The 72,089-nt window shown below is 41.1% G+C and overlaps 2 protein-coding genes and 1 non-coding gene across 3 annotated transcripts; 1 reads left to right on the forward strand and 2 right to left on the reverse strand.

The window, feature by feature from the left end:
- Nucleotides 1-2,843: 2,843 nt before the first annotated feature.
- On the forward strand, nt 2,844-12,492 carry Ttc14 (tetratricopeptide repeat domain 14). Its single transcript, XM_055625891.1, has 12 exons — nt 2,844-3,079; nt 3,583-3,707; nt 3,828-4,027; nt 5,282-5,366; nt 5,508-5,637; nt 5,907-6,062; nt 6,452-6,523; nt 6,914-7,033; nt 7,136-7,258; nt 9,161-9,278; nt 10,202-10,311; nt 11,053-12,492. Exons 1-12 carry the CDS (start codon nt 2,922-2,924, stop codon nt 11,960-11,962), a joined length of 2,307 nt encoding a protein of 768 aa, XP_055481866.1. The 5' UTR covers nt 2,844-2,921; the 3' UTR covers nt 11,963-12,492.
- A 2,956-nt stretch (nt 12,493-15,448) lies between these two features.
- On the reverse strand, nt 15,449-52,199 carry Ccdc39 (coiled-coil domain containing 39). Its single transcript, XM_055625892.1, has 20 exons — nt 52,049-52,199; nt 45,231-45,350; nt 43,246-43,392; nt 42,226-42,384; nt 41,175-41,267; nt 40,953-41,081; nt 38,233-38,424; nt 33,775-33,878; nt 32,845-32,977; nt 27,985-28,179; nt 27,021-27,185; nt 24,393-24,530; nt 22,750-22,958; nt 19,731-19,854; nt 18,292-18,451; nt 17,790-17,896; nt 17,014-17,154; nt 16,725-16,901; nt 16,571-16,644; nt 15,449-15,593 (listed from the first exon to the last, which is right to left on the reverse strand). The coding sequence occupies exons 1-20, from the start codon at nt 52,136-52,138 to the stop codon at nt 15,449-15,451; spliced, it is 2,802 nt and encodes a 933-aa protein (XP_055481867.1). The 5' UTR covers nt 52,139-52,199.
- A 2,793-nt stretch (nt 52,200-54,992) lies between these two features.
- LOC129690559 (small nucleolar RNA SNORA70) lies at nt 54,993-55,121 on the reverse strand. Its single transcript, XR_008722312.1, has one exon. It is a non-coding gene; the product is annotated as a small nucleolar RNA SNORA70 (small nucleolar RNA).
- Between the last annotated feature and the right edge of the window lie 16,968 nt (nt 55,122-72,089).

The following is a 72,089-nucleotide window of genomic DNA, read 5'->3' on the forward strand; positions in this document are numbered from 1 at the left end:
TCTGAGAGCTTCTCTGGTGATCTTCCAGCATCTCACACTCATCACCTCTATGTTCAGAAGACAACTGATTACAGTAAGGCCATCATCACAGACCAACAGGGTTGTTAGAGATAAACAGAAACAGTGATACAGGAACATAAAAAATGATAACGTACATGTGAGCCTATCTGGTGCACTAAAACTCATTAAGTTTTTTGTTACAGCTTCAGTATTAATTCTCTGAGAGTGATAGTGTAACTCAGCTGGCAGAATGCTTGCTAGCATGCACAAAGCCTTAATTTTGATACTTATCACTGCATAAACTGTGCATGATGGCTCATGTCTATAATCTCAGCACTCAGGTGGTGAGAGCAGGAAGATTTAAGTTCAGAGAGTCACCCTCAACTATACAGCTGATGGCTACCCTGAGCTACATGAGACTCTGGTTCAAGGAACCAAAACAAACGTATAAACAAGCAATATCTACTTTCTTAAGTGGGGTTCAAAACATAAAAAGCTGAAAATAAAGAACAGAAAGTGCTAGAATATTACTTGGTGTCTGCCTTCCTTGACCTCAGATGGGAATGAGGCCTTGTTGACAGTTTGCAGTGGGATCAAGAACCAGAACCTATCTACATACATAAGTCTTAAGAAGTTAAAAAAAAAAATTACTTGTACAACCTTCAGAAACGGAAATACAGAATCTGTACATGCTATTTTGAGTAACTTTGGAGATCAAAAAATCTATATTAAAATACACTTCTGTTACTGCTCCATGTGCCTACCTTACTTCACCTAAATTTCTGTTCTCTGCTAAATAAATCATGAACTTAATCTTTTTCTGTGTTCCCTTTCTTTCTCTGCACAAAGGACATCAAAGGTCTCTTCTGGCTAATCTGCAGCCCTTCTGAAATAATGTGCTTATATATTTTGAATGTCTGTTAAGGGAAATAGCCCTACCTATTTAATATCATGTTGTGGTCTCCAGAAGGCATCTTGACTTCTCAAACTTTGCTTTTTAATTATATTGTCTCCTGCTTAGATTACACTTATGTATCTCCTCCTTCTCTAACTACCCCAGCAACTCTATCATCCTCTACCTAAAGAACAGGGATCTGAGTAGACCTTAGTGCTCTACATTAACTTACCATCATGTTATTGCTTTTTGTTTACATTCTTATGTCTATTCTACTTAGTTACTAAGACAGAAATATTTTCATCTTTAGTCTACAGTATTTGTTAAAGGATATAAATGTGTTTACTTAGAGGTGAAATTTGAAATCACAGAAAAAGTAGGCTTAGTTCAAGGCATTGAAAATCTGTTTGGGAGCCAAAAAATCTGGGCCCAGGGGTCCCAGTGACCGATGTGCCACCCAGGGACCATTCATGGAGATAACCTAGAACACCTGTACAGATGTTGCCCATGGCAACTCAGTTTCCAAATGGGTTCCCTAATAAGGGGAATAGGGACTGTCTCTGACATGAACTCAGTAGCTGGCTCTTTGATCACCTCCCCCTGAGGGAGGGGGCAAGTTTGCCAGGCCACAGAGGAAGAGGATGCAGCCAGTCCTGAAGAGACCTGATAGTAGGGAAGGAGGACTTCCTCTGTCAGTGGACTAGGGCAGGACCATAGGGGGAGAAGAGGGAAGAAGTGTGAGGCTGGGAGATGAGGGAGGGGGCTACAGCTGGGATACAAGGTGAATAAATTGTAATAAATAATAAATCATTAAAAAAGAAAATCTATTTGGGATATTCTGCATTCTTAATTTCCTTCACCACTTTCATCCCTTATTCAAACACACACACACATACACACTATAGTTCATTAAATTACTCATACTACTTAAGTTTGTTGGAGGTTTCCTGTTTTTGTTGTTGCTGCTTGTCTTTTTGATTTTTGTTTTAATTTTATGTGTTTTATGACAGGGTCTCTCTGTACAGCCTTGGCCGTCCTGCACTCGATTTGTAGACCAGTCTGGCCTCGAACTCAGAGATCTGCCTGCCTCTGCCTCCCTGAGATTAAAGGCGTTTATAAAATTGTAGGCTGAGTTGTAGCTCAGTGGTTGAGCCCGTGGCTGGCCCCCTCAAAACCCAAGTATTAACGCTCACACTCCGGCTTTATCCCTTATATCCAGTGCTCTGCCCTTCTCAAGATCCGGTATTTGTCACAGAAGAAAATGCATTCGAAACGTCCGTACAAAAAGCCTGGTCCTCTCTGGTGGGTGTGGTTCTTGGGTGAAGAACGAAATTGTCTTTGGTGCTGCTGTTGCACTCGGCTTAAGGCCAGCACTGAAGCAAAGGCAGCAAACCCTAGCCAGAGTTCTAAGAAGGCCTATCTAGAGTTCTTCCTTCACAGGCATCTTGCCTCAACAGGCATCCCTCAGACACCAGCCACTGACCGTGAAGCTCCTACAGAGCCACAGCCCGGAACCGAGCATGCGTGGTGCACTTGAACGCTCTCCTGGCTTGTGACAGGGAAAGCTAGCAGCCAGTGGGGCACCTGGTGGACACGCCTCCAGCGGCTAGGTCGGTGTTAGGTCCCTGTCTCTCCGCGGCCCTCCCGTCCACCTGGAACCTTCCCCGGGAGACCGCCGCGGGACGGAGGGGGCACGGACTTCCCGGACAACGCTGCGCCGCCCCAGCCGACGGCGGACAGGGCTGAGGGAACCTCCTCCGCGGCCGTTGGCGCTCCCTCGGCGCGCACCCGAGCTCCGGCCGTTGTCGCCTCGGAGCCACACCACGATGTACGTACTGACCGCCGACGACCCTACTCGAGCTCCACACGAGCTTCGCGCCTCCTGCGGGTTTCCGTAGTGCCGCTGGGTCTCGCGAGACCGACGCCGAAAGCCGCCGCGAGCGCTTCCGGGAGGTTACCGAGTCGGGGACGCTTCCCTCGGCTTGCGGGAGCGCGGGCTCGGGAGCCGGAGCCTGGCGGGCTCGCCATGGACCGCGACTTGCTGCGGCAGTCGCTGGGCTGCCACGGCCCGGCGCTGCTGGCGCTGCTGCGGAGCGAGCAGCAGGACAACCCGCACTTCCGGAGCCTCCTGGGCACGGCGGTCGAGCCTGCCCGCGGCGCGGCGCCGCCTCCGGGAACCGGCAGGTACGAGGGCCGGAACGTGGGCCGGGCCGGGCGCAGGGCCGACTGGAGAGCAGGAGCCCCGGGGCGTGTGGCCCGGCACTGGGTCCTGGCTAACAGGCCGGGTTGCTTCCTCTGAACCCGTGGCAAGGCTATCATAGCCTCCCCGCTCACATTTCCAAGTAGGCGGCCGAGAGAGAATGGGCTGAAAACTTCTTCCGGAGCTCAGTGGGTAAAATCATTTCCCATCAAGCTCCGTGACCCGAGTTCGATTCCCAGGATTCCCGTGGTAGGAGAGGAGGATTCCCCAGCGTTGACTGTGTGCACAGTGACACACAGACGCCATACATCTGCACTAAGTAAATACATGTTATAAAGCCAAAATAATAAAAATAAGGCTTCCTCTAGGTTTACTGCCTGGAATGGAACCCGGGGAAGGTTGGGTAACGAAAACAACTTTGTATGAGTTTGGATGTATGAGAGCTTTGCTCATAAAACAGTTTTAACCGCTTGTTTTTCCTTTTAAGGAAAGAGAAGAGAGTTGACAACATCGAGATACAAAAATTCATCTCTAAAAAAGCGGACCTGCTTTTTGCCCTGTCTTGGAAATCTGATGCATCTACACCCTCGGAAGTACATGACGACAATGACAGTAAGTTTAGTCTGGAAAGTGTTTCAAAATTGGTTGTTGGTTTTTTGCAGTAAACCAAAAGAGAGGGAAATCAGAATTACTCTGGTGATTTCAGTTTTTTTTTTTTTTTTTTTATCTCAGATCATTATGCAGTCATGCCACCCTTAGAGCAGTTTATGGAGATTCCAAGCATGGACCGGAGGGAGCTGTTTTTCCGAGATATTGAGCGTGGTGATATAGTGATTGGAAGAATTAGCTCTATTCGAGAATTTGGTTTTTTCATGGTGTTGATATGTTTAGGAAGTGGCATCATGAGAGACATATCTCACTTGGAAATCACAGTAAGTTACTCCATACTCATCCCATACAGAAACTATGTGCATAAATTTACCTGTTGGTATACCTTCTGGTATTAAATATAAGCTGAAGAGAAGTGTAGTTGCTTCTCTTAATAAAAGCATTAGAAAGCCGGGCATTGACAGTGCATGCCTTTAACCCTAGTGCTCAGAAGGCAGAGATGGGCAGATCTTTTGAGGTCAAGCCCAGCTTGATTTATGTAGTGAAACCTTGTCTCAAAAGCAGAAGTACTAGAGTGTTACATTTCCTCCAATTTTTGTTTTTTTAGGGTTTGGGGGACTCTGGTTGCAGGTCAGTTTTCTTTTTTACATCATAGAAATCTGTTAGTTGATATGATAATATTCATTGGTATTCAGAACATATCATCCAGCTAAATATATGTGTAATAACTGGGCATTACATGTTTGCATATGAGTAATTTAGCAAAAACTTCCTAATAATAAGATACTTTACCTCAATTTGAAATATTTCACTTTAAAAAAAAAACAGTTGATATTTGCTGTCACGCCATATACAAAGAAAAATACATAAAACTGGAGAATTCATATTTCGTTTAGCAAATGCAAATATCTTTGTTTTCTTGTCTTTGTTTTGGTTCTTAAAACTAGAAAACAAGCTTTATTGTGTTTGGACACAAGTTGTAACTGAAAATCTTATAAAGTTAAGTAACTGACCTGTCTGTTATCGGTTGTATAAAACCATCAGAAAGAATGACCTATCTTTAATGTAGTAAGCCAAACACAGGAGAACAATTACCACATGTTCACATTATAAATAAAAGCCAAAAAAAGCTGATTCTAAAAGAGAGTAGAATAGTGGTAACCAGGGTCAGAAAGGGTTAAGAGACTAGAAGGAAAGGAGACAACTAATGTCAAAGTACAGTTAGATTAGAATAAAAGGGTCCTATAGCACAGTAGTATGACTAAAGTTTATAACTAGAAAAGAATTTGAAGACTCCAAACACAAAGAAATGTTGTATTTCTATTACTAATTCTACCACTAGGATAATTGTACATTTGTATATATGTATTGAATTGCCATCCTGTAAATATTGTGTAATTGTAACCTGTAAATATGTGTGATTATGGGTTGATTATAAAGAAAATAGTGTTAGACTTTAGACTTGTTAATGATCATGCGCAGTAGTATCACCAATTCATCATGAGTAACTAAGGCAGAAGGAGGTACTGTTCTTCCAAAGTGAAATGTGTGCTGTTTTCAAATACTTCTCATTGCAGGCCCTTTGTCCCTTAAGAGATGTGCCTTCTCACAGTAACCATGGAGATCCTTTATCATATTACCAAACTGGTGACATAATTCGAGGTGATCAGTTTCAACATACTAATTAAAAATTTCAAATTAATGTTGAAAATGTAGTTTAATGGAGGTAATGTTTGAAAGGTTTTTTTTTTTTTTTGTTTTTTCACTTTTTTGTTGTGTTTGATCCTTTTTTCTTCTTTAAAGCTGGAATCAAAGATATTGACAGATACCATGAAAAGCTTGCAGTCTCTCTGTATACCTCATCTCTCCCACCACACCTGTCTGGCATCAAACTAGGTGTAATCACTACTGAAGAACTTCCTTTGTACTACAGGTATTTGTCTTTTATCTACTTCTAACAAAGTAGAACTATAATTTTTGTATTATAAAATGGGTTTGTATTTTTATAACCTTTAAATTACTTTAGGTTTGGTAGAAGGAACTATAAAATAATAGTGTACGACTTTAGTGTATTAAAATGGTGTTAGTATTTAGTATTTAAACCTCCTATAATAATGTCTTTAGTAGAACTGGAGTGTGCTAAAAGTTATTGTGCTGATGTGTCTGTGTTTCTGACTTTTTTTTTCTTTTCTTTTTACAAAGGAGGAGTGTTGAACTAAATAGCAATTCTTTGGAATCCTATGAAAATATCATGCAGAGTTCTCTGGGATTTGTTAATCCAGGAGTAGTTGAATTCCTTCTAGAGAAGCTAGGAATAGATGAATCTCATCCACCATCTTTAATGCGAGGCCTACAGAGGTAAAAGAGATCTGCATTCCCTTAAGTGGTAAGGGGACTGGATTAGCTCAGAGCTGTATAGCTGAAGAACATATTTGACCATACCAACAGGAATATGCTGAAGGTTAAATGAAATGAGCAGTCATATCTTCCAATCTGGACTCTAAGCAATGATAGGGATATGCCAGATGGCCAAGAAGTGAAGGGTACAGAAACTTTGTTTATATGCTGAAGAAAAATATTATTTAACGGTAGTATTCATATCTGACAGTTCTAGGACTTTGCTATATAAATGTAATACAAATTCCCTGCTTGAAACTCACCATGTCACTGTTGTATCTACAAGAGACAAAATGAAGTCTATTTTTTTTAAAGTATGTACATTTTTTTACTGTCATTTTCTTTCATAGCAAAAATTTCTCTGAAGATGATTTTGCTTCAGCATTAAGAAAGAAGCAGTCGGCATCTTGGGCTTTAAAATGGTATGGAAATTGTTCTAACAATGGCAATTATCTAGTATGAAAGTTTTGGTCTGTTACACATTCACTCTTTAAGACTAAAATGTTTACAAATGAATGAAAACTTTTTTGACATATTTGTATAGGTATTATATTGGTCTTCCATTGGAATCTTAGCAGACAAGCTTTGTTCAAATTTGTTTTCAAGAAATAATTAGTGTCTTGATACCTGAGTTTAATAAATGTTTGCTGTGAAAACCTATAAGGGCAGGGTACTTTTTAAGTATATTGAGAATAATTTAAAAACTAAATATTTGTCCAATTTAAAGGCCTTGTCTTTTAATGATCATTCATACTAACATTTTATTTAGATATTTGTAAAATATTTGTGATGTTTTACAAATATGTTTTCAGTGTGAAGATTGGGGTCGATTATTTTAAGGTTGGACGCCATGTGGATGCTATGAATGAATACAATAAAGCTCTGGAAATAGACAAACAAAATGTGGAAGCTCTAGTAGCTCGTGGAGCATTGTAAGTGAATTGTGGATGTTAAAGAAATGTTTTTAAGAATGTGAAAAATAGGTAAATAGGTCACAAGATTAAATTTCTCTTAATTTTGTTTAATGTCCCTAGATATGCAACAAAAGGAAGTCTGAACAAAGCAATAGAAGATTTTGAGCTAGCATTAGAAAACTGCCCAACTCACAGGAACGCAAGAAAATACCTCTGCCAGACACTTGTAGAAAGGGGAGGGCAGTAAGTATGGGATTTCATTTAATAGTAAAAGCCAGATGTGCAACCAATTCCTGGAAAACCCTGAGCTTTTTGTAAAGAAGTAGCTTCTTAGCACTCTTTGTTTCAGTTTTGGGTGGTAGGGTTTTTAGAATACAGTCCTTATCCCTTTCCCTGCCTTCTCACTGAGGGAGGGGAGGGGAGGGAGGGAGGGAGGGAGGAAGTGTGTTTGTGTGTGTGTGTTTAGATACTTCAGTGTCTCAGGGTTAATTTCTCTGAATGTTTATTTTTGTTACATAGAAATATAAATAAAAAAGTTCAATAGAATAAGTAAGAGTTCTAGTCCAGAGTTTATATCAGAAGGTTTTGCTCTAATAAAGGACTTGATTTTAAAGTCATTTTAATCATATATAATGTTATGAGTTGAGTGATTTCTAGTAAATTGTGATTAAGATTCTGCTGTTATATTCAGCTTGTAGCTCTGCTCTGATAAATCTTGCAAATTCAGGTTAAATGAAGTTAAGTATTGGGCAGTGTTGCTACACTAGTTTGGCTGCATGAGCCTGGGAGAGTAGAGCCTAAAAGTGAGACAGACTAAAGTCTTATGCAACTTTAATAACTTAGCAGCTTGAATAAACTAAGCCAACTTTATTCAGAACATCAGACACTTTAGAGTCTGAGGGTATTCTGGAGTCGGGCAGGGTCATATGAGTTTAGGCAATATACAGTCACAAGGGCAATCTGAGCTTGGGAACATTTTTGAATAATAAAAGCAAGCAGCAACGTGTAATAATTAAAAGCCACTTAGGATAGTAACATCATTGTGTTATTTGTCTTTTCTTTTTGCAATACTGGGCATGGAACCCAGGGTGTCTTAAACATGCTAAGCAAGCTCTCTACAATGAGCTACATCCTTAGCCCTCTCTCTGCTATTTCTGAAGAAAGATTGATCTCTTCTCTGTCATAATCTGCCTGGCTGTTCTTGTTTGGATGAGCATTCCACCCAAGCATTTGTGGGATGAGAATGCCCATAAGTTCTGAATTGATGAGATTTTAATTAGTGACTGGAGAAGCCTTTTTTATTGTTACTAAGTAAATAACTAGTACCACTGAAATGAGGTGGTCTTATTCCTGGTGCGTTGGTATCTTCCAGCTGAGTGAATGGCTACATTAGCCAGTTAGACAAACACAAGTATTGGTCATGATTATACTTGTCCCTCAGCTCCCACATCCAGTCTCCTGACATAAAAGTACTCATTTGTTTTTCAGTAATAAGTTTTTCCTTCTGTTAACTAGAAAGAAGTATTTGGTAAAGACCTTTTACTGCCCTGTATCCAAACTTTCTTTTTCTATGTAGCCCTGGCTGGCCTGGAACTTGCTAGTTAAACCAGATTAGCCTCAAACTCATCGTAACTTTCTCCTGCTTTGCCTCCCAAGTGCTAGGATAATAGGTGTATGCCACCGCACACACCCAAAACTTCTAATTTATTTTTCATAGCTTAGACTTGTGATTATACAAAAATAATGATTGTAGGTTATTATGAGATCTACAACTGTTTATCAATTTCCAAAGACTTTTTATGGATTTCCAGTTGAAACTTTTTCCATAGAAAGAAAAACTTCATAAACTATTTTTAAAAGCAATTTTATGTAATTCTGTGCTAAACAGCAAAGTCAAAAAAATTTTTAAGACAGCAGCTTATGTATTTTCCTGTATTTCTATTTTTCTAAGGAAAAGTATCTGTATTGTTTAGGAACTAGTAATGAATTTTCATTTAAGTCATCTTTTTAATAATTATATACATGAGAAGGTAATTAGAAAATAATTTGCTATATTTACTTCAAATAAGTTCTGTCATAAGCCTCTGATGACTTCTGTGTGTATTTAAATCTATTTTTATAAAAAGATGAATCTTCTGAATTTAGGTTAGAAGAAGAAGAAAAGTTTTTAAATGCTGAAAGTTACTATAAGAAAGCTCTGGCTTTGGATGAGACTTTTAAAGATGCAGAGGATGCTTTGCAGAAACTTCATAAGTATATGCAGGTGATTCTTTATTTCCTCTTTGAAATTTAATGGTTTTTAAAATTAATACCAAATGTCATTTTCTTTTCAGAAAAACTAGGTTACCTAGGTATGAAATATTATGAAAAGGAATAGCTTTTCCTAATTGGGTCTGCATTGCATTATAGTACCACGGCTTTTTTGTTTGTAATCAAAAGTATAAAATAGCCTTATAAGAAAATATCTATACTTAAATTCAGTGTGTGATTTTGATATTTCCCCTTTGTAGAGAGCTTACCTGGTGGTTGTAAAATTATAAGTATTGCTATTATAATTGAACTAATTATGCAGACCTTTGTAGACTTTTGCTTGTCCTTTCCTGTAATACTGATGATGATGTTTTCTCATGCATTTTCTTCTGAATTGGACCATTGCTGCTGTGTCTGTGACATCTGGTGCTGCTCATCCCCATCCACAAACTGGAAAATGATTTCTTATGTAATCATGCATCCAACTGGGCTGTGCTATTTTTAAAATGGTTTGTATTTGTACATGGTGATTTTCCCCTCAATTCACCTCTGTGAAATGTCCTTATTTGAATTTTATTTGTAAATTTGTGTCCTGTTTACATTTTTCAATTTATATAAATGGTTTTTCATATTTTTTATCTTACTTGCATTCTGGGTCATTGATACTACTGCAATGGCTTCCCTGTTTTTCCTGGGATACCAACTGCAATATGGTCCTCAATACTGTTCTGGCCATTCAAATGATTAATGCCAAACTTGTGTCCTTAATTTTTTTATTTGGAAAAATACAACTTGTTTAATACTGGCTGTATGGTGATTTGGTAATACTAAATTGGGTTTCTGGTTGGGGGGGGCGGTTTTTAAATACTGTCTTTACCATATTCTGCTATTTTTATTTTTAACGTCTGGTTTTTTCCGATATCTGGGTTCTAAAAGAAATCTTTGGAATTAAGAGAAAAACAAGCTGAAAAGGAAGAAAAGCAGAAAACAAAGAAAATAGAAACAAGTGCAGAAAAGTTGCGTAAGCTCTTAAAAGAGGAGAAAAGGTAAACTATAATATTCAGTATTTTTAAACTTAAAAGCAACTACTGAGTTGAACCCAAAGTGCCATATGGAGGTAAAGTAAGTAAAAGCATCCCAAATGATTATTCTTAGCAAGCATATGTTCCATGTGTTAAGAAATTAAGCAAAGTAGATTTTAAGGCTGAAATTCTTTTTTAAAAATTATTATTAAAATACAAAATAAGTGATTTGAACTATTTCTAGGAGATAGGCTTTTAGAAGAGGAGCCATGATTTTTAGATCCTGGTGGCCTTGTTCTCTAGATATTGTAAGTTGTGGAAAAGTATTAACATAAGTGTGTAGAGAACATCAGCATCCTGTTTATAAGCATACTGCAGTGCATGGGCAGTCCACTCCTAACTTCACTAAAGAACTGTTTGGCCCCAAAATGTTAGTAGGGCTGAAGGGGAACAGGATGAAGCTAGAGATAGCTAAATAGAAAACTCAGGCTGCTTCTTACATGTTCAGATAGGTGTAAGCAACACTGGGAAAGTCACTGTATCTTTCACAAGACCTAGGTTTGCTTATAGTAACATCTGTCTCTATAGCTGTTCTCAAAAGTCATGCTTCATGGTAAAATTTGATGCTATAATTTAGACTGTTAATGTTTGAGAGACAGCTAATAGAACATCTTCAAGTGACACAAAATAGGGTCAAATCGTGAGGAATACTTGACTGATATTTTTGTACTTAATATGTCTGATGAGCCAACTACTTTTTTTAAGGCTAAAGAAGAAAAGAAGAAAATCATCATCTTCCTCTTCAAGTGTTTCTTCTGCTGATGAATCCGTTTCCTCTTCCTCATCTTCTTCCTCTTCTAGTCACAAACGGCATAAGAAAAATAAGAGGAGTCGTTCAGAGTCTTCTCGCAGTTCAAAGAGGCACTGGCCTAGGACATCTTCAGGTCACATCGATCAGAATAGGAAAGATGATTGCTACCCAGTTCCAACTAATACTTCAGCATCTTTCCTTAATCAAAAACAAGAAGTAGAGAAACTGCTGGAAAAGCAGGATAAGTGTTCAAATGCACAGGTAAAAGAGAAAGAGAAATGCCTTCTCACATCTTCAGTTGAAGTACCAGATGATTTGGGAGGTAGGTCAGATCTTTACAATAGCTATAAAACCCAGGCAGGTACTAGCAAAACTGAAAAGCCATATAAGTCAGAAAGACATTTCTCCAGTAGGAGAAATTCCTCAGATTCATTCTCGAGAAATTCAGAGGACAAGATGAAAGCATCTAGTTACCGGAGATTTGAAAAAGACACAGAGGGAAGAAAAGATTACTCCAGGAGGTGGGAGCCAAGTTCTGGGAAGTACTCCACTTCACCAGCAAGTTTGGACTACTCTTGGAAGTCACTTGAAAAACACAAAAAATGCACTTACTCTGGACCACATGCACATGATGTTGGTAGACATGAGCAGCGATGCCAGGTAAACACAAATCAGGGAGAACATGCATATGAAAAGGGGGACAGTTGTGGGGAGAGTAACAAAACTGAGGCTCCAGAAGAGACACTGAATAGCAAAGAGCAATCAGAAAGCAGGGTTAAGAAAAATTTACCTCAAAATTTACTCAATATATTTAATCAGATAGCTGAATTTGAGAAAGAAAAAGGAAGTAAGCCCAAAAAGTGATCTGCAAAGGAAGTTTTTAGAAGTTTGAGATGCTTTAGTGCTATAACAGTTCTGAGTCTAAAATTATTTGTAGCGGATTACAAGAAGCTCAGTTTTGTTTAAGTTGCCAGCCCCTTTGTCAGTCAGTGTGGCCGGTATGTGGATACAGCTTTTAACTGTGACAAGTCAAACTCTCACCTACAGATACTTTCTGAGCACTTTGTTTCTTCATTGTATTGTGGTTTGTGAGAATCCTGGCCTATCATATCTCACTGTTGGAGAAAAATGTTTGCATTGAACATTTGGATTGTTTATCAAAAAATATTTTGTTCTGTGTTTTTGTTAAAAGCCCTTAGCTTTTGGTTGAATGTTCCTTGGTACTATTTTAAATCATTTGTTTTTGGTATTAAATTTTTGTACCATTTTATTTTTAAGTGATAAATTATGACTTGAGTTACCTCTAAAGCTTTATGTAAGTGGTTTGTGAACATTGTTTCTTCCCAGCTTAACAAAATACCATAAGAATAAGACCTTGAAAAGTGGTTGCTTAATCAGAGTCTGTTTTCTTATTTCTCCAGTATTATCTTTACTTAATGGTTATAGTCATAAGAAAATTTTTAACTTTAAATATTGACAAAAGCCTTCTAGAATTCTAGACAAGACTAGATGAGAATAGAATATAACTGTTAGTGAAAATAGCAACAGAGAAGCACCCTATAAATCTGGTTTTCTTCTGTCGTAATATTGCAAATGCTTGAGGAGTCAATAGGTATGTTTCTGAGTAGCAGAGGGCTGCCTTGTGGTTTTACTTTTCTTCTTATCTGTCACTTTCCTCCTTTATTGATGCCTTTCTCTGATTCCTAGTGAATACCACAGAGTAAATCCCAGGCCTGTGAGATGCCTCAGTGGGTAAAAGTACCATCCTAGTCTGATAACCTGAGTCCAGTCCCAATACCCCATAGCGTATGGAGAGAACTGGCTCCCAAAGCTTGTCCGCTGGCAGCCAGACACACAAACACAGCACCGTGTGTGTACCTACACACACAAACAGCTAAAAAAAACCATCCTGCACATTCAAAGAACCTCTCTGATTTACTAAAAACTGAGCAGTAGACTTCTGGAGATTTTAGTAGGTATCATAGCTGCTGCACTTCCAGTGCTCTTAAATTAGGGTTCTAGAAAATGAAAATGGCAGTTAGCTTTAAATCCTCATTGCCACTAGATTTACCCGCAGACATACATGAGGAAGTGGCAGAAATAGAAGAGACGCATTGCATGTTGGTTTCAACCGGGGAAATACTAAAGCTTTAATGCTGAACTGTACTATTTGTACCAAATTATAGTGGTGGAAAACTACTGTAAAATCTGAAACTTGTTTTATAGTATAATAGAGGAAAAAAAAAACCTTAAGACCAATAAGTAATGTCAGCATAAATTGCATAATCACTTCAACATTAGTTTTTGCACCAAGGAACTTTTTATTATTATTATTATTATGGGGGGCCAGAGCAAGGGCGGTGATTATGTGTGCCACATACATGTAGGTTGGAGGTCAACTTGAAAGAGTTTCTTCTTCACCTAATGGGTCCCAGGAAAGAAACTTGGACTTGACAGCAAGTACCTCTATCTACTGAGCCATTTTGCTAGCCCAGTACCAAGAAATTCTTAAAGAATACTGTATGCTTAACTGGGAGGTGGGGGAGAGTTATTGTTAAGAGTGAAAACTACCTCCCTACACACCCCTTGATCCTTGAGAATCTCTAGTGCACCTTATAACCTTGCACGTATCATCTTACATAACCCTTAGGGTAGAGCCTTGTGGGGTAAGCTACCAGAATTTAGAAAGTATGTCTTTTCCTAGGACATACTAATTTAAGCAAACTACGCTAGTGTGAGCATCCAGTTCCTTGGGATATTTAAGGAGTCATCTCAGGAAAAAATATCGGAGATTTAAATTGATCCTAAGTGATGTCCTCAGGTAGTTTCTTTCACATTAATATATCCATAGTTTGTATGTACCCTGGCTAGAGTTATCTTGGTTCCCATGAGAAGAACTGTGGATTCGGACTGTTAACTCCAGATCTGCAAACAGAGGAGTAATCCTTTGTCTTACCATTAGCATTATTACATGTAGTTAGTATAGTGATTAAATGTAAACTTGGATGCTGGTCATTCCAGAAGTGACTCCAATAGGTAGAAGCTAGCTCTGTACGTGCAGTTACAACGTTCAAGGTCAGTGTGGTTTGCTTATATGTTATTTATGTGTTACTTTAAAAAGCCTGTGTTAATCATCTCTGTATTACAAGAAAATACATAGAAAAGCATTCTCCCTAGCAAGAAACAAAACCTTGCCTTCGTCGAACAAAGTTTAATTTTTTAAGTTCCAAGTAACTTACAAACTAATAATACATGACTGAGAATCAAAACATTGATAAACAAAATTATGATAGTATTAATCAGTTTTAGATCTTAAACATGTCATGCATTTAGGCAACGTTTCAACCAAAAAGTGCCCATGGTTTTCTTAGGCTTTTTAGCTACTAGAATTAACTATACCTTCCTATTTCTAAATTAAAGGTGATCATTAGTAGAAACAGACAACCACAACTGCTTTTTCAGAAGTAACTGAGCAGTGGTTCTACGATTGTTTACAACAATCACTGTTGTAGTGAATACTTTTCCAAGATTTAAAGGAGATGCTGATTACATACCGTAATGCTAATGTATTTGAAATCTAGCTTTATAGTAGTATTTCCCACTCTAGTCCAAAAAGTTCAAAGTGCTGGAAATAAAGTATTAGGTGGAAAAAGCAATTTTAAATATAGTATGCAATACATCCCTCAAGTGTAAATGTAATATATTCAGTTCTTTCAAGGTCAGAATAGAAGCATTGTAGCAGCTTACATTGTACTTTATGCAAGCATATATAGAGATAAATGTATATGTAACCACATACACATGTACAGTGTTTTTCTTGCTAAATGTTTTCTTGAGGGAGTGGTGATGATGCTATATTTGGCTACATATTATAACCAAAACAAACTAACAGCCTTTAGCAGCAGGTCCACCCCACCTCCAAAAAAAAAAGAATCTGAGGATGGGATTGTTTGCTTTTTAAATTTTTTTTAAAGTAATTTTGTAATCTAGAGTAAATGAAAATTTCTTAATTGAGATATAGACTAAATCTTATTCATGAGAGAATATTTGTTACTTCATAAAACATCTAACTGCAGACATCAGTGCTTTAACATGTGGCCTGGCTAAGGTTCTGCAGTGTTCCTTCTCTATAAATAAAGCAGTGGGGAAGAGAGAAAACTTCCTTTGTTCTTTTCTCAAACAGTTCTTATAGCCACTGTGCACAACTTTTTTCTAGTCTGTACTTCTGGTACTATTTTAGTAGGTCTGTACTGTTAATAAATGGAACCTGGAAAAGAAGGGGGACTTAAAAATTAATGAGATTTTCATTTGTGTTCAAATTTTGTACAAGAGGCTTAAAAAAAAAAAAGCTTATTTGCTGGGCTTTTTTCCTTTAGGCATGCTGGAGTTACTGCCATTATTAGGTGCCCTTGGACTGTTGCTTTCTGGCTGGGACTCTAACAAGCTTTGCTGTACCGTGTCATCTGTAGCTGAAGAGGTAGAACTTTCAAGCGACCTAGAACAAGAAAGGATTTACTATAAACTTAATGCAAAATGTACTTTAAATAGACGACCCTTTATTGGCAAAAGTATTTAATTCCATAAGTAATTAAAGAACTAGAAAAGCCACTAGTTTTAAAATTTTTTAAGAATTATTTCTTTTGAAAGGATAAGTATTTAAGTAAACAGTTCAGTAATATTTTCTATGAGAAAAATATTTTCAACTGTAATGAGTTTCTTAAAATTGGAAGCAATTGTAAGATGGCAACAAAGGGAGGAGCAGGTGCTTAAAAATGATAAAATGATTGTCTTAACTGAAACTAGAGAGGAAAGTGGGGTGTGTTGGCATGAAAAATGGTGAGATCATTTTAAAAATAGCCATTCAGTTCTGAAATAATGTTTTTATAAAAAGTATGGAAATATTTTAATATATTTATGTAGGGTTTTTTTTTTAAGGTTAAAATGCTGTCTTTGAGGATCTCCTTTTTTTCATAAGACAGTCACACAGACTAATAAAAACTGTTAAATAGCTCTCAACTATAGGAGATTAGCAATAATAAAATCAGCGTTATCATTAATAAGCCTATCCACAAAGAGTTAGTGTCCATGACTTACCCCTACTGAGAGATTTCTGGGTTGCATTAAGCTAAGTAAAACATCATAAATACAAGCTGGTTCCATGGAATTTCACAGAAGCAGCTATAATTACAAAATTAATTGTTCATGTAACTTGCCCTTTTACAGTTTAAAAAGATTAATTTCCTCAGAGTTGGAGTTTGGCCAAAATGTTTGTTGTGTCACCCCAATTTCAGCTAACTTTGTTCCCTAAAATAGATTCTTAGATTCTTAGTTACAGTGTCTGTGTCATAATAGAGTGTTGGCAGCCGCAGGAGTCTTGCTGTGCTGTGTGTCTGTGTAGGGAGGTTGCTGAAGGTGAACACTGTGGGTGCTGGCCAGCAGCAGCTGTGAGAGTGGAGAACCCACTTCTCTTACCTGACTGATGAAAATGAAGACTGTGAAGAAGATGCAGAGCTTGGGACTTTAGGTGTAGGTAGTTCTAACCCATTCTGAAAGAAGATTTTAATCATTAGTCCTACACATTTTGAAGAAGATGATACACAGACTTACTATATTATATTTTTATTACCTGCTCAAAGTATACTCGAAGAACAACATGGATTTCAGCATTTTCCATGACATTAAGTAACATTTGCTCAATGTCCTTGTGAAAGTGTTTAATCTCACGGAGTTTAATATCTTGTTCTTCCGGTGTTTCCTCATTTGTTTCTTTCAAAATGCGGATTTCTCTTTTGAGTCTTACACACTGTTAATGAACAGCAGTCAAGCATTACATAAGCCTGTTTTCCACAAGTTAAGCAAAGGAAGCTTGGGTCCATTTGGGACTTGAGATGTGACTACTAGGGTCATGTCAGTACCTGCTTAATTACTCGCTCTAATTTGGGCTTCTGCTCCTCAGTCTCCTTACGAAGTTGAAGTGAATAGGCTTGTTTCTCTGCTAATTTCTCTTCGGCATTATTTGCTAGGTGTTCTATAACTTCCAAAGTGTTTTCCATGCTCTGTAGAAAATAAAAAGTATAAACATACTCATGGTCAGAATAAAAAAATTGACTTACTGCTTGCCATTTGCCAGCTGTTCCCTCAATTTGAATTATTGTTTTCCTATATATGTACTATATTTACTGTATTAGTAGATATGAAGTATATTGATCCTGTGAATTGGTTTTGAATATAATTCCTTTTATAGCAGTTGGAAAAAAATAGAAACAATTACTTGGATACCCAGTTTTCAGATATTCACAATTTGTTTCATCCATCACTTCCTTTAGCTAGGACCCACTTAGCAAAGCACATTGTCCTGTCTTCAGTGGCTTGCTTTAGTGGTTACTTTCACTAGATTTTCTGTTTTAAACTTTGTGTTTAAAATCATGATGAGAATTTTAAGGAATTCAGTGAGGTCACTAAGTAATAAGTCGTAATTGTCTAGCTGTGGGTGACAACTAATAAAGTTGTTGCCTCCCTGCAATAGGATTTTAACTGATTTGCTTTATATTTCCTTCCCTTGTTTTTCTTCTTTAAACGAGGTTTATGTTTCTAATGGCCTACTTCCCTAAAGATACACTTTATGCAAGATTAAGTAGTAATGATAGTAGTTGACCTTTATTTAGGGATTATTACAAGAGTTTAGATTCACCTGGATGTCTTCTTGAAGTTCTCTGATTTGCCTTTGTTTGTATCTGTATTTCTCATCCGCAGTCCTTTTTTGTTCTTCTAGTTGAATTTTTAATCCATATTCATCACCTATAAAAGAATTTTAATTTCTAATATAATATATAGAAAGCTACCTTAAAGTAGTAAAGAAATAAACCTAACTTTTTTGTTATAAAAGGGTACATGTCCTAGATTCATGTGAAAAACACAGTATAGACATGTATAAGCCATTTCTTATTTAGTCAGCCTATAGTAGTAATATATATTTTCCAGATTCAACACAAATTCCCTAAAGAAAATGCCATATACAAAATAATAATAATAATGTAAATAACATCTCATACTGACTAAAACAAATAGGAACATAAATGATTTTTTTAGGTCCAGTCTTGACACACTTTTATTCTCCATGAATCATAACGTTCCTCCTCTACATTTATTTAACTGTAGTCTTTATCACATTGTTTGTAATGGCTGCTACATACTTGATGGTGTCACTTTTTTGAAAGATTGCTTATAATTGTTGTTGCAGCTGTTCAGTACTTGCAAGGTGTTTTGCAGTGCATAGATTTCTTTTTCAGCTTTGTTGATCTTAGCATCCAAGCTGTCACCTTGCCTTTGAAGTTCTTCTTTTTCCTGAGCAGCCTATAAAATGCAGAATGGAGCTAAAGTTATTTGTCACAGTAGATATTGCTTTGAAGCAGAAAATACTTAATTCACAGCAATCTCTGCTCACCTTAGGGCCTGAACATGCTTGCCAGGTATCTACTTCTTGCACTCAGATTCATAAACAAGACCAAATCTTTAGGCTTTAAAATACAGCATATATAGGATACAAAACTATGTTGGAAATATAGCCAGCCTAAAATACCAGGAGGAAGGGATGAAGGGAGCTAAGCAGCTACCAGATTTCTGGGATGAGTCAAAAGGGTAACTTTGGACTCTGGTGACTCAAAAGGTCTTGAAACTAAGAATGTTTTCATCTGAGAGGTTTGGGAACCCGATTCTTACTTGATTGAGATACAGGTAAAAAGGGACCAGAGTTATGTTCAGGAAAACAGTGTGGCTATATTTTCTAATACATTTATCACAAATTAAAAGATAAATTGGGGCTCTTCCAGAGGGGACCCAAGTCTGCTTCCCCATACCCACATCATGCAGATCATAACCACCTGTAACTCCAGTTTATTCTTAAATTAGTTTAATTTGTTCATCTTTACAAATTCCTGACTTTTTGTAGTTGTGTCTTTACATTCTAAAATAATTGTTCCTGCTCTTGGTACAATATCAGATTTTATAAATAACATCAGATGTTATATTTAGATAATGTAGACTTTTTGGGGCGTTGGGAAAGTTGGTATTTTGAAACAGTTACAACTTTTTAATATCTCACTTCATTGGACAGTATAACTCAAATTTGGTCAGAACAAGACTGTTGGCTTAAAAAAAAGCCAATTGGGAATGACGTGTGAGGATGCTAGTTCTTTGGTATCTTTTTTCAGTTTTGCTTTTAAGTAGAATTAGACATTAAAGTTAAAACATGGAAAACAACCTGGTATGTTCCACACATAGGCCAAAGGCTACTGCAGGACCAACACCAGGAGCTACTGTGGCCACGAATATGCTGACATCCTAACACCTAGGAACATGGTGTGACCTCATTCAGAAGTCAGGTCTTTGCAGATGTCAAGATGAGGTTACTATGTCAGGCCTCAATACAACAGGACTAACATCCCTACAAAAACAGACACTACTTTTCTCCGTGCTCAGCCACGGATAATTTCTGTTAAAAGCTAAACTAAGTTTAGTTACAGAGAAACACTTTGCATGTTTGAGATGTGAAGTATGAATATATGTATTTAATAATATGTAGTGAATGAATATATTTAATGCAATCATAAGATGTACATCAAGTAAATGGTACCTTTATTACGTAATAGGCCTGTGTTTTCTCCTCTTCTCCTTCAGGAGGCAGCATAACAACAGTGAGAATTTCATATCTGTTCTTCAGCTTTTCAATTTTACTTAACCGTTCTTGCAATTCAGTACTAATATGAAAAGAAAGAAATTAGAAATTAGTGTTTTTATTAAAGACCTTTGGACTTGTATTATTATTGTCCTCAAGCAGCTTAAAGTGTTCTCCTGTTTTAATAATTCTGTGTGAAGGTCTCAGAGTTTACCCTACTTGAACAAGCTGGCTTGTCAGGTCCTTGGATGCTAGTAGAAGACATGAGAGGCTATTGTAACAGAAATGACACAGGAAGGAGCTTCCAGTCTGCATGGTTTTCTCCCACATCTCATGAGGACAAGAAGGGACCCGGATACTACACAAATAGTAGATTTATGTTACAGTTAGGAACCCCAGATATCTTCAAGCAGGAGATAAGCAAACAGCTAACTTGCTCTAAAGGGAAAAATGACCTTTCACTTGCTATTCAAACAGTAGAACAAGAAGGTAGTATCTCTATCTCTCTACAAAGCATTAAAAGAATTCATTTCCCAACATTTGTTGTCAGATTCTTAAATGGTAGTTACCGTCTCCTTTTGTTTCAGTAAACTTTTATGAGCTATTTTCAGGACTTTTAGTAATACTAGTAATGGTGATATCTGCATGGCAGGATGGAGATTGACCCACCTGCTGTAACCTAGTGAAAGTAAACCACTTGATCAGCTTAAAAAGAAGTCTAAACCTACCATCTTCTAGAAGAAGCTGGTGGTAAGACATTTAGAATCAAAACTTGGCTTTTTAGAATTTTTAATTATTCTATCAGAACATGTTCAGTCTTGTGTGATCATAACTAACTTTCTCATCAGCTAAGGATGGCAGTCTAAGCAGAAGTTCCTTCTTGCACCTCTCTAAACAAAAGCCAGGTATGGTAGCAAACACCATTAATCCTCCTCCTTGGGAAGCTGATGCAAGACTCTGAGGCCAAAGTCAGCCTGAGCTAGGTATTAATACTCAGTCTCAAAAATTATATATATATAGTTTTATATATAGTTTTTTATATATATTTATATATATATATAAAACTATATTATATATATAATTTTTTTTAAGAAAGGGAAGCAAGAAAGGAAACATGCTTTGGGAACAAGAAAAATATCTTCATGAGTTCATGAAAAAGATGCAAAGCAAGATTAAACAAAAATAGATACATGTAACATTACTGTAACATTATTACAAAGAAGAAAATATATTTTATAAAAGCTGAATCAAGCTGGGTAGTAGTGGTGGTGAATACCTTTAATCCCAGCACTCAGGTGGCAGAGGCAGGCAGATCTCTTGAGTTCAAGGCCAGCCTGCTCTACAGAGGAAGTTACAGGACAGCCAGAGCTACACAAAAACCCTGTCCTCTGTCTTGAAAAAACAAACCCTGGATCAAATAGAAACCTAAAGTACAATTTTGAAACAATAAATTGAATCATCAGTTGAATACTCCACATCAGAAAATTCAACACTGCCCCCAATGACTTCATCAAGGAGGTCTTTGAATAGACTGAAGAAAAAAAAAAAGTTATTTTGCAAACTTAACCAGAATAGAGAAACCTAAGAAACATTATTTTATGAAGTTATACACACTGTAAAACCTGGTGATAAGAGCAAAGGGAGCCAAGGATCGTTTGTTAAAAATGCATAAAATACTATCAAAATCCAGAGTACACAAAAATAAGTTGACTAACTCCGGAAATAAATGAGGTCGGTAAACACAGAAGTATATAATAAAAGTTAATGTACGTGCCCAGTTAATAAAATTGAACCAAAATGTCAGCAAAGTAAAAATAGATGGGCTCTTTTAATATGGTGAAGGTCTCTCCAAACAGGGCTGAGGCATGGAGTTCAGCTTGCCTAGCACATATGAAGCCCTTGTTTAAAGTCCCAACACCACAAAAAGTAAACAATTTAATTGGACTACAAAAGCTCTTATAGTTAATTTTACAGTAAGAAAACCTTCCCCTTTGAGATCAGGCAGATACAAAGGTATCTGCAATTACTATTTTTTCAGTATTGAACTAAAGGTCTTAGCAAGTACAGTAAAGAAAAAAGCTGTATAGCTTGGAAAGAAGCAAAACTATCCAAAAATGTGAGGAGTGTCCAAAAAATTAGTGTCTGTATGCATACTGTTAAAACTACAACCTTAGTGAGAATGTGCAATACTTAATACATAGAAATTATCTGTGATATTCCTATAATACCCATAACCAATCAAAGATGGCATGCTTTAAAAGGAGTTAGTATTAACAAAAATAACATATGGCCAGAGATAATCTCATAAATGATATTAAAGCATCTGCAAGATAGTTGCTTCAGTAAGCATACCGTTAGGACTAGATAAGGGAACTCTTTAGTAGACTTGGTGGTGTGAGTTAGCTGTTTTGTTTTTAGAAATCACATGAAAAATAATAATTTTAAAGGCCCGGATTTGGCAAAGTGCTTGTCTTCCAAGCATAAGGACCCAAGTTGACCCCAGAATCTATACAGAAATGTCAGGTATAGTTCTAGGAACCTGTAGTCCCAGCACTGTGAAGATGCTAACAGGAAGATCTCTGGTGATCACTGGCCAGCCAGACCAGCCTAACTGGCCCAGTGACAGACTTGTCTCATGTGAGGACATTCCTGGAGGTGACCCCTGAGAGTATCCTCTGGCCTCCACTTGCAGGCATGCTCACAGGCATTGCATATACATATACAGGAATACGTATGCATTTAAAAATAAATTCAAATAGACTACTGATCTTTATAGGGATGTGCCTCAAGGATACAGGATGAAACAAAAGGAAGCATCTAGACTTGCAGCTCTATCTTACACTCAAGTCAGAAGACTTTTAGATGAGTCAGGCAAAGGTAGATATGAGGGTGGTGTCGGGGAACAGGTAATTATCTTGACATTGTTTTGCAAAGTTCTTTAGCAGAGGAAAAACAACAACAACAAAAAAAAAATTACTTCACAGTTTGCCGCTGCTGGTCAGCATATCTTATCTGTGCGCTAAGCATGGATTTGTGCACCTTAATTTCTTCAGCTCTTTCTTCCATGGCTGTGCACAGCTCCTGTTTCCTTTTTTCTAGGGAATGGACTTCCTCTGCCCTGCTGTGAAGCATTTCTCGAGTGCGTTTAACCTCCAGTTTTAAAAGATTGTCGTCAATCATCAAATCCTGCCAACATAACAAAAGTTTCATGTATTGAAATAGGTATTTCCATGCCAAAACCAAGGTATTTTTCTTTTTTACTGTGACAGAAGTCACACTTTAAAAAAACATACATTTTAGACCAATTAGACCACTGACTGATATCAGCCAGGAAAAAAGACAAGAGTGTGGAGCTATGACTGTTCCAAACCATTTTTAATAATTCAAATTTAAGTTCAAACCTTACTAGAATATAGTAATTCCCACAATCAAAATGTCCTACAAACATTTTTATACTCCAAAGTATCTTTCACAAAATACTGTAGAAATATGTCTATAGTTTTAAACCGTTTTGTCATGTGTAAAGTATTGCATAGAAGCCATCAAATCAATTGACTTTCCAATGAAACAACATAGAACAAACAGCCTGGAGTGTAAAGCAGGCTGTTTCCCTGCACAGCTTTCAGGTGAAGAGATGACATCCCTACATCTCACATGCACAGAAAGATGCTCCTGATGAATGAGAAAACAATGCAACAGACAAAAATCAATGGAACCAGCAGAAAAAGCAACCCCTTGTACGATTTTAGCACAAGCTCATAAGTATAAACAGTATAGAGTAAAAGCCCTGAGACTTAATGTTAAATGGTTTATGTAAAAAGCACTCTAGGAAATTTTAAAGGCAAATGGGAAAATATTGGCAATATCAAAGAGTTAATAACAAAATAATTTATAAATCAATTAAAAAGTGAAAATATGAGCCCTTAAATGGAAAAAATGGACCAAGAATATAAACTGGCTATTCAAAAACAAAAACAAAAAATGGAACACAATACAATGTTTTAGATATAAATATTTTAAACTTTAAAGAAATGCTTCTGAGTAAAAAGTACAAACTAAAATAATGAGATTACATATTTTTCCATCATGTTAGAAACATGATCCAGCCACAGTGGTGGTAAAATAAGTAGAGTGTTAAGCATGGCTGGTGGAAGACGATTAATGAAACTGTCTATTTGGCTTAAATAATAGTTTTGTGTCCTTAAAATACCCATTTCAACTTAATTACATTGATAGGAATTACTCTGAGCAACTAACTAGCAACTGTACAATATACTGTGGACCATAGCACTTATCAGAACATCAGAAACAAACAGCCCCAGACCACAAGATACTTAAATAGATTATGCTAAGCTCATAAACTGTCCCCATAGGAAGTACTGGAGAATTACTTTTTAAAGAAGAGTTGATGTTATAGGAAGCACATATCAAAACATTTGAAAATACAACATATAATAAAGAATTTTTTTAATAGGAAATAATATACGCATTAAACTCTTAATCTTGGATACAGTGGTTATCGTGGCTGATTTCCTCCTTAATTACTTCCTTGTTTTACATTCTCCTATGATTTCCATGGAAGCATGTGGCTTATCAACTATGTACGCAGATTCAGCACACCTGTTTCATAGCTCTGGTTTTGTTCAATTCCTTCTCTGATCTGTCAACAAAAAGGCGCAGTTCACTTATTTTACTCATGAGAGACTGTTTCTCATCATTGTTTTTACTGGCTGACTTCTTAATGAAGTAGAGGTCATTCTGTAAAAAAGAAGGGAAGGTATATATGTTTTAAACAGTTAAATGAATTGCAACAGATATGCCTTGCACTAAGAATTTCGACCTCAGATCATTTTAAATATTCACATGGGTTCACACAGAAGCATTGTAATTTTTATCATTAATGGTTTGGGGTTAGCCTCAAAGCAATAATTCTAAGAAGTATTATGTGTGACTCCAATTTGGCCTGGTGTTCAAGGTGCTCATTGCTCAGGAGGGAAAAGGACCCTGCTAATAACTCATCACAGGGCACCAGGTGCTGGGTGGTAAAAATACTGAGGGTCTGAAGAGCACAGGACTATTGGCCAACAGAATGGCTCTGGGCCCAGGTCGCCTAATCCACATTAGTCATCTGACTCTGGTGGGAAGCTAACTTGTCAGTTTCCTCATCTTTGAAGTGGGAATGAGATTGTTGTGAAATTAGGGACGTTGCTATGACAGTGTTCACAGGCAGTATATGCCTGTGAACATAGCTGCTTTATGTGATCACATCTGCCAGGGGGAAAATACTTGATAAGATTGAACTTCATCAGAAACATAGATCCAGTCTTAGAGCCAGATGCCACTTCTCTAGTTTTAGGAATCTATCTTCCTGTTCAGGAATTTACCTATGTAATGTTAGTACCTACTTGGTTCCTGAATCAGATTTTCTAATTCTAAGATATTATTCATATTCCTTTCTACTTCCCCATCCTCTCTTCTCTGCCTTTATCATTGTTTATATTTCTCTTAAGTATCAAGACCTAAGATTGCAACCAAATCATAAGAGGAGGAAAAGCTTTGTTGACTTCATAAAGTTACCTCTAGGACAAAACAATGAAGTTAATGTCATCTGTGGGACAGCTAGATGGCTCCGAGGGAAAAGGTGCATGCTAGCTAAAGATTCAAGCCATGAACTAAGTTCAAGTCCTAGATTCTATGTAAAGGCGGACAGAGAAAATTGATGCTACAAGACTGTTTCTCTGACCTCCACATAAACAGAGGGGCACACACATCACAGATAACAAAACTATCAACAACATTTCAGCCTGAGGTTGGTTTCCCTGCTGGAAGGTAAGAGCTGGAGTAGAGGAGACCCCACTCACCCACAGAAGCCCTCGGCTTGACCACTGGTGAAAAAAGCATACCTCCGTGGTTTAACCACCTTTAACCTGGAATTCACTTACATTTCTGTGAGTATGTGTGTAAAACAGAGCTGGAATGGGCATGTGCACCAGCCAGCTTCATAGTGGTGAGAACAGCTGGAGGTGGTTAAGGACATGAAGACCACTGGGGGCTCCCCACAACGTGCAGCTAAAAAGCCTTCTCCTCATGAAGCTTCACAATCATGTATTCGTATTCTACTCCAAATGATCAACAGCACTGCGTGTGAATAAGACCCAGAGTGCATTGCTTCTGCTTTTTCCCTTCTTGTTATCGAATGAGAAAACTAGCACGCGGGAACGTTAAAATAGCAATAGCCATGTTACCTGGACATTCAGGCGTGCACTTGATCCCAAAGCCAGTGCCGTTTTCCAGAAAATCAAGGTACCACTGAAAACTATGTCATCAAGCTACAAACCATGAAGTCCAATCAAAAGCTGTCGTTAAAATTTCATGTCCTTCTCGCAAGTAATTTGCGGCAATTCTACTTAGGACCACTAGAGGCCACTCATCACCAGCCTTTCTAACCTGCCCAGTGCTGACCCGGTGAGGGTCCATCCCCCTCATCCTTGGCTCTTTCTCATAATTTAAACTTTAATTGATGTTTATCTTACACAAACATAATCAAACCCTGAAAAGTGCAAAATTTCTTCCGTCTTACTGTAGTTGTTTAGCTGTATAGTTGAGTGGGAACAAATTAGACATTTTTTAAAAAGCTTCTTGATAGCCCTTCAAAGATAAAATTCAGTTACTGTGGCAAAAAGTGTGCTTTCCCAATATAGTTTTTGTTGTTTTTATTGTTTGGTTTTTTTGTTTGTTTTTCGAGACAGGGTTTCTCTGTGTATCCTTGGCTGTCCTAGACTCGCTTTGTAGACCAGGCTGGCCTTGAATTCACAGAGATCCGCCTGCCTCCTCTGCCTCCCTGAGTGCTGGGATTGTAGGTGTGCACCACTCTGCCCGGCATTTTTTTTCCCCAATATTCTTAAACAGTGTTCTAAGAATTCTTTGAAGTCAAATGGATGAGAGTTCAAACCCTATCTCTCCATACACTCACTGTACAACCCTGAACGAACGTCTTAGCCTTAGCCTACTGTAAGGGCAATCATCTTCTTTAGAAGAGATTTATGAGAGCTAAGCTAAACCACATGGTAAGAACATGACCCAACAGTTGTACAGAGTAAATGCTCGAGTGAGCAACATGACATTCTGAAAGCACGGACACACAAGCATTTCTTATGTGTGTGGGTAGCTGGGAAATCACTCTGTCCACAGCGGGAACATGATGAACACTCAGTAGCATGTGAAAACCACATGAGAAAGATGAGTTACATGGAGCTTCTTGATCTGCACTTCCAAAAGGGAAAGCGTGGACTTTTTCTCATCCAGTGACTTCTTAAGTTCAAGGATTTTTGTTTCAAGGGTTTGCTTCTCCTCTGAATTAATTTCGCCTTTTAATCGTGACATTCTGCGTTCTACTTGCTGAATGTAAAAATCCTGTTAATAGTTACAAAAAAAAAAAAAGTTAGTGCATCTATGCAAACATCAAGAGCCTCTCTGTAAATGTAGAAGCCCGTAGATAGCATGTGCTCCTAACTTTGGTCTGGGCCCTATTAGTCACTAAATCAACTTGGTCCTTCAGCAAATTAGGACAAAATCCTTCCTAGACTGAGAGGAGCAGCAGGAATGCTCCACAGTCAGGGTGCAGGACAACACAAACTTCATCAGAAAACCACCAAGCACCATTAGGGAGTTTAGAACATCACAGGATCTGGATGCATGAGGACTCCTAGGGGATATTTTTCAAAAAATACAACAACAACAAAAAAAAATACCCTGTCACAGTAACCATGGTAAGCTCAACGTATAATGAATTGTTTTGATTCTATTCTAGCATCCTTAATATTTTGATATTGCAAAACTAAGAATTTTTTTTTATTAAGATGTACGGGGAAACAAACACAAACATGAAGGGGAAGGTAGGCAAAACTGAGGACAAGAGACTTCCGCTGCCTGTGGAGGTAAGGCTGGCGGGAGATGCTCAGATCTGCGACTTCTTTTGTTTGGCTCTGGGTTCCTTTAAAGTAGTCTTTCCTCCATCGTGAGAATGTCTGTCCCCTTTGCCATTTTATTTTAGATTTGGGGTGGGGTGTAACTTTTAGGGTTCTCTGGAGCCTCCACCATCCTCCCATGATGGCCAGCTATCATCTAGAGAGCTGGCATATCCGGCTCGGTAAGTCCACCGCCACAATCGTTAAAGTCCTTGCAGAAGGTATTCCCAGAGAGGAGCATCTACCTGACTGTACATAATTTCCTGCTGCTTCAGGGTTTCAAAATCCAGCTTGTGTAAGCGTTGGTTAAGATGTTTCAGGGAGGAACGGGTTCCCTCGATCTCTGCTACCAAAGCCTTCTCTTTCATTGTCTCATTCTGTAACTCCTGAGATTTCTTAAATAGCACATCTTTCACTATGTTCAGCTGAATTTCCACTTCCTGATGAGAAATTGTAAGAATAACAGCAGTTATTTAAATTATAAAAACTTAAAATCTGTTCTTACATGAACATTAAAATTTAGGAGCTCACATGCAAATAAGACCTTCCTGCCAACATTTAGCCCTTGAAAGTAGAAAGTCTTCCCAGAGCTTCAGTCATTCCCCAAAGTTTCTTCTCTCTGGTGCTGGGAGACAAGGTTGGTAGTTTTCTATTCCTATGTCATGTAACCTTTTATCCCAACTCCATCCAATATTGCCTTGACCTCAGAACTAGAAACCCTGTGAATTCAGAGGTCACTAAATAGTCTTGAGGATGTAAAGGAAGAAATCATGCCATCCAATTTGAAGCTTCATAGGGCCACATTTAGCCATCATAGAGTGGATAGGGACTATGGGCAAATACTCCTTCTATGGTCTAAGTACTCCCACAGTGGGCAATTTCAATCTACTGGTATAGTGACAATATCATAGAGACAGCATACAGAGGCAAACCAACATACAGATGATATATGTAAGAGATGTCATTTTAACCTCAAGTTCACAGCTAATCACAGAGTATAATTTACAAATGATGAATGCTATTTGTTACTTATGATTTGAATATAATGTGCTTAATTATAAGTCTACATGCAAATTGGGTTTTAATAGTTGCTGTATTTGGCAGTAAAAAAAAAATATTTTTTTTAATCCTGAAAATGTTAACTTCTGGCTCTTGAAATCCGCAAGGAACCAGTGCCCAGCAAACCTTGTGCCTAGCCCTTCACTATGGCTTTGCATTCCTTGTTCTCCCTTCTGTGCTGGTCCCTAGGAAAGAGAAGGAAATCTCTCATCTTTATGTTTCTCAAGGGCAAACTGTGACCTAGATGCTTCATGAGCAACACGTCCTAAGTTCCCTTTGACCTACCAACCCCGGACTAACTTCAAGTTACCAGTTTTTTTTTAATTTTTTATTTAACTTTTATTAATTACACTTTATTCATTTTGTATCCCCCCATAAGCTCCTCCCTCCTCCCCTACTGATACCACTCTCCCTCCCCTTTCTGCATGCATGCCCCTCCCCAAGTCTACTGATAGGGGAGGTTCTCCTCTCCTTTCTGATCTTAGTCTATCAGTTCTCATCAAAAATGGCTGCATTGTCCTCTACTGTGGCCTGGTAAGGCTGCTCCCCCCTCAAGGGAGGTGATCAAAGAGCAGGCCAATCAGATTATGTCAGAGGCAGTCCCTCTTCCCATTACTATGTAACCCACTTGGACACTGAACTGCCATGTGCTACATCTGTGCAGGGGTTCTAGGTTATCTCCATGAATAGTCCTTGTTTGGAGTATGAGTCTCTGGGAAGTTCCCTGTGTTCAAATTTTCTTGTTCTGTTGCTCTCCTTGTGGAGTTCCTGTCCTCTCCAGCAAGAGAGAGGACCCTAACTAAAATGCTCAATCCTCATCCTGAAAGGCAAAGAGGATGGACATCAGAAGAAGAAGAAAATAGGAAACAAGCTAGGAACCTGCTACAGAGAGCCTCTGAAAGCCAGAAGAAGAAAACAGGAAACAAACTAGGAACCTGCCACAGAGAGCCTCTGAAAGTCTCTGCCCTGCAGACTATCAAAGCAGATGCTGAGCCTGATGGCCAACTGTCGGGCAGAGTGAACGGAATTTTATGTAAGAAGTGGGAAATAGTAAGAGTTACCACTTTTAAATACTGAAATAATTTTCACTCATAACCACATTCCCCCTCTGTAGCCAATGAACTTCAGTGTGCAACAAAACAAGCCCATGGCTAACATGCACAAATCCTCACAAATCAAAAAGTAACCAGTAACTGAATGTGGTGTTTCTCATGGAATTGTCGCTTCTCACTGAACTCAAGACCTTCTCAAAGACTGCTCAGCAGACTTTGAAAGCCTGGACCGAGTGGTGACAAAGTCCACTGAATTTTTCCCAAAACAAAAACTGAGACAAGGCCATCCTCTAACACAGCATTGGCTCCTTCCCACCAATACTCTTATTTTCAAGTTTGCCTCTTTTTCTCTGTCAATTATGAGGAAAAGAAAAAAGTCTTTTGTAGCCATTCACCATGTATGTCATGTCCAGTCCTCTTTGTAGCTTTATGGAGGCCTGGGCATCTACCTAGTATCATTTTCCTTCAACTTAAGAACTTCATTTTGCATTGCTCAGCTAGCAATATATCCCGATACCTACCATGTGTTTTCAAGTGATAGTTATTTATTTCTGTTTTCATTGACAGTTTCATACATTTATAGAATGAACTGTAGTCATTTCACCCTGATTTCTTTTCCCTTATTCTCCTCCCTCTCCCACTGGCATCTTTCTTCCCAGCAAGTCTACCTCCTTCTTCACGACTTCTTGTTTGCTTGTTTGCTTACTTGCTTGCTTGCTCGCTTGCTTGTTGAGACAAGATCTCACTATGTAGTTCTGGCAGTCCCATAACAATGTAGACCAGGCTGGCCTCGAACTCACCTGCCTCTGCCTCTCCTGTGCTGGGATTAAAGGTTTGTGCCACTACACCCAGCCTTCTATGACTTCTTTTGGTATGTGGTCCACTGAATTTAATTAGAGTCACTTGCCTGAGCATGAGTGGAAAGTTATTCATTGGCACATGAGCAACTTATCTGTGGCTACACCACTGAAGAGGGTGGCATCTCCTGCATTAAGCACTAATTGCCAGCAATCTTTCCGGGAGGGGTAGGCCTCACAGGTTGTCCCGTTAGCCATAATGAAATGCTGGTGGACACACTTTTGTGAAAGTCTTGTACAGATAACTGTAACTGCAGTGAGCTCAATTCACCTGATTTCTTTTTAAATGTCACAACTTATATTATGCTGTGTGATCCAAATATCTATTTTATGTACTTTCAGTTTTTCAAAGATTTTTTTTCAGAAGTTCTCATAAATATCCATGTTTGTACAAAAGAAAACCATGTTCTTAGGAAAGGTAAAACAAAAGGGCATGATTTGAACTCTAACGCCACTCAGGTTAAATGGCTTTGTTACTTGAGGATTCAGACACACTGAAGAACTAGGCATCATCGAGTATCAGCAGTCACATGGGAGCCTCATCAAATGCTCAAGGTTTGCCTCATCTTCATTATCCCTCCTCCATCTCCAAAATTACACAAAAATCAGGAACCAGGACTGCCATTTTCAAGATTCCAAAGGGAAAAAAATGGCAACGCAACCTCTTCCAGGCTCTACCGGCACACTGGACACTGGTGGAAGAGGAGGCCAGTATAATTAGTGAGACGGCACATTACACAGGCCACTTGCCACAGATGCTCCCAGCTTGTAAGAGGGTTAAAGCTAGGGTTTGGTCAGGGTCAGGGTTAAGGTTGGTGATGAAATACTGACAGTGGGCCAAAGTATGAGGATGGGAGGATTTGATCACAAATCTAACAAAATGATCACAGGGCAGAATAAGGTATAAAACAGGATACTTGCTAAAAATGTGTGCCTCGTATATCCAAAAGTTGCTCAAGTACATAACAAGGACATTTGCTCAACCATGTTTGTAGCAGCTTTATTTGTAATAGCCAGAACCTGGAAACAACCCAGATGTCCATCAACGGAGGAATGGATACAGAAATTGTGATACTTTTACACAATGGAATACTACTCAGCAATGAAAAATAAGGAAATCATGAATTTTGCAGGCAAATGGTGGGATCTAGAAAAGATCATTCTAGTGAGGTATCCCAGAAGGAGAAAGACACACATGGTATATACTCACTTATTTAAGCCCATAAGATATGATAAACATACTGAAATCTATACACCTAAAGAAGATAAACAAGAAAGAAGACCCAGTGTAAGATGATCAATCCTCACTTAGAAAGACAAATGGGATGGACATTGGATGTAGGAGAAAACAAGTAACAGAACAGGAGCCTACCACAGAGGGCCTCTGAAAGACTCTACCTAGAAGTGTATCAAAGCAGATACTGAAACTCATAACCAAACCTTTGGCAGAGCTCAGGGAATCATATGAAAGAAGGGGAGTTAGTATGACGTGGAGAGGATAGGAGCTCCACAAGGACCAAATATATCTGGGCACAGGGGTCTTTTCTGAGACTGTTTCTCCAACCAAGAACCATGTATGGATATAACCTAGAACCTCTGCTCAGATGTAGCCCATGGTAGCTCAGTATCCAAGTGGGTTTCCCTAGTAAGGGGAACAGGGACTATTTCTGACATGAACTCAATGGCAGGATCTTTGACCTCCCCACCTCCCAAGGGAGGAGCAGCCCTGCTAGGCCACAGAGGAGGGCTTTGCAGCCAGTCCTGAAGATACCTGATAAAACAGGGTCAGATGAAAGGGGAAGATGTCCTCCCCTATCAGTGGAGTTGGAAAGGGGCAGGGAGGAGATGAGGGAAGGAGGGTGGGATTGGGAGGGAATGAGGGAGCGGGATACAGCTGGGACACAAAGTTAATGAAATGTAACTCAAAAAAATTAAATTAAAAAATGTGTGCCTCAGCACACTGAGCAAACATAGGTAGGGGAACATGGGCACAATAAAAACTTAAAAGGAACTACAAGGGCATACTGAGGGCTCACCTTAGAGGAAGTGCTCCTAAGACTCCACGGTCCTCTGATCCTAAGCATGAATTACTTCACTCAATTTGAAAACTGCTATACTTCTGTAAAACAAACCTTACCTTCACACTTTTCTCCTCCTCCTTCAGCATGCTTTCCATGCTGGTAGCTTTCTCTTCAACAGATATGGTCTTCTCCGTTATCTTCTTTAATTTTTCCTTTACAACCTCATTGTGATGTTTAAGTTTTTGTAATCTAAATAGGGGTTTTAAGGAAATACAGAAAACATGCTTTAAAGAGTATGGGGGGGGGAGGTTGCTTCTTTCCCTGCAAATATTTTCATTACCATCATGTACCTGGTATAAAACTATAAAACTATTGCTCTGAGCCTCTCTGATTAAAAAAATAAAATAAAATTCTGGAGCTTGATAATGGAGCAAATGAGGTGGGGTGGAGCTCTGTGGGCTGGGGTGGGATTCACTGAGATGGGGTGGAGCTCAGTGGGCTGGAGAGACACTGAGTGGTAAAATGTTCACCTAACATACATTCAAGGCCCTAGGTTTCATTCCTAGTGCAATAATAATAATAATAATAATAATAATAATAATAATAATAATAACAACAACAACAACAACAATGTTAACAGTTACAATCTTGCATGTATTTACAGAGATAATTCGGTTTTTTTTTTCATTTTTTTATTAATTACAGTTTGTTCACTTTGTATCCCAGCTGTAGCCCCCTCTCCCACCCCCCCCAATCCCAACCTCCCTCCCTCTTTATCTCCTATGCTCCTCCCCAAGTCCAATGACAGGGGAGGTCCTCCTCCCCTTCCATCTGACCCTAGCCTATCAGGTCTCATCAGGACTGGCTTCTTTGTCTTCCTCTGTGGCCTGGTAAGGCTGCTCCCCCCTCAGGTGGAGGTGATCAAAGAGCAGGCCACTGAGTTCTTGTCAGAAACAGTGCTACAGAGATCATTGTAACCACAATTTTCTAAATATAGATCATAAACATATTTAATATTTGCATGCATTTATATGGGCTTTTCTTACTTTGCTGCTTCATCGTGGATATCCTTCTTGACTCTGGAAATGTTTTTCCTCACAGCTTCTAAGTCACTGGATGTTCTATTCAGAGTGGTTTTTAAAGTATCCAGCTGTTTATCAGTAGACAGAAAAAAAATTACACTTTCACATTCAATAAAATTATTTCATTCCTGAGAAACTTTGTTCTTCCTACTTTAAGTCCTAACCTTACAGCATCCATAAAAATAGCAACTTTGTGTGATTAACACACACCTGTAGATCTTCTTGGTTCCCACATCAAATTTTAAATGACTTTGTTTCCTAACATGAGAAGATGATATAGCCATATATCAGTTGAAAGAACATGTGAAAGTATGTAGTTCCTAGGACTGCTCTGGGCATGGCACATGACGCTGGCTCGATGGTTCTCAGCCTTCCTGGTGCTTTAATGCAGCTCCTCGTGTTGTGGTGATTCCCAGCCATGAAATTATTTCTGTTGCCACTTCATAACTGTGATTTTGCAAGTGTTATGAATGATAATGTAAATATCTGATATACGGGATATCTGATATGTGACCCCCGTGACAGGGTCATTGGAACCCCAAAGGTGTCGTGACCCACAGTTTGAGAACCAGTTCTCTAGATAACGTACTATGAATAGACAACCTGACAAATGTAGCTGATATGGAAAACCTCAAGAATCAACCCATCCTCTCCTCACTGCACTCACTCTCCAGTGACACACAGCTCACACCCCTCCTCCAGTGACACACAGCTCACACCCCTCCTCCAGTGACACACAGCTCACACCTGTTCTCCAGTGACACACAGCTCACACCCCTCCTCCTGTGACACACAGCTCACACCCCTCCTCCTGTGACACACATCTCACACCCCTCCTCCTGTGACACACAGCTCACACTTACCGTCCAGTGACACAGCTCACACCCACCCTACAGCAGCACACTTCATATGCATCCTATGGTTACATTTCCCACCACCCTCCACACCTTTGACTGTTACTCTAGATTGCTCCAAGCAGAAAATGTAAGCTATATGCAGGGGAGGCGTCACCAGGCCATGGGTAACAGTAGCTCAGTAACTAGCTTTCTGAGGAACTCCACGCTGACATCCACGGTAAGTTCTCCTTCTCGCCAGCAGTGAATAAGAATTCCACCGTCACAGAAAAACGTAAAACAACCCTAACGTGCACAAGAGACTCCAAAAATAAGTGAATAAACATCCTAGAGAAATCTCGAGCAAGAAAAATGGAACTTCGGTAATTACACTTCCTACTTTCCAGCTATAGCAATCAGAACAGCGTGATACCGGCCCCCAGATGGACACGTGGACCAGCAGAACAGAGCAGAGGGCAGAACCAAAGCCAAACATGTGCATACATCAGCTGACTTCCCACAAATTGCCAACAGTGAAAGTCAGCCCCTCCAGAAACAGCTCTGGAGAAACTGGACACCTACATTCAAGATAATGACATGCATTACTTAATAGAAATGATAAGTAACCGTACGTTATTTCTCTTGGGTGGTAGATAGAATCAACTCAGCATGGACCAAAGCCTCGCTGTGAGATCTGCTACTTTTGGGTTGCTAGGAAAAAGACAGAAGAGCTCTGTGGCAAAAGCACAGGCCATACAAGCAAGGTGAAGAAGCAGGACTCCCAAAGTCACACTCCTCTGCACAGCTCAGAACACCCACACGATGCACAGGCAACCTGCAGAACACTTCCAAACCACAGAGCTCATAAAGGGTTCACCTGCAAAATATACAAGCCACCCATGCTGCCCAACAGAAGTAAAAGCATAACAATTTAAAATGGGCAAAGGTGCCCAACAGGCATTTTCTGAAGAGAGTATCAGTAGGCAACAGCTATATGAAGACAATCAGCACCACTGAGTCTCAGTGAGCACAGCTCTCCATCACCACCTCCAGTTAGAGCTGGGGCTGTGAGCTGCATTTGTCACACAAAGGCAGTGGTGGTCAGCACAAAAATAAAAAAACAAAACAGTGTGGAAGTTTTTCCACATACAGGAGACCTAGATGGGGAGGGGAGGAGAGAGAAAGAGAAAGGGATGGCAAAGGGTGTGTATGAGTGTGAGTGGGTGGGTGTGGGTGTGAGTGTGTGCCTCTTCTGGGCAACATAGTGGAGCTGGCCCAGGGGCATGAAAGCAAGAGAGTTGATCCTGCCTCCTGGCCTTGGCCGCAGAGGATGGTCTAGTTGGCGCAGTGCTAGAGAACATACCCTGGTGATGAGAGCAGGGAAAGCCAGCCATCCTACCATCTCAGCTACCACCCAGATCCAGGGCTCTGAGTCGGCCCACCCCAAAATCTGTATCATCTGTGAATGGCTGACATGAAAGGGACCGTCCTGCTGCTCTAAACCTGCAGGATCTCCATGACACAGGAAAACCAGAGGCATCCTGGTGAGGATCCAATATTGATGGCGTACAGAAGCCAGAGATCTCAAACCAGACCAACCACTCATTGCGATAAATACTTGCAAGTGAAGACGTGTGGACAGAGGGATGTACTGTGTGACACAGTGAAATATTATGGCTTCTGCAATGGGATGTTTTCTATGCTTAGGGCTTTTTGTTTGTTTCTTTTTGTGGGTTTTGTTTGGGGAGGGTTGCAAGGGTGAGGGGCAGATATGAGGGGACAGGGAGAAGAGTGGGACTGGGATGCATGATGTGAAACTCACAAGGAATCAATAAAAATGTAAACCAAAACAAAACAAAAAAAGTGTGAAAGTCCCTCAGTATACTAAAATCTGAACTACCGTATGTTCTAGAAAACCCGCTCCCATACACAGATGCAACCTATGTTAAAGAAATATCTAGACTCCACATGCCTTGTAATATTTCTCATAATAGTCAGGATAGGCAAACATCCTAGGTGTTCCTAGACAGATGAACAGACGAAGAAAATGCAATGTTAGCTTGTGAGGGTGGGCATAGAATAGAATATTATTCAGCCCCTAAAAAAGAAATTCTGCCACTTGCAATACCAGTGACAAACCCTGTGTGTATGCTAAATAAACCGACAGATTTATTTAGCATAATAAAAGGACAGATACCATGCTAAAAATGGAAGTAGCTTCAGTATCCAACAACTGATGAGGGAATTATGATGCATAGCCGCGTGATAGGATAGTATTCCACACAGAGAAGATGAGGTTCTCAAAGAAACAGCATGCTACATGATTGCATCGAACACTTAGAGTTCCTACTACATGGGTCTAATATAAGAGATACAGATCTGGACAACCTAGAGGAACAGGAAGATCAGCAATGCCAGGTGTCAGGATGGGAGAAGGGATAATGAACAGTGACCAATGACCTAGAGCTTTGTTGGGGGGGGGGGCACTATAGTTAGATAGTAGGAGCTATTCTCATAACTACACAGATGTCCTGAAAGCCACTCACTTGAAATCTGTGAGGGATGGGCAGGGCTCTGGGAACTACATCCCAGTGAGTGATGAGCTGAGGAACGACTGTGTCTTTGCATTTGCCTGCCATGGTTAAAGCTCTACAGCTCTCAGCACAAAGCGGAAATTGCTTTCTTTAGAACCTTACGCAATTATCTCTTTGGACAGCAAAACTATCAGAGATGAAAGTACAACATACTGTGTAATAAAATGATTTCTAGCATTCAGCTTTTGGCCTAAGTAGTGGTAGCGTTGGATAACAGAGCCTCAGAACAGAAACATTAGGAGGGTTCTTTTATTGCTAGGAACAGGATCATTAAATTTGCACTCTGCAATAGCCTAGTTGTTACGGGAGCCTGTAAAAGAAGCTGAGGACAGGAGTCATGCTCTCTCTGTGTCAAGGCCATGCATCAGCAATCCTGTGGCCACACTCAAATATTGTCCTTTAACAAAGTGGAAAACAGCTTCAGAATCACTGGCAGAAGCTGACAATGATGTCACACATGTCTGGAAAGGCACCCTTCCATTCCACCATCCCTCAGAACGCTGCGGGAATACTCCTCCTCAGCCATGCCCAGAGAAGTTCTCCTGATCCTGGCCTCATGACCTCAAAGATGCTAGATCTGGAAGGAGAGCTGGCAATGCCTAGCACGTGTCCCTGCATAGGACGTGAGGTTTAAGGCATTCCCTATGGCCTTGCCATCCAAGGTTCAAGCAAAGTACACCAAAGTCCCATTATAAAGGGGACTTTGGCGGTCAGTGGACTGTGGCGGTCCATCCCCATTACATGGGAGGCAGAGATAAGCAGATCTCTGAATTTCTGGCCAGCTTGGTCTATATAGCAAATTTCAGGCCAGCTGGACCCTGCATAGAGTATATTCATCAAAATAGAAAGAAAAGGAAGAAAAAAGAAACACACACACAAACACAGAAAAAAAAAAATTAGGAAAAAAAGCCAGCAGGCCACTCTCTAATCAAATAGACCTTTGCCATGGACTGAGCAATCTACTCTGAATGCAGGACAGGGTTTAGGTGACACACCTCATCCTTGAGCTGACTTCTGCTGGCTTCATTTCGCTGGTATTCGAGCCTGCACTTTAACACTTTACGCTCGGAAGCAGCGATTCTTCTCTCATATTCCGCATTGTTCCCAACCTCATTCTCCAGAAACTTGATCTTCTCCTTTACCAGGGTTTCTTTTTCTCTTGCTTCCTGTTTTATCCTTGATAATTTCTAAGGATTGAAACAAATGCATCCATGTAACTATTTCTAATACGTACCAACTAAAATAAAAGGAAATTTAGTTTTCAATTTTAATAATCAATACTTATGTTTTTTTGTTTTTTTGTTTTTTTTTAAAAAGTCTTTAAAATGTTTTGTGCTGTTATTAGGAGTGTTTTATTGCTGTTTTGGCACAGGGTGTCACTGTGGCCTTGGGTGGCCTGGAACTCTCTGTGAAGACCAGGAGCCCTCTACCCAGACACCCCAGCTCATCTATTCATATGAGGACCAGGTTTGTCCTCCTCCCCTGTGACCTGACAGGGAAGTCCCATCAGGGGAAGTGATCAAAAGCCAGCAGCATAGTCCATGTCAGACATGACCCCCACTCCCCTAACTAGTGGGCCCACGTGAAGCGGGAGATGCCCATTGGGGTTATCTTCTTGCGGTCTGTGCATTGTAGTATATCTATCCTGTACTATAGGACTAAAATCCACTTATAAGTGAGTATATACCATGTGTGTCTTTCTGGGTCACTGATACCTCACACAGGATAATCTTTTCTAGTTCCATCCATTTGCCTGCAAATTTCATGATTTTCTTGTTTTTAATGGCTGGTAGCACTCCATTGTGTAAATGTACCAGTTTCTTTATTCATTCTTCAGTTGAGGGTGTTTGTTTGTTTGTTTGTTTATTGAGACAGGGTTTCTCTGTGTAGCCTTGGCTGTCCTGGACTCGCTTTGTAGACCAGGCTGGCCTCAAACTCACAGAGATCTGCCTGCCTCTACCTCCCAGAATGCTGGGGTTACAGGCATAAGGCACCTCGCCTGCCAACTAACTGATTTTTAAGGTAGCGTTTTTATACGTTCTCCTTAAAAATTAACATTTTCTTAAAATGTAGCGTTATATGTCGCTATTGTGCTGGTATAACCAAAAGACTGTCAGAATCTCCTAAGCCTAAATGTTTCAGAAGCTCACTTGAAAGCCTTCTTCACCCTGGCTATTCAGCCACTTAGGCAGATAATTTCATACTCATTCATGTTTCTTAACAGTGCTCCTTATTTGTTTGTTTGTTCATTCATTCATTTGTTCGTCCATTCATCCATAGGATTTCTCTCTATGTAACATTACTAGCTGTCCTGGAACTCTCTCTCTCTCTGTAGACCAGGCTGGCCTCGAACTCACAGAGATCTGTCTGCCTCTGTCTCCCGAGTGCTGGAATTAAAGGTATGCACTACCACTTCCTGGCAACAGTGATATTTATGATTAAGTAGTACACATGTTGTTTTGGCAGCAAGATATAAACTGGAGAAAGGGCGAAGGATCAGAGAGAAGATTAACCTGAATAGTCATAGGCTATAAGCAAATGCTGACCATAACTGCCATCTTGGACCTGTTTGGCTTACATAAGGTAACAAACAGGACTTAAAGTCTGAAAGTTACAGGAAGTAAAGAGCTAGACACTGACATCAGCCTCCAGAATGATGGGTGAGCAGGATGCAATATTTAACTGCAGTCATTTTGTAGAAATGACCCGTGATTCCAATAGATCTTCAGAGGAGAGACTGGCCTCAACCTTCAAGGGCTGTTGCTATTAAAACCAGAATGGTTCTCTATCATTTTTCTCAGGGAGGGATGGCTCTTCTCTCAATAAAACAAATATGCCCGCTGGATCTCAGAAGTCTAAACTGCCAGTCAGCTCGCTGCCTCTTCACGGGGTGCATGAGGAGCGGGGTTAACACTTCTCCCTGCTGCGTTTTCTCCCTCGGTTTCTTCTTTTCAAGCTCAGCCCTCCTGATCTCCCAACTGTGTCTGATATTGCATTCTTTAATGATTTCCCCAAACTTTCTCCTAAAGGCCCTGGAAAAGGAGATCCCAGGCCAGAATTACTACCACACCACCCCAACTCCCTTTGAGCATTCAGTCATCACTGGTGCTGTGGCACGGTGCTGTGGATCTTGCTGGCAGCCAAGGCTTCTCTTCTGTCCCTGTTTCCTTGCCCGCATTGTCTGCCACAGCCATTTCCACACACCTAGAATGTGGTGCCAAAGAGCAACATGGGAAATCCAAGTTACGACAGACAACCACGGGCCAGAACACTGGAAGTCTCAGTCTTCGAGGAGAATAACACTATAAACAAATGACCTCCATAGAGTCCCATTGCGAAATGCTCGACAGAGCTTGAAAACACATTTTCCAGAACCATTAAATGTTGCTGAAAAGTGACTTTCAAGCAACAGTATGATATACATTTTATTGTGTTGTGGTGGCGGCTTGTTAGTTGTGTTTGTTTTTGTTTTATTTTGATTTGATTTGATTTGATTTGATTTGATTTGAGTCAGGGTTTCTCTGTGTAGCCCTGGCTGTCCTGGAACTAAGTAGCCCAGGCTAGCCTCGAACTCACGGAGATCTGCCTGCCTCTGCCTTCCGAGTGCTGAGATTAAAAGCATGCACCACCACACCTGGCTATGACGTACATTTAAAATCGATGTGCTAAACAGGAGACAACAGCACTCAGCCTTGCAGGGGCTGAGCTAGCTCACCAGCGCGCAGTTATCTATCTCCTGATCCCGCCTCTGCATCTGCTCAATGGTGTTCTCCCACTGTCTGATGAGCTCCTGTCGTTCTAGGTGAATCTTCCGGAAGTCCTGTGATGCTTTATCCAGTTCTAACTGCCAAACAGATAGATTACACTTCCATTAATCTAAATGTTTTTGCAAATATCACCTCGGAAGTTAGGAAGTAAAAAAAATCTCTAGACCAACCTGTGCACTTAGCGTCTCCATGAGCTCATTGTCTAGAACCTTCCTCTTCTCGTTACAGTCCATGGTCAGCCTTTCTAACTGCAGGGTCAGTGCCTGAGGTGGTGACATGGAAAATATTTATAACTGGCATGGTATTTCCATTTTAAAACTGGTATATAGCATATCTAGCATTCTGTATCATTACATCTTATGTAAACACTATCTAAACAATATAAAATAATATGTATTTTCCTTACTGTCTATTCCCAAAGAGTTAATCTACTCTTCATATATACCCCCATGAAAATGCATTTGTTTCTAAGATGGCTTTTTGTTTGGTTGGTTGGTGTTTTGTTTTTCAAAACAGGGTTTCTCTGTGTAGCCTTGGCTGTCCTGGACTTGCTTTGTAGACCAGGCTGGCCTCAATAGAGATCCACCTACCTCTGTCTCCCCAAGTACTAGGACTAAAGGTGTGGGCCATAACACACAGCTAAAGATGGCTTTTAATGCAAATTAGGAGAAAAAAAGACAAATATATCCTGCTATTTTAAAATATTTAAAATAATGCACTTGGTATTTAATCTTCTACAGAATAGCATGTTTGTGACACTAACTTCATTATCACATGCAGAAGAATTTCTAAGTGGATTTTACACAATGTTACAATAACTTATCAACTGCAATATTATCTCAAATCAGTAGAACTTACATAAAATATTCAAATTAAATGTCAAGCAAAGTATCCAAAATTAACTAATAGTTCTAGTATGGCTAGAACTTTCTCCCCTAAAATGCTTTGAAAAATCCTCTGAAGTCATAACCCAGGTTTCCAGCGGGGCCTATGGCTTCCAAGGATCTGCAAAGCAGAGGCAGCCCAGCCGCACGGTGCAGGGTTGACTGCGGTCATTTTTCTAGAGAAAGAAAACTTGATTTCAACAGCTTCTTAGAGGAGACCCTGGACCCAAACCCCTCAAGGACAGTTGCCTTTAAAATCAGTAACTACAACTTCATGTTTTAAAAGTTGACTAGAAAAAAAAAAAAAAAGCAGTTCTAGCAATTTCTAACGTCTCACCCTGATTTTGTTATCATCTTGCTTCGCATACTTCTCAAGGGTAAGGGAGTCATTGTCTTTGTGGACAGACTCCTCTAACCAGGCCTCCAGTGCTTGCTGGTCCCAATTCATCTGACATTTCAAGCCATCCAGCTTTTGGGTAGTTTTAAATATGCCATTCTGATTTCCAAGGAAAGGGAGAAAACAGATGATGACAAAACATTATTTATTATGCAAACTAAAATAAAATATAACATTATACTTCCAAACAAATGAAGAAACCCAATCCCTGCTTTCCACATGTTCGTGACATAGTATGGTTTATTCTATCACTACTGTGTTCGTATTTTAATTCATCAGTTGTAAAACAGAGCTGATCAGACAAGGTCAAGAACAGTTGGTTAAGTCAAAGTTCTTGTAAAAAAGCCTTAGGGCAGTTCTCTCATAGAGAACTCATTAGATCCTCCACCAAAACCACCCCAAATATGCGAGTATGTGGACTAGTTAAAATAGCTTGCTTGACTGCAAGCAAGCCACTACAGGGTGTTCCTCCGTGGCTCCTGCCTCTGCTCTTGCTTGAGTTCGTGCCCAGACTTCTCTCTCAGAGATCAAGAGATATCAGGACATGTAAACCAAATAAACCCTCTTCCCAAGTTGCTTGTGGCCAGTGTTTTATCACAGGGGCAGAGAAGCTAACCAAGACAGGTCCCAAGGTTAACAGATGATTACAAAAGGTCAAATGTTAGGAGAACTTTAAAACCAAAAGTGACGTCTGCTAAGGGTGTTGCCTGCACCGCTAGGCAGGGCCCCTGCCCCAGGCGGGGATGCCGGACTCCTTCCCCGGAGGAAATAGTAGTAACAAGCAGTGAAAAAATAATTAAGAGGAGGGATGTGATATTTCATCATTTCACTCAAAGCACAGCTGTGTCTTTTCATTGTTAATGGAAAAAAACAAAACAAAAAGCACGTAAATAAATCACAGAGGAAAGGCTGGCTCTCCTTGGGGAAGGCAAGCCCTGGATTCCAGCAAGTCACACCCACTTCCTTATCACTCCTGCGCTCCCGGATGGTCTCCATTTCCTTCTCCAGATGTTGCATCTCCTCCTTGACCCGTGCCAGTTCTCTTTCAGCAATGGCCTTAAAATGTTCTTCACTTTCGATTTCATTCTCCCGTGCTTTGTAAAGAGACTGAAGAATAATACACGAGATAGAAGTACTTTTCATTTCTATACTATAAAATATAATACGCCACTACACAAAACAGCCCTGACCCAATTGTTTAGATTAAGTATCATTAACTCCACCAGGTAGAATCTCACCCCCCCCCCTTCAATGTTAGCCTGTGGGTCCTCTGCAGTGTGGCTTACCATCCATGAGGAGGTTAGCCACGTCCTTCACAGAAGACTACTGTCAGGAGGTCAGATATTATATGGCAGAAACTAAAGAAAGGAAACTGATAATGCTATAACTCATTCCTTACCGAAAAGTAAGAGATACTGGTTATTAGTAATTGAGAAAAGGATGTTTATATTGAGTTCATCACATACCCTACTTAACAGAGACAAGTTCAAGATAGTTATTTACATACCAAGGGCGCACATCTCTTAGAACGTGTTAGTACAGAGTCACATCTTTGTAGTTAGCTCTGTTTATTAAAAGGCTGTTTTCTGGCAAGAGAGCCCTTCAGGGATGTGTTCTCAATATTCATTTTACAGTAACAAAGCTGCAAACCCTGGGGGAGGCTTACTGACTTTGGTCTCTACAATCCAGGTTTCCTGGTAATAAGATGTTCTCTTAGAGACTATCTGTCCCTCCAATCCTAAGTCAGTAGCTCAGTGAGGAGTGGAGGACAAATGATTTCTCAATTATTCATCAAATCTTAAGGAATCTTAAGTATTGTTTAGAAAATTAATTAAATGTAAAACTTTTAATAGGGTTTATAATAAAATCCAATAAGGTGAGCAATTACCTTTATTGAATAGAAATTGTTCATAAAGCATGGCTTTGTTCATTTTAATGTAAGTAGTTCTCAAGAAGACACACTTAGTAATATTTTGAGTTGGAAATTGGAAAGTTCCCAGGCTGCTGTGTGCTGGGGTCTGGGCTCCTGTGGAGTCCAGTCACTCTGGACTCAGTCACTCTGTTTTAACGGACTAGCGTTGCTTCTATTTTGTTTTCGTATTTTATTTATGTGACTGGGCACATGACTACATGTCTCATGCATGGGGCTGCTTATGGAGGCCATTGCCCGGAGAGCTGGGGAGCTGGAGTTACAAGCCACGCTGCAAAGATTTCAGCACGAGTGCTGGGGACTGAACACAGGTCCTCTGGGAGATCAGCAACCATTCTCAGGATCTGAGCCATCTCTCTACTCCCAGTGTTGGCATGTCTAAAGTGAATTTTGCCTTCCCCCGTCATCTGAAAAGTCTCCCAAACGGAAGAACATCAGATATTACCATTAACATTTCAATTCCTAGAACCCACTGTACTGCCACGCGTGTGTAATCAAAGTACCTGGGAGTCTTGTATGGGAAGAGCACAAGTTTGAGACCAGCTATATAGCAAGATGATGTCTCGAAAAAAGTCCACTTCTTGACCAATACTAAAATACCAGGAAAAACCACAAGGGTTCCAGGAGACTGAAGATAAGCCTCTACCCAAAGTGAACCACAAGTCCATTCTGAACAGTTAACCTGCAGAAGGAAGCTCTGCTGGGCACACATCAGCTATGTTTGTCTACAGTTGTCACTCTGCATTGGCCCCAGTGTGCCCTTCTTGTGCTGGACTGCCAGTTAACACTAGATGAGAGTTTGAGGGTGGTTTCTCCTTAAATGAGACTTTGCTGACAATTGATAAGACTAGTTAAGTTTCTTAAAACGTTCTTTCTGTCTATGCCGGTTTCAAAGCTATGTTCATAATAAAGTTATTATATGGGTTTCCTGTTCTGTCTCTAACAAAATCGAAGATGGCATGCAATGCCCAATGGCTACACACAATACTATCAACATGGGCCAGTATTTCTGTACCTGAGTAAATAAAAATTCCTGATTAACATTCTTAAGGTGAGAAGACATCGAATTAATTCGATCTTCGTAGTCCCGAAGCTGATCTTGTAAGTTTGATTTTTCCTTCTGTAGTTTTGACAACTGTAAGTAATAAATGCCATGATTAAAAATCAAACTAAATATTCATTTGCTTTGTATCATATTCAGTTTGTGATACTAGAGACCTGATGCCTTAAACCACAGAAATGTATCTGTCACAATTCTGAAGGCTAAGAGTTGCAAGATTTCTGGTGAGACCATTTGCCTACTTTGCAAACAAATATCTTCTTGCTGTATCCAGACATAACAAAGATATTATCTCTCACTTTTCTCTCCTTATAAGGACACTAATATAATTTGTGATAGTGCCACCTTTGGGGTAGTTTGAATGAGAATGACCCCCACAGACTCATATATTTGAATACCTGGTCCTTAGTTAGTAGAACTGTTTAGGAAGGATTAGGAGGTGTGGCCTCGGAGGAGGTGTGTTGCTGGGGGTGGGCCTGAGGTTTTAAAAGACTCATGTCATTTCTAGTGCGCTCTCTGCCTCCTGCTTATATTCTGAGCTTGAGTTTTTGAGATTTGAGACTGTGATTCTTGCTGCCATTGACTATAACCCATATAAAACCTCTAACCTGCTAATCTTCTTCAATAAGTTTCCTTGATCGTGGTGTTTTATCACGGCAACAGAAAATTAATTAGTGTAAACATCCCAGTGGAGATCCTATCTCCCAAACATTATCTCACTGGGCATTAGGACCTCAAATTAAGAGATTTGGAAGGACACAAACATCCAGTATGTGATGTCTGGCTTCTTTACATTTCCACAAGAACAGCTGAAAAGATCGACTGGTCTTTTAAATATCAACAATGCTGCCATCTAAGGATTATTTTGGGGACATCAGTACTATAGCTTGTGTGACAGGATCTCCCCTCAGACCACAGTGTCAACAGCACTGCGTACCGGGGTGCACTTCTCGTGTAGCAGGGTTAATTCCCTGTAGGGCAAAAGCAAAACTCTATTCCATGCCTACTCTGTGGGCTGTCATATCATCTTAGCTTTCTATCTCTATGATAAACTCCTTGACCAAAAGCAACTGAAGAGGAAATGGTTTACTTCATCTTTCACTTCCAAACAACAGTATATCATGGACGAACCTGGCGTAGGAATGCAAGCAGGGAAAGTTACTTGGAGGCAGGAACTGAAGCAGGGGCCATGGAGGAGTGCCGCTCACTGGCTTGCTCTTCATAGGTTGCTTAGCCTGCTTCTTATCCAACCCAGGACCACCAGCCCAGGGATGGCATGACTCACAGTGGCCCTCCTGCATCAATCATTAGTCAGGAAAATGCCCCAAAGGCTTGACTACAGGCCAAGCTTATGGAGATATTTTCTCAGTCGAAGTTCCCACCTCTCAGATGATGCTAGCTTGTGTTGACGGCAGGGGTGGGGGGAGGGGAGGGGACTAGCCAGCACACTTGGTAAATATGATCAAGAAAGCAAAGGGGCCAGTAAATGTTTGCTCTGCATACACACAAGCCAGGCATGGTGACATGCTCACAGAGATGGGAGGATTACTTAGATTCTTAGCCTAATCTGGGAGCTCCAGGTCCCAATAACAGACCACATGTACAGTATTCACCCACACCCACCACCACACAGCCCAAACGCGTGCCCCAGAAGAAAGAAGAATGATGCAAAGGAAGTTGGGTGGAACTGCAGAACAAGAGGCCTCAGTTCAAACACTGATGACACAGCCAGCAGGATCACTCTCCCAAATGCCCCTTCTACACTCATAAAGGTAAGACTGTCTGAGAGCTCAGGAAGCAGTGTGTGTGCACAGTTCTGGGCTACAGTCCCCTCAGCTAGGGCACCTCCCTTCCATTAAAACACAGAAGAAAGTTTTAGAACTTTTACCTAGTGAAGAAAAAGAATACTAATTTATTTCTTTGTTTCTTACACTTTACTAAAGCTACAAATTAGCATTATTAGACCTTAATACCCCTGTATTCCCCTCAGAGTTTTACAGGCTTCTGCTTGCACTGGCTGTTGCATTAGCTTTTGTTCTTAGCTTTAATACCATCTTTTGTTTACTTTAATATTATTTTCAATGTTTGTTTACTTTTCTATTTTATGTGCACTGGTGTTTTGTCTGCATCTACGTCTGCTCGCTGTGCACATGCCTCATGCCTGCAGAGGCCAGAAAAGGTCATCTGACACCCAGAATTGGAGTTACAGATTGTGTGAGCCACCGTGAGAGTGCTGGAAATCAAACCTGGGTACCCTAGAAGACTAGGCAGTGCTTTTAACTGCTGACCCATCCCTCCAGTCCCCCAATGTTATTTTTAAATTCATTTTGACTTACTGATTTAATTATGAAGGTTTGTACAGCTACACACACAGCTGGATACAAAGAAGACCCCTTGAATTATTTTCTAAAGGCTGTTTCTAGTTCAAGTTCTTGTTGATATAAAGTCTAACCCAGGATGTGTTTAGAGAATGATGCTTCAGTATATAAGATAAAGGATGACTTGAATTTTTTTTTTTTTTTGAAATTGCCTTTGTAAATTCTGTTGACTTTCTATTAGGGATAATGGTTTATAATTCTGTTTTAGCTATTATTTCTGTTTTATCTAACTTCTGTTGGTCTACTGTCAGAGAGTATGAGCTTTAAGATTTCTATTTCTATGGTATTTTAGGGACAGTAATGGCAAATGACACAACAAAAATATTGCCATTGTAACCATTTTGATATTATGGTTCCACAGCATTAAATGCACTCACATTATTTTACCACCACCATCCTTTCCCACCACATTTTCAAGTTCCCATTTTGAATAATGAGCTCTTTAAACACAAACTCCCACTTCCTGGTCCCAGGAAATCACCATTCTGCTCCCTATACCTGTACATCTGACTGTTCTAAGTCACTCATTAAAAAAAAAAAAAAAATGTGCCATGGTCTCTGTCCAGCTGTGTGTTATTCATTTCAAGAGCATGATGCCTTCTTGGCTTATCATTCACTTTCAGCATCAGGATCTTTTATTGGGGAGGGGGTATCACATTACTCATTTTTAGCATTTTTATGGATATCTTTCTACGACATGTGCCAAGGGATGCATTCTCTCTACATTTTATACTTTATTGTATTGTTCAAGTTCTCTGTGCCTTTAACTTTGTCTATTCCACTTGTTTAATTCTGAGGAGGGCATTTATTGAAGTCTCTCACCACAGCATTAATTTGCCAGTGATGCTTGCACTAGAATTGGTCCTGCTTTGATGAGCTGGTTGCTGTATTGTTAGTTGCGATGGCTTCATGTCTTTCATATGAGTCACCAGAGATGCCCTAATCACTGCATAAGGCCTCCAGAAGGAACCCTCTTTCTCTCCAATGAGAGCATAATGATTATCACTTGATAAGCCCTCACTGGGGTTTCCAAACTTTATCGATTCTTTCATAAATACAAAAGGATATACAGCAGATACTTGTTGAGAAATACAGCAACACATGAGATATCAAAACAAACAAACAAGATCTCAGAGGAAACATAATGCGGAACTTAAAACCAAGAACTAAATACACATGGGGACATTTACAGAGATAGGTTGGAAACACGATTAACCCCTGCAAGACCATGGTTGCCATGAAAAGCAACAAGCAAAAAACTTGAATATACAGTTCATCACTATTGTTGCCAGAACAAAGCAAACAACATGAAGCTAAAACTACAAATGCTTCCAGAGATGCTATTGTAACTTGTAAGAGAATAGAAAGTCCAGGAATGTATTATTTGCGAGTACCACTAGAGAATAACACAGCAATACATTCCAATTTAGGGGAAAATCAAGTCACAGGATAGGAGCCTACCACAGAGGGCCTCTGAAAGACTCTACCTAGCAGTGTATATGAAAAAAGGGGAAGTTAGTAAGACCTGGAGAGGACAAGAGCACCACAAGGACCAAATATATCTGGGTACAGGGGCCTTTCATGAGACTGTTTCTCCAACCAAGGACCATGTATAGATATAACCTAGAACCCCTGCTCGGATATAGCCCATGGTAGCTCAGTTCCAAATGGATTCTCTAATAAGGGAAACAGGGAATATTTCTGACATGAACTTAAAAGCGAGGTCTTCGACCCTCCCCCAAGGGAGAAGCAGCCTTGCTAGGCCACAGAAGAGGATATTGCAATCAGTCCAGAAGAGACTTGATAAGCTAGAGTCAGATGGAAGGGGAGGAGGTCCTCCCCTATTAGTGGATTTGGAAAGGGGCAGGGAGGAGATGAGGAAGGGATGGTAGGATTGGGAGGGAATGAGGGAGGGAGCTACGGCTGGGACACAAAGTAAATAACCTGTGATTAATATAAAAAACAAACAAATAAATAAATAACAAATTAGGGAAAAATAATTTCCAAATTATCAAATGGAAAGGTAAATATAGTCACTCTGAGATCATAGTGCTATATTACACCCTGTTTGGGAATGTGAGCCAGGGTCTCTTAAAAAAAAAAAAATCTGAGCAAAACAAGTTAAAGGGGGAAATACTTGCTTGAGCGGTCTTGAGAGGCATCGGTCCCTCGTTGCTTGGACCTATCATGTTTGGGAATGTGGAGTGAAGTGAAGTCACTCCTTTCATCGCAACTGGAAATGAGCAAGGAAAGACCTGGGAGCCAGGAATCTGCTTCCTCCATTTAGTCCCCACCTCCTAGGCACCCATCAATCAGCAAGTCATCAATAGGTTTATCTACTGATAAAGTTACTCCTCATGATCCACCTCTCTGCTGAGGATCAAGCCCTCAACACATCAGCCTTTTGAGGGGATACCTCACATTCAAACCCCAGCATGGAGGCACAAGACAGACTCTCATCAAAAAGAATCACTAAGACAAGAGAGGTGGTTTAGGAACTGGAACCTCAGCCTAGCAGAAGAATCAGGGGAATCCCCAAGTCAAGTGTGCATAGCAAGGCCTGTGGGGAGATTAATCCCTACTGGAATCTTCAGAGCTCCAGATGAGGGTCAGTGCAAGGGAGGAAGTGATGGAGAGCCTTAAGCCTCTGCTTTGGGTTCTAAGCAAGGATGCAGACAGCTGAAAGCACAGCACTGCATGACCTTCCTGAAATAACCAGAACGAACCCCAACCAGCAAGATAAATTCAGGAAGCATAAACTAAGTAGAATCAGCCACAGAGAGGACCGCTGTCAAGTTAAATATGAATCAAAATGACACTGGACTACACAGAAATACAACAAACAGATAATCTAAAACTAATAAAAACCACATTTTATTCTATTTGAATATCTTAAACTTACAAAGTTGCTTTGATAATGCCAGACTTTTGCTTTTTGTTTGTTGGTTGGTGGTTTGGCTTGGCTTTGGTTCAGTTTAAAACAGGAGCTCACTATATGACCCTGGTTGGCCTTGAACTCACAGAAGTCCACTGCCTCTGCCTTCCCAGTACTTAGTTTAAAGGCACCATGCCCAGCTAATGTCAGTTTTAGTTGGACTTTGATTTTCTTTCCACTGCTGTATAGGCTTTTGTTTTGCTTTGTTTTGTTCTGTTTTTTGTTTTGTTTCTTTGTGTGTGTGTTTGTTTTTTTGTTTTTTTTTTTTTAAGCAGCTAGCATAGGTAATACAAAGTCCCATGAGACAAATATGGCAGCCATACTAAAAAGCAACACAGTGAGTCCTGTCTGTGGTGCCTTGCAGGAACACTAAATTGAAAGGAGATTGTCTCCATTGATGTCTAGTTTGACAAAGACATACATCAGGTGGGCAGGCACGCTCTAAACCTACAGCTGGCAGCTATGACTCCTGATCTTTTGCCCGGCCTAATGTTGACAGTCTCTACGGGAAAATGCCCAATCCTAAATGCCCAGACGAGGAATCAGAGCAGAGCACTCTGCTTTCCATACCTTTCAGCAGATCCACTAAGGGGGGGGGGGGTCATTCTCATTATTCACAGGGCGGAAAAGGTTCTCTTCTACTTTGCCAACTTGCACACACCCTTGGTTCTGGGGACCTCTTCCCCACACCGCAATACCAATTCGTGGGACTTTGGGCTGGCTGCTAATGCTGTGTGAGCTTTGCGGAGCGGGTTGCAGATCTTTAACATGAGGCTTAAACTGCATGTATTCTAGTTGGTGCAAGCTTGTCTTAACGATGTGAAGTATTTCAACAGACACTGACACCTTCATCCTCACTCTGAAACTCCACAGTGCATACTTCACTGAAATGTTCCCCCTTGAAAGCGACCCGAGGCACTTTAAACACCACAGAAAGGCTAATGCTCACGAGAATGTGTGTTGCGTGTGCGCGTGCACGGATGGCGGTTACTGGGCAAACACCCAACAATGCATTTGCAACCCTTAATTGGATCGGGAAAGCCTGCTAGCTGGCACCTGAAACAGCTGGAGGAGTGAGATTCGGGTTTTACGACACTGAACAGAAACTGTTGTTTCCTTAAAACTTTCAAGTGTGTACTGTTTGGAGCAGCAGGGGAGGCGGGGAGGACGGGCTTCAGACCTAAGGCATGAGGTCAAGACACAAGGGGCGCAGATGAGCTGGGCAGCGTGGCACCTGGACGCGGGACTTGTCGGTCTTCCCTGCCCCCCGCCCCGCCCCGCCCCGATTCCCACTGGATACCCACCTGGTCCTGCATCCTTTGCTCAGTCTCACCTGGTCATCCATACTAGCACTGGTCCTCATCTGGCTGTCCTGGCGGAGCTCAACCAGTCCGTCGACCGTTCCTCAACCGCTCCTCTCCTGTCCGTCCGTTCCCTAACTCCCACCCGGTTCTCCTCACCTGGTCCTCCAGCATCTTGTTCTCCTGATTGGCCACGGGGATGGCGAACCCATCTTCCCACTGCAGCTCTGACAGGAACTCGCTGCTCATAGCGCACGGAGTCGAAGGGAGCCGAGCTAAGCTCCCCAAACCGCTCGCTGGAGCTCGCAGCCAGGAGTCTGCAGAGCCTACCTGATTGTTTTCCGCGGCCCTGGCAACAGCCAGGCGCCCTTAGTTACCAAACAGGAAGTACTCAGGCTGGTAGGCGGAACTTCCTTTAAGAATTCACCGGTTCTTCTTGAAGCCCGTAGAGAACTTGCTTGCTTGACACTGTGAGGCTCAGCTTTCCTTGTAAGGATATGGTCACGCCTAAAACTTCCAGAAGGTGTAAATCTGGGTGCTCGGTTGCTCCAGAGGACCACAAAGTTGGGGAAGGGGAAGACAGGGTTTCCGAGGTGCCGGGATGGTGGACTACAGGGTTTCAGAGTGGAGGACCTCAAAATTGCAAGGGACTCTGATACCCAAAGGAACTTCGAATTTATTATTGAGCCATATACGAGGGATCATGGTCTGGGAACACGGATCCTGGCTGCCCCAAGTAGCGTGTTCTAGCATGGAAACTGTTTCATGACATTTCCGTAATTGCAGAATAGAAATCAAGGCTTTTTTTTTTTTTTTTTTAATGAGAACATCATCAGGGACCGCATAGCACAGTTGGGAAGTCAGTGCTATAGGTTTCAGATGCTATCTGATGACATTCTTAGCTTATGGGTTGGTGGAAGCTAGAGTATTACCTGGTAAAATGGGCAATGAATGGCTATTAAGGAGACTACAGATAGCCCAAGATAATTTGGGTCTGGGTTTCCAACTCCACAGCATCGAAGTTCTGATCAAGTCAGTCATGTACAGGATGCCTGGATCGAAGCGCACCCAAAAGGCCGCTGACAAAGACAATACACCAGCTCCTTTCCCGATGCCATTTGCTGAGTTGTGTGTGTTCCACAGACTGCTTTGAGAGTAAACCGAGAAGGATGCTGTGCACTGGTGTTTGAAAAGTTCATTCACTTCTTAAATTCTTTCTGGTTGGTAGGATCTTTGCCAGTTGCAATCCAAGCCCAATTGCAGCAACTCAGGCACCCAACCATTCCAGCAATACGGCTCCAGCGCTCACTCTTGCCATTGCCCTGTGGCCTCTCTAGACCCATCTCTTACAGCTTCTGGTGACAAGGGCTAAAGGCAGTGATTGCAGCATCTTAATTATCCACAACAACAGTGGATAAAAGGCAGCTAGCTCTAGGACACCTGGCACTATTATCCCGACAACCTCTAGTTCTGCAAAGGGAGCAGCTTAAAGATTAGCGGTCCTATGCAGAGCGAAGATACACCAGAAGTCTCCAACTTCCTCCCTCCTCACCATAAGCTCTCCTACCACAGATTCAGACACAACCACCTGTGTGAGGGCTTCTGACACTTGTTGGTCTATAGCTGAGACAGGGGATTACACAGAGTGGGCTTTCCTTCCTTCCTTCCTTCCTTCCTTCCTTCCTTCCTTCCTTCCTTCTCTACCTCCCTCCTTTTTTCTTTCCTTTCTTCCTTCCTTTCTTTCTTTTTCTTTCTTTCTTTTTCTTTTAATCCATAGTAAATCCTACATAGGTCTAGTTTGTGTAGGTAGTGTATACACAAATATTCATTGTATTTAAAGACTAGTGACAGTTATCTGTAACAGACAGTGCAGCCCAGCCATGGAACACCTTACTGACTGTGCAGGTCTGTCTTTTGTTGGACTCTTTCAGGGCCTGTAAGTAGCTCTCTGGGTCTTTTGTGCAATGGTAATCCCAGTGTCAGAACTTAAAGCACTCTAGTCTTTGCTGTACAATGTCGTGGCCATTTGCTGCCATTCTAGTTATCAGCTTATTTCTGTCAATTCCATGCTGGGATCTGGAGACAAAAGTTAACAAAATGTTTTGTTCATTTTTACCAGCTCTACAAGGAAAGACCAGGCAAACAAACAACTTACCAGACACTAAACTATTTATAAACATTTAGTGTTTAGTCTTAATTATATCTATATTATAAATGTGTGCGTGTGGGCATGTATATACATATATAATTTTGTATTTTGTGTTTCCACAGATCAATGATACAGGGAAAAGTATACTGAAATTCTGGCTTTTGAAACGTTTTCAGAGCAGGGGATATATCCAAGACTTCTCCTATGTTAGATAATCCTCTACGACTGAGCTACAATTTCCCCACCAGGAAATTGCCTTTGATGATGGATAGCACCACAGTAATTTTCAGCTTAGCTAATACTATTACTTTGCTAAATTTAGTTTTATATTTTCTTCCTTTGTTAATATTTTTTGGAATTTCATACAACGTATTTTGATCTTATTCACCCACGACTCCATTTCTTCTTACTGTTATTTAAGATGGGACCTTACCATGGCTTGAACTCACAGTGATCCTGTCTCAGCCTCCAAGTAGTGGGATTATAGGTGTGCACAACCATGCCTGGCCAGTGGTATGGCTTTCGACCCTTAAGTAACTTGTTTGAACTCTACTTGTTTATTCTGGATGAGTGCATGCTTTGTTAGTGAGCACGATTCCAGAGGCTGTACTCCAGAAGCCTCCAGAATGCAGAGACCAGCACTGAGGATCTGCTTGACTTCACAGACAGTTGGGAGAGCTGTTTCCCAGCCACCACGTCTTCAAGTTCATCTTCACTCACTTCTTCTAATCCTCACTCTTTTGAGATGGAAATCTTTGGGGTATGGCAGCCAGGGATTTGAGCATGGCACTGTGCACAGGGTCAGCCACGTCTTTATTCTGCATCTTGGTAATGGTGGATATGGTAAACTGGCCAGTGTCAACCCTACTTATATCTGGGGCTACAAAAAAAACACGCTGTACAAGTAGACTGCATTCTGGGGACAGCATGGTATCAGAAACATGAGCATCCCTTGGAAAGCTCTACGATCCCTAAGGATAGCTCATGAAGCAACAGGTTGGTACACCACCAAGAATGCTGCTATCTGCAGCCACAGTCCACCAGACCCCCCGGAAGGAGCTTGGTCACAAGGCCTCACAACTTGAGAGGCCTAGTTAATTGACTTCAGGTTGAATGAGTGAGTTCATTTATGAGTGAGAATCATTACCTTCGAATGTAATTTTGTTTCTCATAGATTCAATCCACTACTAAATTTGCCAGCTTTATCTTCAAAATATGGTCATCATTTGACCAGCCCCTGTTGTTTCTCAGCTGTTATAGCATCAGAAAGTTCCTTGTATCACCACTCACTTATTTAAAGTCTCTCCTTTCATGTAAACACCATGTTGACCTTCGTCACTGTTAGCTATGTTTCCGTAATGGAAAGTACCTGAGATAGTCAACTTAAGAAGAGGGAAGGTTTATGTTGGCTCATGATAAGAAATTACATCCTACATTTGATAAATCCTGTTACTTTGGGGCCTGGGGAAGGCAGTACATCGTTGGGATTGCCTGGTGGAAGCAACTATTCTCCTCATTGCAGCTAGGAAGGGGAAGAAAGAAAAATAAGAGTGGCCAAGACCCATTGAGTAAGGCAAGCATAGGGAATGGCTTAGCAACCTGACTCCACTTGGCCTGGGCACTGTGTAACTTTGTTCTGACAAGGCACTGGGGAACCAAGCACCTCATGTGCTATGTTCACACACTCTTCCCTGAAAAATGTTCCTAGCCACCTGTTAGAATGCAGGATATCCATCTGCACTGAGCTGTGTGTACCTTTATCTGAGAATAAGTTCTCCTCTCCTTACTGGCCACCAAACTTAGATGGTTTCCATACACACAGGTTCCTAACACATCTAGGGGTGAGGGTAGGAGGGCAGGCCTGACATAAACTGGTTTGGAGTGTCTACGTACAATAAGGCAAACTCTGTCCTCTAAGTGAGATTTGAAGGAGAATCTCCTATTTACCATCTATTCCTATGCATAATTGGGCATGCCAATGACTAAAATTATGCCTCATGGGAAGAAACGTGAACACTGAGCAAGGGCTTACATCATCCAAGCCTATCAATTAAAATACCCAATTACACCCCTAGACACTGAACCTTTTCTTGAACCCCATAAAATGTAGCCAAAAGCAATAATCAGCCTTGAGTACCCTCATTCATGTGGCCCACTGTCAGCCTTGACAATCTATCTAACCTGAACTGTCACCTTGCTTCGAGTCAAGTCACCTTGCTGAAACTCTGGCTTTGTATCAACTTTTTTAATGGCTAAGAAACTGGAAAAAGCTGGCCCAGACCCATTCACTGCTAACATGTTTAGCAAGCCAGCCAGGAATTGAGAAAACACATTCTTTCCTGTCTTAGTGCACATTTCCTCACAGCTTTCATTTTTTTTTCCATTTTGATGCCTGTGTTCTAGTGAACTTTGTCAGTGAGCTGTTGGCCCTTTTAATTGTGCCATGTCAGTTCATGGGAATTGTTTTTACCTTTATGTGTTAGTTTATACCCTGAGAAGGAACTGTGTGACAAAAATGTATGACCCTTTCATTAATGCCTTAAGACAAACTATGTGCTTTTCTTGACATATTATAATGAGAACTTTGGTGTCTTAAAAAAAAAAAAAGCAGTTATGTTGTGTATACGTGTTTTTATCTTAATCCCAGGTGTGGTACATGGAGCTGCTTCAGATTGTCCACAGCGGCAGACTATTGCCTCGTGAGTTCTCTTGCAGGTGTGTGACTCTTCCATCTGAAGATAGTTTAATTTTGGGGACTCTAGAGCCAGAGCCCAGAGAGGAACGGAGGCACTCCAAAGAAGAAGAAGGTGTGGCTGTTCCTCTTGCTAGTTCCTGCTCCTGCTGCTGCTGTTGCTGGTTTGTCTAGTGGTTGAGAGAAAAGAGACAAGAAGTTGGAGATGATATCCTGATGAGATGAAGAGTAGATTTCTCCCAAGAAACTCAATGCCCCTAATCAGCAGGAAGTAATCTAAATAAGAACTCAACTCCCCCTCTCCCTCCTAACCTTCTTCCTCTCCTATCTGGTGTTGAAGTGCTGGAAGGGATTGGGGTTGAGAAAGGTGATAGATGTAAGAACCCAAATATTTTTTTTTAAATACACCTACAACATAGGCCTAATTTTAAGATACATGTATATGTGTGATGTGTGTGAGTACCCATTCATATATGAGGTGGCATGCACGCGGAGGCCAGAGAACAACGTTCAGAGGTCGGGTCTCTCTTCACTATGGGATCCAGGGATCAAACTCATGTTGTAAAGTTTGCACCGCAAGAGCGTTTGCTCTCTGTGCTGTCTTGCCAGTGTAGAAATGATCTTTTTTCTTAAAAAAAAAAAAATAGTTTGTTTCTTGAGTCAAAGCCTCTCTATTATGTGCTCAGCTGTCCTGGAACTCATTATGTACACCAGGCTGGTCCCAGGCTTACAGAGATCTACCTGCCTCCACTGGAATTAAAGGTGTGGGGGGTAGGGGTGAGGGTGTGATCTACAGAGGTCAAAGGCAACTTTCAGAAGTTGGTTCTTTTTTCCCCTAAGATAGGTCCTAGGGATGGAACTCAGGTCATCAGGCTCAGCAACAGGCACCTTTTAACCACTGAGATATCTTGGCCAGCCAATAACTTGTCTGTTGAATAAGAATGGCCTCCATGGGCTCAGGTATTTGAAATGGAACTCTTTGATAGGAGTAGACGGACTAGGTGTGGCCTTTTGGAGGAAGTGTGTCATTGGGGATGGTCTCGGAAGTTTTCAAAAGCCCATACCCAACCAAGCATCTCACTCTCTTCCACTCAGCCTATGGTCAGGATGTAGCTCTCAGCTACTGCCCTAGCACCATGTGTGTCGCCACGCTCCTGCCATGATTATAATGTGTTGAATCCTAGAAACTGTAAGCAAGCCCCCAGTTAAATGCTTTCTTGGTCATGTTGTCTCTTCACAGCAATAGAACATTGAGACATTGTCTTTAAGTGGGGGAGTCCCAAGGACTTTTGATGAAGTTACATTGGAGGTGGAGGATAATTTAAGAGCTGACACTTTTATTTTATTGTCTTACCACACAGAAATGTACATTGCTCCATTTATTCAGAGCTTCTTTTCTATAGTTCTTAATTTAGTTGACCTGAGTAAACTGAGAGAATTTATCCACAGCAGAATTGGAGAAACACTCCGAGCTTGCCTAAGTAAAGCATGTCTACAGAATGACATATTAGCCAATGTGTGCCCCAGGGCAGTGCAGCCTGTTACAGCAGGATTGAAGATGAAGTAGATGCCAGTGTGAGAATGCCACAAGACCAATGACTGCTGTGCTCAATGTGTCTACTGGCTCTTGTCAGTGACCAGCACTCTGTGCAGGAGCGTCCATCACAGGCTTTGTCAAGGTTTCTCTGGGCACATTAATGTGGGTTCCAAGTTCTCATCATGGAGCATTAACCTCACCTGTAGAGAAGCGACAGTATTTCTGATGGCATTGTTGGAATTGTCCCAATGTTTCAGTCATTGATCCGGTACCTGTTAGCATCTTAATACTTGCTGAATTAATGAGTGGGTTGTCCTAAATATGTATTTTTCTGATAAAAATGGCTATACTTCCATTTTTACAAAAACAAACATTTTTGAAGCGGAAAAAAATAGTAAAAACACTTCTCTAATGACTAATTTTTTTTTTCAGTACAGAGGATCAAAGCCAGGGCCTTCCCCATGGGTGATAACTGTTCCACCACCTTGCTACATCTGAGCCCTAGTTCCAGACTTTCTAATATCTTTCTCTGAAATACATAGTCACAGATTTTTTTTTCCAGTGTCAGCCACTTCTGTGTAGAAATACTATGTAACTGAGTTCAGTCCAGGTATGTTTGTGAGCAATGATGAAATCAAGCCAGAGTGAACTGTGTGTGTATCACGGTGGTGTGTGTGCATATATATATATATGTGGGTATGTATGTATGCATGGACGGATATGTATGTGTGTATTAGATATATATGTATTAAGTATATATGTATGTATGTGTGTGTCTGTGTGTGTGCATAAATCTATATGTATATATGAATCCATGTTTGTATGTGTGTATGCATAGTGTGTATATGTGTGTTTATGTGTGAATATGTACATACATATATGCCTATGCATGTATCTACATATGTGTATTGTGTATATGTGTGTATGTATGTGTATGTGTGTGCATGTGTGTCTGGGTGTATATGTGTATGCTTGTATAGTCAGTTGTGTAGATGTATGACTTTAAACAACAGCTAATAATTTTTTTCTGACCGTTTCCTAAAACCGGGAACAGAAGAGCTGTTTATATCAAAGTATTTCCAACATCAGTACCCTGGAGTGTGAGGCCCTGAGTCAGCCAATCCCCTGCAAACCTGTGCTACTGAGCACTTCACTGCTGGCGGAAATGTGTATTCTGCTGGCCTCACTCATCTGTGGAATCCAGCAGATGGTGCTGCATGTCTGTATATGTAAGACGTCACCACAAATGCTTTTTCCCTTCATCTCTTGTTGCTCACTCCAGTTTCATAAAGGCCTGCTAGTACAATGAAGACCATGATCCCCAACATCTGGGCCAAACATCTGGTTGCAGCATTGGAGGTGAGCTTGAGAAGTCCCTCCCCCAAATAACCGTGGACCAAATAGCAACCTAGCAGTCTGCTGCCATCTTCCCTTTGATTCCATGTTATGAATACCCCTGTGCAGGAAGCATGGTCTAGTCCCTCTTACTTCTCCAAATGCCACAGCTGGCATGGCCGAGAACAGCCATAGTCATGCTAATAATTAACAACAAAATAAAGGCTGAAGATTGCAACTCGTAGATCAGTCTTTTACAGAGATTACATACGTTTTAACTTCGGGACAGTATAAAAATTCATAAACATGAATCAGTGATTGAGCTAACTATATATGTTCATTATGAAGTTTCAGAGACCAAATCCTTTAGGAAAGTAAGGATGGTGTGCAGAAAGCACAGATAACTCCCATCACCTAGCAACCCATAATTAATTAATGTGACTTATTGACCCTAAACAGGACTAGGAAACATATAATTTAAGCCCGAAATTATCTATTTCACCTTCTGTTATCTGGAGGGTTTGTAGCATGTTATTATTCACCATAGTCAAAAGGTCTTGTACGCGTCATCGTATTGTAAATCAAGAATGAGCTAGCTGGCATCGACTGCTTATAAAAAGTTATATTTTTCCTACTGCATTAGCATGCTGTCTTCTCTTTTGATTTGCTTCTCTGAGACATGATTTCATAAAGTGGGGTCTTTGAAAAAATTTTTTTACTCCTTTTCATTGTATCAAAAGAAAAATGCAAGCAGTGGCTTGCAATGGGTGGCAGCCATGAGGTGGGTTTCCCAGTCTGCTCGCTGGGGGCTTAATGAAATGAGCCCATCCAGTAGACAGTACTTCTTAATGGACTGAGGGTCAATACAGACACACTGACTTGGGAGCAACTTTTCAGGTGACCATGTGCCCTTCTCTGTCCACGTCTTTACTCATCTCTTCATATAAGTTTTCTACCAACTAGTGAACACACTCAGGATTGCAGAGGTGAGGGGGTGGGTGAGACAGAGACAGAGGCAGGGAGACAGAGACAGAATATTTCGTGGTCTAGGTTAGAATCAGCCTTTCCTTCCTCTCCCCTCCTCCTTCTCTCTCTCTCTCTCTCCCCCCCCCTCCCTCTTAGGATCTCACTGTTTAGCTGTCCTGGAACTTGCTAGGTACCACCTTTTTCTCTGAGGCTTCTCACATGAAAACAATCTTCCTTGTCTTGGTTAGGGTTTCTATTGTTGTGATGAAACACCATGACCAAAGGAAGTAGGAGAGGAAAGGGCTTGTTTGACTTACACTTTCACATCACTGTCCATCAAAGGAAGTCAGGGCAGAAATCTGGAGGCAGGAGCTGAAGCAAAGGCCACAGAGGAGCTTACTGGCTTGCTCCCATGGCTTGCTCAGCTTGCTTTCTTATAGAACCCAGAATCATATGCCAGAGGTGGGCCCACCCACAACAGTCTTCGTCCTCCCACATCAATCACTAATTTAAAAAAATACCCTCTGGCTTGCCTACAGCCCGATCTTATTGAGGCATTTTCTCAACTGAAGTCTCCTCTTCTCCGGTGACTCTAGGTTATATCAGGTTGACATAAAAGTAGCCAGCACAGTTCTCAAGAAGCTTGCCATCAACTAGAAAATTGACAGAGGAAGCTGCCTCTGACCCGTCTTAAGCTTTCCACAGAAGACCTCTCCTGGAATCGCCACCTGGTGATTCTTTAACTCTCACATCTGAACACATCTCCTGCTCCACATGGCCTCTAAGCTTGGTTTAACCCTCACGAACTGATTGCCAGCTGCCCCCAGCCTCATCTTTATTCTCTTGTCCTGGAAGTCCTAGTCCAGTCCGGTGTGTTGTCATCTCTTCAAGATCCCTTCCATGTTAGCACGTGTTCACCAGCTCAGCTTCTGTCTTACCAGAATCAGTGTTCTTACTGAACTTCTACTCTCTGGGTCCTCTATTGCACGACTATCAGTTTAGATCAGAGAGGCACTGGCTTATCCCGCTGTCCTCCCAGCACTAAGAATTGTGTAGACATTCATTCATTCAGTCATTGGCCACCAACAGTACATCAGGTACATTGTCTGTCGTCGGTGACACATGTCTGTGAACAAAAACAGACTAGAATTTGCCTCCACAACCCAGAAACATTTCCACCCAGGTGCTTGAGCTGTGGAAAAAGATCATGACTCTTCTGGAGCCTGTAATCTTCACAACCCACCTCAGCAGCAGTGGCAGAATTTCTCAGAAAAGACATTCCCGTGAACACGGCAGCATTTTCAATAGGAGCTTGTAAAACTCTGCCGTCCCTCAGGCCTCACCTCGGTCTTCCTGAATGAGATGCTTTGTAGCAGGGATCCAGAAATCTGTGTTTTGACCCATTCCCTCATATGCTGGTGACATGCCTGGCCCAACCCAGATCACTGCTAGAGAGAAGGTGGGGGATCTCTGAGTTCCCAAGAGCCAGTGGGAAACCAGTCCCCGTTGCTGCAGAGAGATTTGAACTGCTTCCAGAGCTTTTGTTAAGTACACACTCTTTGCTCACAGGATTGCAAGGCTATCAGGGATCACCAAGTGGGGTGGGTGTTTATCTTGATGAGCAGTGGGATCAGGGACCAAGGCGCAACCTAGGAAGAAAGGCTCTTGCCTGAAACCAGGGCTTCTAGTAAACGTCCCTGTAGTGAAAGGGAGAATGAGAGGGGCTACAAAATAGTCCAACCTGATAGGCACAGGGTGGCATTTGTACAAGAGAGGCATAAGATAAGACAGGAAAGATGGGAAGGTGCCAGATCATACTTTTTTTTTTTTTTTTACCTTACAGGCAGGAAAATTGAGTAGTTTTAAATTGGGACGAATGGGAATAAAGCCAAACAATAACGATTTAAGCTCAGGGAAGGAAAAGGAGGAAGAGGTGCTATTCTGTGGGTGTTTAGAAGTAGTGTCCAAGGATGACCAAGAGGATGGTCTTCCCATCCTGTGGAAAGTCCCAGTGTCCTGCCCAAATCTTCCAGCCAAGCACATGATGACTAGCACATTGCTCACAACCTCCCAAGGATTACTTTGCAAAGTGTTTTTGCTTTGCGTTCTAGATGTTCCTGTGTCATCTGGTCATCAGAGTTCTGTTAACACCGACATCAGGCAGCCGGATGTATGATTGTGCATCATCGGTGAGGTCTCCCACTTCAGCACAGCGACAGGAAGAATGCGGACAGGAAGTGACCCATGTGATGTCTGGCACTTAGGACAAGAAACACTGGGCGATTCGCTCTCGGCAGTTCTCTTCAGCGTACTACAGTCTTTTACTTCCTTCTTTGTTCTTTTCTGCATTTTCTTTATAGTGAACATATTTTTTTAATTTAAAATAGAAATTTACACTTATTTACTTATTGGAGGAGGAGGGCATGTCATGGGCCCATGTGTGAAGGTCAGAGGACAACTGGATCTCTCCTTTCAACTGTGGCTTCTGGGGATCAAACTGAGGTTATGGGTCAGCAGGTAATGCTGACCATCTCATCAGCCTGGGTTACTTAATAATTAAAGGAAACATAACTTTTAAATATCCTTGGAGGTAATGGAGATGGTGAAAACTGCAAGCAGGAAACAAACCAACCAAGAAGCTAATGTGTGAATAAATGAATGGTCAGGACTCCAGGGCATGTGGCTAGTCATGGTACCGTCACACCATCTATATGAACACACAGAGAAGCAGGACTGATGGGATGCTGCAGACGACGGACACCCCCTCTGCTCTGTGCAAAGGCCACCTGACAGTGGGCTGGGATACTTGACTTTTTACTGTCAGGGGGTTAAGACACCTGCAGAGAGCTGTGAACTATAGCTCTCTGCACAACACATGTGTAAATTTCCTCAACATGCTTCCCATCAATTGGCAGTCTGTTTCAGCCTATACCTGGCTACACTTAAGGTAGCAGGGGCAAATCAGGGGTTACTGCATGATTTCTTCCCTTGGGTGAGTAACTGTGTCTTCTTACTTGGGAGAATCATACACGAAGGAAGCCACCCGTCTCCTGGTCCAGCCTGTGCCTCTTGGAATCTGTTCTGTCTGCTGTACCCTGCCTCGGGCCAAGCATCTTAGCAGTTCATTGGTTTTCTTCTCCAGCACTGACTTTGATTTCCTCTCGTGTCCACAACATTATCTCACTCCCAACTCCCTTGTAAATGAGTTTCTCAAGTCTCAGTGAAAATTTTGAAGGTAGCAACCAGACTGTCCTTTCAGTTCATTGTAGGGTGACTAGGAAAAAGAGGAGAAAGGGAGAGGAATGAAGGAATGGAGGGAGGGATGGAAGGACAGAGGGGGAGAGAAGGAGAGAGGGATGAAGAGAGGGAGGGAGGGGAGAAAAGGAGGGAGAAGGAGAGAGGGATGAAGGTACGGAGGGAGAGAGAGAGGGAGGGAGAGATTAACCAACAGTTTTCTTTTATGAACAAGAAAATTGGCCATTTTCCTATTAGCATATAAGGAACCTAAGACTGTCCCTTGTTGTCAAGGCAACAGCTGTTCCTTGGGTAGCTGCAATAGAAAGGAAGCCAGAGTGATCTCCATAAGATCAATTTTTTAAAATCACCAAATCATAGCATGAACAGAATCTTGAATGTCACCCAGCCTATTCCTGTGTCTAGTGAAGACCCACTAAGATAATTTGAACAGCCCCCTAGCCCCCAACCCAAAAAACGTCCTGTTTTAAACACATCTGAAGAGCTTGAGTTTCTTTGTAATCATTTGTGGTGTCTTACAATGTGCACTACAAATAATGTTTTTCAGAGATTCTTTAGTGTTTCACATAGCAGCTGGGAGTTCTCTTCCCACTGTTCCATTCTCAATAAAAAAAAAAAAAAAACTATATTGTTTCCTCTGCCTTCAGTTTCTAAAGATGACGAAAGCCAGCCCCTTTTCTCTTGCAGTCACTGGCACTGTAGGTCTCCATGGTGAGTTCTGTAGAACTCAATGCCATCTCTGAGGAAGAACTCAGTCTTGATTTCCTCAGAGAAGGCCAGTGTGTGAGAAGCGCTTCCCCACCCAGCTCTCAATACTTAAGCATCTGGAGGAAGTTATCCATGAAACTGTATTCCCCGTCAGGGTCATTTGTTCTTTGGTTTTTCACAACACATCTTGCTGCCAGAGTTGAACATTCATCTCTTCTGCACCTGCACCAACCAGCTGACTTTCCTGTCAGTACCCACTGCTTCTTCTCCCCTGCATTATTCTGTCCCCACTTTTTCCTTCTAAGACATAGTTTCCTCCCTTCTGGGAGTCTGATGACAAGTGTCACAGGCACCGTTGATCCCGATGTGCCCATCACCATTAATACACGCTAGGTATCTCTTCCTAACACATCCATACCTGTTGACCAGGCCCAACAAACGAATGACTTAGAATGAGGTACTTCCCTTCTCTCACTGCATTTCCCATGTCATTTGGCCTCAGCACATCGAGGATGCAGGCCTTGCCTTCTGAGCCTCCTTCTCTGTAAAATGAAAGGCCTTGGAACAAAGACCAGCAACCTGCATTGATCCCTCGCCTTCAAGTGTCATGCTCCATTTCTGTCATCTCACCTCAGCTTTGTGACCGCTCTGTGGGGTAGATACTTACTGTCACCTTGTTTTACCTGGAATAAAACAGGAGTTTAGCATTTTTAAATTATGTTTTACCAAGTGGCTTAGTTACTTTCCTGTCGCTGTGACAAAACAGCGACCAAGGTAATGTACAGAAGCATCACCTCAGGAAAGTCTGGCAACGGCTCACTTCTTGAGCCACAGGCAAAAGCAGAGAGGACATGGGAAACTATGTGTGACATCTAAAACCTTAAAGACCACCCCAGTGACACACTTCCTCCAGAAACAACACACCTCCTAATCCTCCTCAAACAGGGTCACTAACCAGCAACCACGTATTCAGATGCCTGGGAATATGGGATGCATCTTATTCAAAACACCACACCGAGAGAACATAGACAGGTTTGGGGGCAGGAGTGATTCAGCCTTCCATGCTCTGACCATAACTCTAGCTGTGCCACTTAGGCAAGAAAATGGGTATTAGAGTCTTTAAAAGTGACTGTCAGGGCTGACAAAATGGCTCAGAGGCTGAGAGCATTGACTTGATTCCTAGCACCATTTAGAACATCAGCTCTAGGGGATCTGATGCCCTCTTCTGGCCTCTTCAGGCACTACACACATGTGGTGCAGAAAAATACATGCAGGAAAAACAACCACACACATAAAATTAAATAAATAATTCTAAAGTTAAAAAAAAAAATTAAAGGTGACTATATTTGCCTCAAGAATTATTTTTTTCACTTATAAACACCTACATCATATTTTCTGTGAAGTAGATAGCATTCTGAGTTTTTCTGAAATATTTAAAGAAAAAGCCCATGGCACAACTCTGAAGTAGATCTCTAGTTTAAAGAAAGGCAAATTAAGGCACTCGGGAGCCAAGGAGCTCCCACATCTCACATGTTTTAGGTATGAAGTTAAGCTGTGTTCACAGACTCCAGTCCTTATTGCTAGACTGTCCAGTAGCCTGCATTTTAGGAATTAATTCTTGGGAAAATATATGGACATATACAAGCAGTTCTTATCTCTGTTCATACAGCCAAAACTGTTGAAAACATTCCCAGTGGCTGACAGGCTACAGAATCCACAAGGCTCTCTAAAAATGAGCAATACTTCCTTGTGGAGGAATTATCAAAAACATTTTAGGCTATATTGATATCATTACTCATACATTGGTAAGAAAAGGTAACAAATTAAAATATATTGCACTTTTGTTTTTTAAAATATTTATGTATAAGCAAATAAACAAACTAAAAGAATCTAGGAACGAAAAGCAAGCATTGGTCTCTGGGGGAGGACATGGTTATTCTTTCAGGTATATTTATGTTTTCTATTTTTTTTAGATATTTTTAAATTTTTTTATGTATGTGAATGTTTGCATGTATGAATATTGGTTCACTACCCAAATGCCTGGTGCTCATGGAGGTCTGAAGAGGATGTCAGACCTCTTACTAGGATTATAGATTGTGAGCCACTGAGTGGGTGCTGAGAACCTACCCCAGTGATGCAAGAGAAGCCAGTGCCCTTGTCTGCTTAGTGTTCTTGCTAGCCCTAGCTTCCCATTTGAGGTAACAGAAGTATATTTCTAACTAGCAGTTCTTAGTTAAGAAGCAGTCAGCTGTGGGTGCAGCTCAGACTGTTGCCTAGCTTGAGCTTGAGACTCGCTGTTCTATCCTCAGCACTATATAAAGTTGTATGTGAGTGCTTGCATCTGCCTGGAGCTTTGTAATTTCTAACAGTTGATGCTCACATTACAGAAGTCTGCAAGGGCAGATCATGCGTGGACCAGATCTTAATGAAATATAGCCCTCCTAGTCAAGCTTTTGCTGAGAGAGTGCGTAATGGGCCACTTGATTTGCTCTAAGACAGATGGCGTGTGATCTAGGCTTCATCCCTCAGTTCATTACCGAGTTTCCAAAAGCCACTCCATCAAATCTGTGCATGATAATGTACAATTAGTGCATACATTTGTACTTGCAGATACCTCTTTTTTAAAAAATGACATCAAGAGAGTAGTAGTTGACTCCTCCAAAGCCTATTTCTTTGACCTCTAAAGAATATCCATCTTAGGAAACTATTGTCTCTAGCCAATAGAGTCGTTATAGCCAAATCTGAACCAGCATCTCAGCTGGCTCTGCTGACATGAGGCAAACAGAGCTGGCTTGTTGCAGGTCTCTGGGATCCCCTCCCCACCTTAGTTTAGCAACACCACCCTCCACCGGAACCTCTCAGTGCTCCAATAAGTAAAGCACCTCTTACACAGTGGTGGGGGGGGGTTAGGGGCATTCAGGGAGCATCAGATAACAGTGACACCAGCTCCAAAGTCCTGCCATCCTTCCAGGGGCACATTGGGAACTGCCCAAGTGAGACACAGCGGCATTGTCCCATCTTATCTGGTTTTGAATGGGGTGGAGCCTTCTTCATGGTAAGGGTCTTGGCTTGTTGCCAAAGAATTCCCCTTTAGGGAGTTCAGACATTTTCTGAGTGCTGTCTCCTTGCCTCTGTTAACTGTTCTAGCTCCATCCTGCTCCCAACGGTGAACACTGCCCCCATGCATTTTATGAGGAGATGATCAAATCTGACTCCAGTTTAGAAACCCAAGTATCAAAGAGTTTCCTGCACCTACAGGACCAGCTCTGTCTTCTCTTAGGGGAACCTGTAAGTCTTAGCTGCCTCATATCCCAGCAGGAAGGTATTAACCACAAGTGGGGGCTGCACGAAATGTACCTAAAGGCAGATTTTCTCAACCAGCTTCGCCAGTGAATCTCTCTGACAGTTGACAATAGTCAACCATCAAATGTACAGCACTGGGCTCCTTTGCTAGGACACCCACAGTGGGCACCTTACTTTTATTAAAGGCCATATGTAGATGACATCATACTTCATTATACAGAGCAGCACACAGACCACCCAGATGACTGTGTGACCCTGAATACCACTACTTACAGTATCCAAAACTCAGTGTCAACATAGGTAGAATGTATTCTCATGCTTGTACAACTTTTTTAAGAAGTGAAAGTAAGTAAGTCTAGCCAGGGAGTAAGTTCAGTGAAGTGCTTGTCTTGCAAACATGAAACATGAGTTCAGCTCCCAGAATCCATGTACAATGTCAAGCCTGGTAGCATGCATTTATAATCTCAATGTTAATAAGTGAAAACAGCTGAAAAAAAAAAAAACCCTAGGGCTCTCTGGACAGCTGGCCTCGCCTCATCAATGAGCCCAAGCCTTAGTGATAGACTCTCTGGAAAACAATAAGGTGCATGGCTCCCAAGGAACACCAGAGGCTGAACTGTAGCTTCTGACATGACATGGGCACACACCTGAACAAACATGCATCTGCACACGCTAGCATGGGTGCATGCACATGCACGCACACATGCCAAATAAAATAAAAAGTGAGTGAAGAGCTCAGCCCAGTGGGCAGCTCAAGTCTACTTCCTGTCTCCGTGCCCTCTTTGTGCACAAGTGGACTTTGCATGTCACTGGAGCAGACACCACAGATGGAAGGCAATGCTGCAATAAAGGGGATTCATAAAGACACTGCCCACTCAGTTCTCGGTCCAAAATGCTAAAATTGTCCCTCAATTTAAGGGCTTGGGAAATTAATGAACACATCTGAGGTTCTTACAAGTATTTATTTATGGGCAGCATTTCACTAAACTGCATATAGGTCTGATAATAAAGGAGGCAAATGGTTTTAACTTGAATTTTTTGAGTTTCTGTGCTTCCAAGAAAGAAAGAAAAAAAAAACCTCAACAACAACAACCAGTCTGAGACTAAGATGTAATTAAGACCCATGATTTCTAATTCCCAGGCTTTGACTCTAACCCCTGAAAATACTTCAATTCAATGGCCCTTTGGTCTCTGGAATTAGATCCTGTTATCAATGACTTCCACATGGAAAGATCATTCCAAAATGTGTAATTAACCAAGAAAATGCAAATAAACCAATTTGTACCTGCTATTTAGAGGTAAGATAGACATGGCTTGAGTTCATTATTTCAAAATACGAGCCCTTTACACTTCAAAAATAGCTCGTGTTCTTCAGGGTTGTTTTTTTTTTTTTTTTTTTTTCCAGAAATAACATGTGAAGTGAAGTGTTTTAGATCATTTATGAACCAATTATCAGTACAGGATGAGAAAGAAATACAGGAATATAATAAGAAGAAACACCATGTTTTAGTGACCTTTGGCAGCTCGATTCAATAAACATTTTTCAAAACTCTTACATTTACAAGGCCCTGGGCAAAGAGGAGCAGGAGTCAAGTTCTGCGCCCAGCATAGCTAAATGCGTGATCACACTTGTCTGGTGTTACTGAGTCAAAGCCACTCATGAGTAGGTAAACACTTGTGTATACCTTCCTCGATGCAGACAGCGACCACATAATCAGAGGCCTACAAGGGCATAGTCCAGAAAGGCCCCTTACAGGGAGAAATCATTAAGCTGGACCTCGAATCTGCTTTGAAGTGACAGGCACAATTCTGAGTAATTTAATGGAAGCAAAACAAAGACTGTCTGCTTCATTGTTAGAACGGAGTCTGGGGTGCCCAGGCCCTCTCGTGCTCTGTCTCCCATTGCTCTGGTTCTCTTTGCATGTTAGCATCACCTACCATAGGTGGGATTTCCATGTATGGTGGAGAACACGGCCATAAACAGCTCTCAGCTTCCGATTTAGTGACACAAAAAGAAAGAGCTTCTGATCTACCTTCCATCAAGGAGGTGCTCCAGTTGGCTCATCCGAGGTTCTTGCTCAACGTTAGACAACTCACTGTGGCCACATACATAAAGGCATGTCACGCTTGGGTCATGTGGCTAGAGTCAGGGTACTACTGTGAAAAGCAACAGTTTCAACATTCTCAAAGGATGAAGGGCTCCAGGTGGGAGAAAATCTAACTTCCATCACTGCCTGTGAAGATGTGAGGTTGAGTCAGCCACCTCCACAATGACATGGCAAAGATGGCTGTTTCAGGCAAGAGAAAGAATTCTAGCAAAATCAAGAAATGGGGAGGGGTTGATATGAATGGGAAAAACAGGTGGGAGAGACTTAGGGAGGGGAAGAGGAAGGGTCAACATAGAGGAAGATAGAAGAAAGAGGGATAAAATGACACTAAAGATGTCTGAAAAAGACATAGAAAGTTACATTTTTTTATGCTCATTTAAAAGTATACACACAAACAAATTTATGTGCACAAACATCATTTGGGGTGACAATGTTCTCCCAAACCATATATTACCTAATAAAACCCCACATGCTAGGCATGGGAAATCTCTGTTTGAGTTAGAAGAGACCAAGAGACCCTCCCCAAAAAAAAAAAACAACATAGGCTATTGCTGCTTCCTTTGGTGCCTTCCAGAAAAGAAAGTAAGACCCTATTCCTGAAGACACCACTCACTTCAGACACAGGACTTGGAACAATCTGGCTGGGACTGACATGGAAGCCTTCCCGCCCGGGGATGAGCTCTGACAGCACTGAAATGCCCTATGCAGCTTCCAAGGAAGAAAAGCAATTACTAGTTCTGTCCACCCAGCCGTAATGCCTACAGACCACAACAGTGACCATCACAGGAAGATATGCAGCGAGAAGAACTAGCGGCATTTACATCCTGAAGGTTACCAACAGCCACCTAATTGGACTTAAGGTCCAACACTAAGATGGAATCCATGCACTCTAAAATTCGCCAGTGACCAGGGCTGGTGATGCCTTGGAACCTGCAGGAGAAGCTACCTTCCGCTGCCACTTCCCTAAAGCAGTGTAACTGCTATCCACATTCTAAACCCTTACGCTCACATAGTAAGTGTAGCCCTCAGACCTCAGCAAAGAAGCATCTTTCCCCAGCAGACAGAAACCATCACAGAAAGCCAAAACTGACTGAAGGCAGAGATCAACTGATAATGGGGTACATGTATACAACACAACTCCTGCACAGAAGGCTCAGGGAACCTCTTGGAAGAGGCAGGAAGAGCGTTAAGAACCAGAGGACCAAGGCATTAATTACAAAAAAGTCTCTTCTAAAGAAAGAAAGTAGAAAGCAAGCAAGGAAGGAAGGAGGAAAATGGGCATGACGAAGGAACAGATAGAAAGGAGCTGGTGGATCTGAGTTGTGGGGAGCAGTGAGGAGTGGCCATGATCAAGACACATTGTATGAAATTCTCAACTAATAAAGATAGCACATTACGTCAAAAGAGGGCAATGTGTGTTAGGGAAATGGGTATTGGCGAGACAGCATACAAGGGTACACAGCTGGGGGGGGGTCACTGTGCATGCTTTAGATCTGTAAAGAAGTTCTAACCTGTTCTTTGTATGAGGTGCACGTTTTAAAGGGTTTGAGACTAATTAAACACAGTCCATATTCCTGTGGTGGTTTGAATGAGAAATGCCCCCCCCCATGGGATCATGTATCTGAACACTTGGTCCCCAGCTGGTGGCATTGTTTTAGGGAAGTTATAGAACCTTAGAGGTGGAGTCTTGATGGAGAAATATGTCACTGTGGGTGGGCTTTGAGGATTTACAGTCTCACGCATTTCCTGATCTGTGTATCTCTCTGTCTGTCTCTCTCTCGCCTGTTTCCTGTATATGGATGAAACTGAGATCAGCCAGCCTTCAGACCCTTCTACGCCATGTCTTCCACACCATACTGGACTGAACTCTTTCTTTTGTATTTTATCACAGCAAGAGAAGAGTAAGTGATACACTATAACAATAAGATGTATCACTACAATACATCTGGAAGGCAGGTCTGATCACACCTTGGAGGAGAAGCTGGACAGAAAGGTCAATCGGGGAAACTAGCTGTGTAAGAGGTTTGTAGTCTTGTCTGAAAGCATTCATCTCCTAGAGAGAACTTTTCTACTTGTGAGGCTTCAGAAGCGCAGATACATACATGACTGGTGCAGGGTGCATCTGAGTCCCTTCTTGTTGCCCCATA

This window comes from Psammomys obesus, unplaced genomic scaffold, assembly GCF_907164565.1.
Source record: "Psammomys obesus unplaced genomic scaffold, mPsaObe1.curated_primary_1811, whole genome shotgun sequence".
NCBI lineage: Eukaryota > Metazoa > Chordata > Mammalia > Rodentia > Muridae > Psammomys > Psammomys obesus.

Coding starts and splice junctions, on each gene's coding strand:
- Ttc14 (XM_055625891.1), top strand. CDS start 2,922: ATGGACCGCGACTTGCTGCGGCAGTCGCTGGGCTGCCACGGCCCGGCG. Junction 3,080..3,582: donor CCGCCTCCGGGAACCGGCAG/GTACGAGGGCCG, acceptor TTTCCTTTTAAG/GAAAGAGAAGAGAGTTGACA. Junction 6,524..6,913: donor GCATCTTGGGCTTTAAAATG/GTATGGAAATTG, acceptor ATATGTTTTCAG/TGTGAAGATTGGGGTCGATT.
- Ccdc39 (XM_055625892.1), bottom strand. CDS start 52,138: ATGAGCAGCGAGTTCCTGTCAGAGCTGCAGTGGGAAGATGGGTTCGCC. Junction 45,351..52,048: donor ACAAGATGCTGGAGGACCAG/GTGAGGAGAACC, acceptor TATTACTTACAG/TTGTCAAAACTACAGAAGGA. Junction 15,594..16,570: donor TCTTCATTTTCATCAGTCAG/GTAAGAGAAGTG, acceptor TTCTTGTTCTAG/GTCGCTTGAAAGTTCTACCT.